Genomic DNA, 71,124 nt, shown 5'->3' with positions numbered 1-71,124 from the left:
GGATGTAATGCAATGTCTTTGGTCAATATTAGTAAAACACAATAGAACTAGCGATGTGATGCTGTCTGGTCAATATTTTTATTATTGGTAGTTATCAGCGTTTTTGCTGGTGTAGGTCGTACCTTTATTTCCTCGTATGAGTATCTGATATTTGGCGATTAAAAAAACAAAACCAAAAGGATCGTAACTAAATAGTACTCACTAAGTCGCTGTTGTATTAGAAAGTGTAATGCAATGTTGCCGTTTGTTTATTTTTCTATGCATGGCCCTTTATGAGGACCTTGTTTGACGTCCCCCTTGAGACTAATTTCTTCCAGATTCCACAATAGTTTACCAGGACACAGCTTTTACACCCAGGGTGCTCTCCGTTGTGTGAATAATTCTAGCTCTGTAGTTATGGCCATTGTTTTTTCAAACTCAAAACATAAACAATCCTATGAATCCTGATACATTTCAAGGATGGTAATAAGACGCCTGTTGCATAGCAGTTTCATCCATTCCAGGTTTTAAAATGAGCCTGGTTAGCCCCAGTGTATAGGTAACAAGTGCAGGTGTGTCTTATTCAACTCCTAGTAAAACCAGGAATGGATCAAACAGCTAGCAATGGGAGCCTATTGCCATCCCTGCATTTGGTTATTGTGTTCTGTAATTCCTTGTTAACATTTGGTAACACTCTTGCAGCGGAACTACGACCAAATAGCACAGGAACCAGATCCAAAAAAAAAGGCATTTAAGGGGTTTGGTTTCCTCAGAGTGTATATTTGTATATAAAATATTAAAATAAATGTTGTCCTCTCGGTGGTAGATGCTAAGCTTACTTCTGATACTGGAAAACTCAAAAAATGGGGAACAGAATCCTGGATTAAAATACATCTGTGTGCTCACCTATTCAAGATCTTAAAAAATCAAAGATTATCCTTTGGATGCAGATAAAACTCAAATCCAAAATGCCAATCTCCCATGCTTCTTGAGGTATATATTGATTCTGATGAATGTGTATCTGATGTGGAAGGCATGTTGAATATCTGAAGACATATTAAGCATGTGTTCTCAGCTGTGACAGAGAAGGAACTGGAGGTATTTTTAACCTCATGGTGCCTTGATTTTTCAGACATCTTCATTGGGGTACCTGTATATCATACAGCCCAGTTGAAATCATCAGAACAGGTTTCACATGGATACTATCCAAGGGGTGTGCAGTTTAAAAAAAGCATATTGTTCAGTGGACAAATGCTAGAAAGATCTACTTGTCCTTCTTAAAAATCTAATTTCCCCTTCATCTTCCCACAAAACACACACACAAATAGAATATAACATTTAGGATTTTGCTTTTATTAAACAATGGACACAATCAATTAGTGATTTAATAATAATTTTTGCTTCATGAAATCAAATGAACGTACAGTAAAGCCAAAAGTATTAGCAAGCCTTTTAATGCGTTTTTGGCAAGAATATCAAACTCCTGGTACATCAGACTTCACGCACCAGGCCTTTTATTATGAGGTGCAGCATTTCAGTATTTTAGGTTTTCGGTTTCGATTACCATATATACAGTGCACTCTGTTTATAAGAATCACTGATATAGAATCAACTGCATATAGTGATCGGAAACTAAACAAAATTATTCCTATACCAAGGCTAAAATAATCTGCTTGTAAGAATCAAGCAATGTGCTTATAAGAATAATTTCAGGGCAAACTGACTACATGTCTTTATGGATGACGTGTCAACAATATTATTTATCTTACAAATGCACTTCACATTGGTATCAAACAAATCATATTCTTCGTTGTAAATGCAACTTTAATACATTAGGTTGCTAGTTATTTATTCAGTATTATTCAGCCAAAATAATAATAAAAAACTACTGGATCGGAAATGCATTAATCCCTTCCAGAAGCTGACGTGTTCCCCCACCACCCCCCCCCCCACCCCCTTTTGAAGCAGCTTTTCCATTTCCACTATTTGTTTTTGTTGTTCTTACAGTTGGGTACTTTGCAGATCAAAGATGAGAAGCCCAAAGTGGAAGCCAATGGTAAGTGTGCATGCTTACACCCAGTAAATATGTGACTAGCTGGGGTGAGTCTTTTAATGCTTCCTCATCTAATTCACTGACCACATGGCTGCATTGCTAGCATGATCGATCCTGATCCCAGTATATGTGCAGTCACAGACAAAAGTTCTACCACAGTTTAAGGTAAGGACAAGCATTTAGTAAACTTTAACCTCTTCAATAAAACAAAAAGCAAAATACACAATTACTAGTAATTAATACATAATCTTTATCAAAAAACAAACAAGCATCTCATTTAAAGTATTTGTTCATGACAAAAGTATTGGCATCTCTCTTTTACTATTTTGTGTGTCCTCCTTTTGCTTTTATTGTGGCATTCAGACATTTACCATAATTCTTAACAAGTATGTTACATCTTGTTGGTGAAATCTGGGCCCATTCTGTTTTGAATATTTACTTCAGCTCAGACAGATTGAGAGGAACGGTAGTTCCTCGTGTCAAGTTATCAGCGAGAACTGCCAGAAACTATACATCAAGGGTAATTTACGTGTTTTCAGGGTATTGGCACAGCAAAAGTAAATAAGCCAAAAGCACAATTTCACTTTTAATACTCTTAGGTGAAAAGCAGAAAAAAGTCAATACCTGTCATACAGTCGCCAAAGTAAGGTAAAAATGCCCTTCTCCTCCTCCTTCTTTTTCTCCCAACGTTTTTTTGCAAATGTTTGCAGACCCCAGACACTTTTATCCATGCATATGTATATTGCAGGATGTCCGAGTTAATGACTATTAACTTGTTTTGTCAACATGGACATATACTAGGGAATGCACTTATTGTGACGTCTATATCATTCATATTAAATTATTTATTTCTGTTTTAAATTTGAATATTTGCCTGCAAAAAATAAATATAAAAAAAGGTCTGGCATGCGTGCGATTTGAAACTATAACCTTCAGTTTTTCAAGCGTGTTGTGTTACTGTCAGTGCTACACGATTAGTTGAGACAAGCAGTATTTTGAAAGATGAAGTCAGCCAGTTGAGAAGTCTCTAAACTGCTATGTTTGGGAGATTTTTCGAGTCATCATTCATCTTCTGATCTTGATCTCTGAAATTTTGGTTTCTTGTCAGTGTAACGCCCATTGTGGTCCCTATTGGCGCAAGGAAGTACGGTTTCCTCTCGATACTGGTTGATTAGAGTAACACTGTTTGTGGTCCCCACAGGACAAAAAGTAACGTTAATTTCTGAGAATTAGCTATGCTGAACGATAGCCTATATATTTGGTAAAGGTAAAACATAAATAAATACATGAATAAATATTGAAATAAATGAATACATTGGATTGAGATTGAGATCTGGTGATTGTGACTGTCATTCCTGAACTTTTATCTTTATTTTCTTCAAGAACTCCAAGCTGTATGCTTTGGTTGTTGTATTAGAAGTTGCCAGTCAGCCTAGGAGTTGGTATCATTGCACTTTGTAAAATGCTTTGATACCCGGCTGCATTCGTTGAACTTTAATCCCATGGATGTCTCCAGCTCCTGAACTGCTGAAACATGGCCATATCATGATCAACCACCTCCATATTTAACTGTAGGATCAAGTTTATTTTATTTTTTCATCATAGGCTTAACAATTTTTTTTCCAACATACTGTGGTTCATTTTTGCGGAAAAGTTCTGTTTTAGTCCCATTGGACCAGATAATTTTGTTAAAGAATGCTTCAGATTCCTGTTCGTATTTCTTGGCATATTTAAGATGGTTAGTTTTATGAATAATGCTTCTAAATCTTTCTTTAAGTCCTTTGCTGTTAGTCTTGTATTTTTTTTTTAGCTGCTCGGATGATTCGCCTACCTGTTGTACCAGTACTTTTCTTTGGATCTCCACTTCATGCATTTCAGTTGAATTTGTCCTGTGGTGCTTTTTGTGGATTTTGGTATTCCATATTTCTTTGATTCTGTTCTGTAGTCATTTCCTTTGTTGTAGTTTGCTACAAGTGCTTTTCTTAAACATGAATCCAATTCCTTTGTCTTGACCGCCTGCTGTGTTGCCAATATGTTTTTCTTCATAGATGTTTGGAATTTATTGCCAGTTTTCTAGCTATTGGCATAAGGCAGTTTAATTACTGTGTAATGGTTTTCAATCAATGAATGTATATCTTAATTAGTTTTACAGACTAACATTTTTACAGACTTTTAATGTAAAAGTGTCTGCTAAATGACTAAATAATAAAGGCGCCAATACTTTTTGTCATGAACAATGTCTGAAAGTTATTACTTTTTTTATAAAGATTGTTTGTTAAACTACTGTTGCATTTTGGTCTCTGTCATATTATTTAGTGGCTAATGTTCACTGAATGAGGCTGACAGCTCGCCAGTATCCTCTCCTGTTTCCAGGTGTAAAGAGGCAGCTGGCTTGAACTCGCTGGATCAGAGAGCACCCAGTGACCTTGAGTTCTCCCGAGCTGCTGTGAAGAATTGGTGCAGTGAAGGAACAATAATGGACATTCTGAATTGGGCACTCTAAATTAAAAAAAAAAAAAAAAAAAATGAACACATCTGATAGATATGAATGCTTGATACCAGCCATTTTAATTTGTACAAGCAATATTCAGATTTAAATGTTTTTCTGTAGAAATGTACAGTTAATGTTGTTTTGTATTTAATGAAAGGTTTGTGATTTCAGGCACTGATGTTAAACCAGTAGAAAATGCTGAAACCAAACCAGATGATGAAGATAAAGGTGTGTAACTGTGGAATAAAGTCGGATTGTTCTGGTCAATTGAAGTGCAGTTCCTTGTGGAGCCAGCATCAGGTGTGATAGTAGGTGCCTCTGCAATCGGCTCGTCCCTCATCACAGCTGTCAACTGAGTGAAAGCCGCTTCAAACCACCAATAGAAAACATGCAGTGCTCCCTCATTATACTGTGGCGTCGGTTATAAGGCAGTACGGTCTTGGCTCTCCTTTGCCCTATATTTCTGTTACACTTGCACTTGCATTCTCGTTATAAAGAGGAACACAAATAGCACATTATCTTAACAATGCTTCATTATCATGCTGTCAATCCTGGTCAACATTGTGACACGCAAGAGATGTGCTTCTGTGGACCAAATCATTGGACAAGACATATCTGTTTGCACTGGAGCAATGCACTGGGAGCTACTCCTCAGGGCTCTCGGTGTAGTGCATCACCCCACACTATGGCGCAGGATATTCACACAGAATTGTAATAATTCAATTAGCAAGAACTCAGTAGTACAGTAGGGATTTGCCCATTTCTTCTGTATTCTCCAGCATGATTATGCATACTGGTTAAAAAATAAAAGCAGTTTGCGTGTTTTGGTGTATTCTTTCTTTTATTTTTTTAAAATGATTTCTTTTTATTTCCCAGAGGACAAAGCTGCTCAGTCCTTATTGAATAAATTGATCCGCAGTAACCTGGTGAATACAACAAATCAAGTAGAAGTTCTGCAGAGAGATCCTAATTCCCCTCTCTATTCTGTCAAATCATTTGAGGAGCTAAGACTGTAAGTTTGCTTTTTTGCTTCTGATAGTTGTGTTTTATTGTCTACACATACAGTACAATGGCCTTGTTGCAGGTTAAGTTGAATATAAAACCACTTAAACCATTTGAGAAGCAGACTACCTAATATGGTTACCATATTAATATGTGATACTCTTTCATATATAAGGCTCACATTTGATATTGATCGAAATTATTTTTTTAATGCTTCAGCCTGCTGTACTATGTTGGAATTGGTACAATTTAACATATAGTCACATGGTGTCCACGGAGATGCTTTGTTTTTGTTCACCAAACACAGACATATTTGTTCTTTTATACATGTGTATGCTTTTTTTATTTATATTGTAAAAAATCATATCTCAGTCGTTTCCTTGGTTTGTTTTTTTCAGGAAACCCCAGTTGCTACAGGGAGTGTATGCCATGGGGTTCAACAGGCCCTCCAAAATCCAGGAGAATGCTTTGCCCATGATGCTTGCGGAGCCGTAAGTATAGGGCAGTGTCTGCTTGAGTGTTTTTTGGCTTCAATGGCGGTGGAAATCTATACCAATGTTTGTCTTCTTTGTTTGATTCCAGGCCACAGAATCTAATCGCACAGTCCCAATCTGGCACAGGTAAAACAGCTGCCTTTGTATTGGCAATGCTGAGTCACGTGGATCCTGCCAGGAAATATCCTCAGGTGAGAAATGCATTGTGTTCACTGTCTACACACAGTTTAAATGCCTGCATTTGCTAAAAGACGTATGTAGAAGAGAACACAAAGTGGAATTTCTTTAATCCTTATCAAAAAGACTAGAGTCACTTACAAGAAGTCTCACCTGAAAGACAGAGCTTAAGTGACTTGCTCAGGGTCACACAGTGAGTCAGTGAGTGAGCTGGGATTTGAACAGGGGACCGCCTGGTTACAAGCCCTTTTTCTTTAACCACTGGATCACACAGCCTCCTACTATTATGTGCACATTTTCATGATTTGAATTGGATGCCTTTTCTTATTGCATCAAATGCTGCAAAGTAACCTACCAACACAGCTATTGATTGGTTTGAAAACCCGTCAGTGTCCCGTACAACACACTGATTTAATTTATTTTCTTACCTCTTTAGCACCAGCAATATTATCACTGGTCCCCATATTCTTTCCTTTATTTGCCTGTATTTTAGACTTCTTATATACAGACAATGGTAAGACAGGGTGACAATTCTGAAGTCCTCATTTAACAGATATAATGAAAAAAATTAAATGTATTGATGTAATTTTTAATCATTACAGTTGGTTTCCAGCTCAGAGGCAAATTTGTTGGCATGATGTTGTTTCTAATGTGTTTGTTTTGCTGGTTTCTTTTTTGCAGTGCCTGTGTGTTTCGCCAACCTATGAGCTCGCCTTACAGACAGGGAAGGTAATTGAGCAGATGGGAAAGAGCTACACTGAAGTTAAACTTGCATATGCAGTCAGAGGCAACAAGCGTGAGTAACCCAGGATTCATTGGCAGCCCTTTGCTCATATAAAACAGAAGTGCATCCTAGACACACACAGACAGAGACATGCGTTTATAAGAATCGGGTGGAGTGTGGGGTCAGGAGCAGGTTCAAATACCGGTAGTGCTGAGTTGGGGTTGGTTAGGCTCACAGCACCACAGCAATCACTGCTGGTCAATGTAAGGCTAAACTCTCTGCATCAGAGTTCAAAAGCTCGGCAACTCCTACTGCATACCTTCACCAGGTTAAAAGAAGCAGTCGGTAGACAGTTGAAACTGGCATTCAAACGGGGGACAAAGTGGGCATAAAACACATGGTTGGGTTCTTGAAATTACCAAGTTTATCAGGAAAGAGTAGAAATAAGTGCCCAAAGGTCTCAAATAAAATGAGTTAAACTCTTAATACTACAGTAAGTAATGGCTGCATTGACATATTGAAATATGTAAGTGATTTGTGTTATGTGCATTGTGGGTGCATAATGTTGAAGCCTTGTTTTAAATAGTGGAGAGGGGAATGAAGATTCAGGAACAGATTGTGATTGGGACTCCTGGCACGGTCCTGGACTGGTGTGCCAAGCTCAAGTTTATTGATGCCAAGAAGATTAAAGTGTTTGTGCTGGATGAGGCAGACGTCATGATAGCCACGCAGGGCCACCAGGACCAGAGTATTCGTATACAGAGGTAAGAATAAATAAATGAATAAACACCTTCCTATGGCAATACAGTAAAGGCACTGTTAGTACAAATGTCATACTTTACTACTTACTTATCCAATTGGGATGAAACTTGCTAAGGGGTCATTCCACGCCAACTCAACCAGAAAAGGGACATTTCGTTGCCCGTCCGTCTCAGATTTTCCTAGAAAAATTCACCTGGGGGTTTTCTGACACGCTGAGTTCAAAAATGATAGCCATTATTATTTTTTTTTTTTTTTAATGTCCCCTTCAACCTGTGACCTTGCAAAGGTCAACCTAAAGTGAGAAAGGGACCTTAACCAGAAAAATCACCCTGGGCGCAATTTAGAGGCTACCATTATGTGTAGCACCTCGTTCTACTCGTATTGAATAGGGCTTTTCAGAAAAACATACTAGGAGCACCCTACTCACTTCTGGCAAATTGCCAGACGAGGGGTAACTGACAAGTTTTATTCGAACTTCAGCCTAACCCTATACCCTGTAGGGGATGTGGGTCCTAAAATGTAAGTATTGCTGTAAGACCCTTAGGTAGCAGTCTTCCAAATTCTGTGAAAAACATTTGGTTTCAAGTCCGACCACTGATCATTAACCCTTAGCAGTCCATTTATTCAGCGTGTGTCAGGTCTAATTTATTTTCACACGCGCAGTTTATTTTAGACGCGCTGTTAAAAGTATTTTTTTTCACAGTAAAACAGGTTTAAAAGGCACTGCATATCATCAGGACACTCAGTACTGCATCTCCAACCCCGCCCCACCCCTTTTTCGCTATATTTTTCAAATGCCTCTTGATAATAGTACATACCTATAAATCATCTCTTGATCACTCGTTTTATCACCAAACTCCTCAGTAATGCTATCCAAGTCGTTATTTTATTACTACAACATCTAAAAAAAGCTCTGCAAATGTCTGTGATGTTCTTTGAGCGCTGGATACGGAATCAGCTATCTTGTTTGTTTATGTCCGTGTTATCTATGTGGTGTCGGGTCTATCAGTATTCATGAGATGCACCCCTTTTTTTAGGCTTCTTTCGGTTCCTATCGGTCTCACTCTGCTTTTTCAGGAGAAAAAATAACTTGAGACCTGTTTTTTGCGTCTTTTTGATGATGTCGGACAGGGTCTGACATTGGACCGGAAAGGGAAAATTGCGATGTCGGACCAGGTCCGACATAGGACCGCAAAGGGTTAAACCCCCTTGAAATCTCAATTTTTGCTCTTTGTACCAAGTTTAGGCCATAATAACTTGCGTGGGGGGACTCCAAAAAATCACCCAAAGATATGTTTGGATAGATGTTTATGAGATCTACAAGCATCAAGCAAAATATTATGGTATCCAGGGATTTGGGCAGATTTTTGAAGTTGCATTTGTCATGTGTTCGAGCATTGCTTTGGTGAGGTGAGTTCTATCTAGACTGGCTATTTCTTTAACTTTGCAGTCTCTGAGGATTGATCTAGAGGAAAAAGTAACAGTATGTGCTTCCACTGGCACTAGCTTGGAGCTGAGGGGTTATGAACTTGCATGGGACTTGGAACATCTTTGTTACGATGACATTTAAAACTACCAAAACCTTACTTAGTTGGATTTTAAAAACTAAATTCACAGTTTTTTCTTAAAACAAAAAAAAAACAACTTCCCTGTTTACAGCACCTTTTTAAATACACCTGTGTCTGTCATCGAAGACCTCCTAAACCAAAGACTTTCAGATGTGCCTGAAATTGACTGATTGGTTAGCATGAGAATGCAGCAAATGGCTTTTTCACAAATGGTTGGTCAGTCAATCAGTTATCCCCATAGGTAGGCACCACAGCTTATAAACAACTTTATCACTTTTTAGTTTTTAAAATCCAACTAAGTAAGATTTTGGTAGTTTCAAATGTGTCATCATAACAGCGAAGTCCCAAGTCCATATGCAAGTTCATAAACCCTCAGGGAGCCAGATCCCCTACAGGGTAAAGGGTTAGGCTGAAGTTTAAATAAAACTCGTCAGTTACCCCTCGTCTTGCAATTTGCCGGAAGTGAGTAGGGTGCTCCTAGTATTTTTTTCTGAAAAGCCCTATTCACTACGAGTAGAACGAGGTGCTACACATGATGGTAGCGTCTAAATTGCACCCAGGGTGATTTTTCTGTCAAGGTCCCTTTCTCACTTTAAGTTGACCTTTGCAAGGTCACAGGTCGTAGGGGAACTTTAAAAAAAAATAATGGCTATCATTTCTGAATTTGGCGTGTCTGAAAACCCAGAGGTAAATTTTTCTAGGAAAATGAGACGGATGGGCAACGGCACTGGTTGAGTTGGCATGGAATGACCCGTAGGACATTATCAAGTTATTGAGTATTGGCATTGATTATAATTGGAATTGGATTCTGTGGGTATACAGAGTCTATCTCATACTTACATTTTTACATAGAGAAGTACTTTTTCACTTGTAATAAAACTTAATTTAGACATGATGATCAGAATCACAGGGTATATGAGGCATCTGTCTGTGTCAGACTTGCATTTTGACAGGTGCATACAGCATTTGTAGGTTATTTACTTCCATGATACTCTAGCACAGTGACGCACAAAGTGGGGCGTGGAGAGTGTGTAAGGGGAGCGCGGCTATGACTAGAGGCAGTTCTGTGAAAATAAACTTTTTTTTAAAGAATAGAAATTTTTAAATAAATACATAAATGACAGCTAATTAGTCCAAGATCTTACCTTTTTAAATGAGCCATTGACGATCACTCTAGGACTTGTAGAACCAGAGAAATTATGTCTGAAGTTGAGACTGCCCGTGAAACTGGAGTGAACAGAGCTGAAATGTGGCTTCCATGTATGGGACGCGAAGTGTGTCCGGGGTGGGAAGCACCCCTATTTGAAGTGTTTTTCCTGGATTTAATGTAAATCGTGTATTTCTTCCTAGATTTAACCAACAAAGTTCTGACTTTGCTTAATACATAAATGTTAACAAACACATTCTTATGTTTGGAATGTGTACATTTTTTTTTGGCATTGTAGTATGCAGAGGGGGCGGAAGCATGGGCTATCGGAGTGTAAGGGCAGCTCTGCAGCACACAATCAAACGCTTCAATGGGCACGGGCTGATTTAGCTTCCGATTTAGCTGGCAAAATAAATATTTATTGTAAAAACCCAGGTTTATTTTTTCAGCTTTAATTGCTGAACAGTAATGTTTTGCAGATGTATCTGTTAGGTAAATGTTGAATCACCAAGTGTACAAGAAAAAAAGATTTAAATTCACTGATGTATTTGTTAGAAACCCAGATTTAACGTGTCAGCTAAATGTTGACTCGCCAAGTTTAAAAAAAGATTTATAGACTTTAAATGTTGAATTTACAATATGTGTTTAACATTTATAAATTATACCTGAAAGTACAATTTTCAAAACTTGTAAGAATGTGTTTAATATTTATGTATTTAGCTAAATCTGAACTTTTTGTGGTTAAATCCTAGGAAAAAAATATGCGATTTTACATTAAATCTGGAAAACAAACACCTATTAAAATATAAAGTTAAGTTCTAACGTTTTAATATATGCGTCAGCTAGGGATGTGCCGATTCACATGGTGAACTGTGATGTTTTTCTTGACGATGCGATTATCGATACAGTGACCCCTGTATCTGTTTTTTTATTTAAGTAAAATTTAATCTGTTAACATAAACATCAGTATGCACTAAATAGAGAATATTCTTTATTAGCATGCACTCTAGCAGCCTCACCTACCATTCACTGTGTTCAGGGTGCTTTTGTCAAGTCCACTGGCAGCTGAGTGAAACAAGCTGAGAGGAGGCGGTTTATTAATGTTGATAATCTCATCAGGGCGATGGAGAAATTCAACCTAATCCGGGCGGTTTAAAATCCAGTGGATTTTTGTGAACCAGAACATGTAGATTGCTTAGTGTCCCTCAAGAAAAAACTCAAAATATAAAATAATTATATTTGTTTTAAATAGAATCTCCATTTAGATTTATTTCTTTTTTGTCAGATTCAGAACTTTTGAAAAACTTGTTTCCAAGAATTTTTTTTTTACAGGGGTCCAGACTGCAAATGCAGACAAAACAATTGTAAACTGTTTTTTTCGGGGTATTGGCGCCTGTAACTCAAAAATGCTGCCTCTCCCTTTAAAAGCATATGTCAATATTTATTAATGCGCTATGGCGTCGGTCTGTTATGGGGGGGAAAAAACGCATATCACACGTTTTAATAAACTGAAGTGCGAGAAGGATGGTAATAAATAAACTAAACAATTTAATCGAATACAAAGGCTTGTAAGCGCAGATACGTGCTGTATTAACACCAGCAGAATACGGGAAACCCAGTTTCATACAGCAGTTGTGACAGTGAGCGAGTGTTGTGTAAAAATGTAGTATTTAATATTGTGAATAGCAGGACCAACTCACTGCAATTTAAACTTGTTTTTACTGAAATAAACAGTAACATAAGCAAAAGAGCTGTTATCTGTGTTCCATGCTGTCAGACTTCACTACACTGAGCATGGGAGCTGCAGCATGCTGTCAGACTTCACTACACTGAGCATGGGAGATGCAGCATGCTGTCAGACTTCACTACACTGAGCATGGGAGCTGCAGCATGCTGTCAGACTTCACTAACACTGAGCATGGGAGCTGCAGCATGCTGTCAGACTTCACTAACACTGAGCATGGGAGCTGCAGCATGCTGTTTCACATGTTACACTGCACACAATCAGAGGTGCAGTCACCAATTCCAGACACAACACTAGATGCAGAATATTTAAAATATAAGTACATGCAGAGTTCATTGCAGTCATCAGCTGCACAGATTAACCAGCAGAATGTGACAGCAAACAAATCAGTACAGACATGAAGTTACTGTCTTGTGTCTTAGCAAATTGTTGTATTTTAAGCAGTTGAATATGATAGCAACTAACTTGCTCCTGAAGTGGCACCCACCCAGCAATTGGATTTGGTGACCATTTATTTTCTTTTGGCCGATGAGCCGTTGGCTCCTTAGGCACAAACTTTGTCTGGAGCCCTAATTTGTTGTTTTAAATACATTTATTTTAAAGAATAAACAGAAAACAAAAGCAAAACAAGCTGTGAAGCTTATTTGACCAAAAGTGCTTTACCAGTGTTATTGCAAACACTTGCACAAGCAAATGAAACTATTGTGTGATTTTTATGTTTCATGCTTCATTTACTGTATCGGAATCCGTATCGTATCACGATACGTATCATATCGTGAAGACACTGCCGATACCCAGCCCTAGTGTCAGTGGAGGGGGGCGCAACAAAATGTATGCTAAGTAAAGGGGGCGGCATATAAAAAGTTTGCACACCACTGCTGTAGCACAATACTTCTCCAGTTGCGACTACACTACCAAAGGACCTGTGTGTATCATCATCATCTCTGGGGTTATGAAGGCAGTCTGTCCAACTGTTGTATTTGATTCTAAGAACCACTTGTCCAAGTTGGTTAGGACATTTTTTCTATCAATGTATCAATTTGTGGGTATGTGGGGTCTGTCTGTGATACACTTACATTTAGAATTGTGCTATTGTTGCATTTCCAGATCAACATATTTTTGCCTATCATCTTGCATGAAAAAAACAAATCTTTTTTGTAGAATGCTACCGAACGATTGTCAGATGCTGCTGTTCTCTGCCACCTTTGAAGACTCAGTGTGGAAGTTTGCCCAGAGAATTGTGCCGGAGCCCAACATTATCAAGCTGAAACGAGAGGAAGAGACTCTGGACACAATCAAACAGTACTATGTGCTGTGTAACAGTAAAGAAGAAAAGTTCCAAGCCCTCTGCAACATTTATGGAGCGATCACCATTGCACAAGCTATGATCTTTTGTCATGTAAGTTGCTTAGTTTGAATAGCTTTTTCGTTGTAGATTTTAACTATAAAGTGCTGGTTGTGCCGAATTTGGATGGGAATAAAACAAAGTGATTTGTTGAGTAGGAAGAGGAAACTGGTATTCATTAGGGATGGGCACATGTAAACGTTTATTCGAGTAATCCATTAGAAAATTGTTAATTGTTTCGAAAACTACTAATCTACCTTGTATCGCAACAGATATAAATGGTCTGAACCCATTAACCACACTAGGCTGGCCACTGCAGCACAACGTCTTACTGTTCATAAATCATTATTTATTTCTATGGCTCTAAATTACTCAAGGTCATGACAGATACAAAAAAGGAAATCTCCAGAAGCATTTTCAGTTTTCAATGTAACCCTAGTGAGATACAGGCCAGTCTGCATTGCAGTGTAATCACATGGAACCCTAGGGAGGTACAGGCCAGTCTGCACTGCAGTGTAATCACATGTATTCCAGATACACAAACCAATTTCTCTCTTCTTTGCTAGACTCGAAAGACAGCTGGTTGGCTGGCAGGGGAGCTATCAAGGGAAGGTCACCAGGTTGCACTGCTGAGCGGGGAGATGATGGTGGAGCAGAGAGCAGCCGTCATCGAGCGCTTCAGAGACGGCAAAGAGAAAGTACTGGTGACCACCAACGTGTGTGCAAGAGGTGAGTTAGCAAAGGAGAGCCTAAAGTAGAGAGTGCTTTGGGACCTCTAGTTTAGGAAACTGGTCACACAGAGACATTGTAACATGAAGGCTGCTGCTGCGTGTCGAGGGAGGGCTGTATCCCTATGTAAAGTTCAGTTAGAACGGCAGGATTTTTTATGAAATATATACACTTTGTAAGTGTCCATAATTATTAAACACTCAGTAGTGCTAAATTTAGGGGAAGAAAACACTTAATATATTAGAGAAAGGCGTTGCCATTGAATTTCTTTTTTTTTTTTTTTTCTGTTTGTAAACTTTGTTAGTAGTAATAGTATTGTATATGTATTTAACTGTGAATGGCAATTAGCTTGCATACAACTTTAACAGAGTGTTGAGCAGTGTGAGATAACATGGTGAATTGGACTGGGTGGGGTGGGGTTAGTAGACTCAAACTCTCCTAAAACTCTGAATGAAATAAATCAATTAGCTGATGCTAAAAGCCATTAAGGAAGAAATATAGAAAGTGGGCTCTGCATTGGAAAGGGTAGAGACAGTGGTGAAAGATTTACTGCAAGAGTTGTGTTGGAAATAAAAAGATTGGAGTGATGGTATTGTAAGAGTTGAAGAAAGTATGAGACATGGAAGACTGGGTTCATGATAGTGTTGAGTGCTGAGTCAACGAGGCACACCACTAACTTACTGGCTACATCCTTCTACCTGGCATAACAGAATTCCCAGTTAGAACCACATGTGAAAAATGCACCATATGAAAGACAGAATTACAGTTTGAATTCAGCTGTGCTGTTGGCCTGTTAATTAGTTGATTCTACTTATCTAGCATGTTGTGGTGTGATGTTGGTCCTAATTTTGTCCTTTTTAAGTGTTTAGGATTTTTACCAACCTGCTTGTGTTGAAAAGGAAGATATTTTTAATACATGTTATGGTTATTCCTGGGTTAAACCTGCCTCAGTTTTCTGAATATACAGAGGTTTCACAAGGAAAACAAAACACATTCTAATTAGCATTTAAACTTCCTTTCAAAGAGGCTTTTAAATTGTAAATTTCTTTGTCCTGCAGGTCTCTGTCGTTATTAATTCGCTTTGTCCTCCAGGTATTGGTTGTTATTAATTCTCTTTGTCCTCCAGGTATTGATGTGGAGCAGGTCTTGGTCGTTATTAATTCTCTTTGTCCTCCAGGTATTGATGTGGAGCAGGTCTTGGTCGTTATTAATTCTCTTTCTCCTCCAGGTATTGATGTGGAGCAGGTCTTGGTCATTATTAATTCTCTTTGTCCTCCAGGTATTGGTTGTTATTAATTCGCTTTCTCCTCCAGGTATTGATGTGGAGCAGGTCTTGGTCATTATTAATTCTCTTTGTCCTCCAGGTATTGATGTGGAGCAGGTCTTGGTCATTATTAATTCTCTTTGTCCTCCAGGTATTGGTTGTTATTAATTCGCTTTGTCCTCCAGGTATTGATGTGGAGCAGGTCTTGGTTGTTATTAATTCTCTTTGTCCTCCAGGTATTGACGTGGAGCAGGTCTCTGTCGTTATTGATTCTCTTTCTCCTCCAGGTATTGATGTGGAGCAGGTCTTGGTCATTATTAATTCGCTTTGTCCTCCAGGTATTGATGTGGAGCAGGTCTTGGTTGTTATTAATTCGCTTTGTCCTCCAGGTATTGATGTGGAGCAGGTCTTGGTTGTTATTAATTCGCTTTGTCCTCCAGGTATTGATGTGGTGCAGGTCTCTGTCGTTATTGATTCACTTTCTCCTCCAGGTATTGACGTGGAGCAGGTCTCGGTCGTTATTAATTTTGACCTGCCTGTGGATAGAGAAGGCAATCCTGACAATGAGACGTACCTGCACAGAATCGGACGCACAGGCCGCTTTGGTAAACGAGGGCTGGCAATCAACATGGTGGACAGCAAGCTGAGCATGAGCATCCTGAACCGGATCCAGGACCACTTCAGTAAGATCCTTCTTTATGTTGTGCAGTAGGGGGCTGCAGATAACTATTCAAATCAGCCAGGTTGTGTTTTGGTTTATTATCTTGAATGTCCTTTTGGTGGCAGACAGGCATAAACATTAAACAATAGATTTCATAAACATATGATACAAACAAGGTAGTCCAGGATTAGTGTTAATCGGGAAACCAGTGATTAACTCAACTGAGCGTGTTTTTTTTCTCAATGGCTGATTAGCCAGAGCCATCCAGTGATCTGTCAATAAGGATCAAGTTTCCTTTTGTTTATTTGGCAATGCACAACTGTGCTCAAAATGGTGTTGGCACTTGCTAATTTAAATATATTTTGGCTGATCTAGCCTACATGTCTATGGCAGGGGTACTACAATTGAAAAGCAGCTCCTGAAGTTATAGTCTAAAGATATAACAATTACTTATTCTTAATCCTTCTTTTTTTTTTTTTTTTTTTTTTAAATAGACAAGAAAATCGAAAAGCTCGACACACATGATCTTGACGAAATTGAGAAAATAGCCAACTGAGGAGCCTGGAAACCAGAAAACATGTCTTCAATAACTTCTGCACACATTGGACTGGGATTTCAATTGGTGTATTTCATAGCACACAGGGAAGACTTTCACATACAAATTATAGGAGTTACCTAATTTTAAATTGTTGCTGTTGGACTGTACATTTTTTGTTCTTTTCTGTGGAATCATTAAAAAGGCAGAAGAAGTTTACATAAAGGTCAAATTGGGTCTTAGCTGAGCCTTAAATGCTTAATATTTTAACTTCAGGTTAGTAGCTCTGAATGCCAAATAGTCTAGGTGCTTAAGATTGAGAACGGACACATTGTGATTCATTTATTTCTTTGTATTAGTTTTTTAAAGGGTTACCACCAGTAAAATAGCACTGAAATTAAATTCACCGATTTACATATTTTAGCCTAAGTAAGAAGACGTGATGTAGGATGCAAGGACTTGGCTTGCTGGTGTAGGGATGTTTACTTTAGAGCCAGCATTACAAATATAATTGCTTTAGCTTGCAGGGTTTTGCATTGTTAACATTCTGGGGTTATTGATGCCAGGACTCAAAGCTGTTTAAATAAAACAAGCCCGGAAACGATGAAAGGAAGTATAGAAAACACACAATGCCACTAAACTCATCATTTCAATAGATTATGATGTATTACAGCCTGGCCAAGATATATGTTGCTACTGTGTGCACTTCAAATCATATTCAGGTTTATTCTAAAATGTAATACAGTTTAGAAGTTGGAAACTAATCTTATTTCTGATCAAGAGATTATAAATGCTAATGTGTTCTTTTGGAGTAATTTAACATTAACAATATGTAGACCACATTCATTTAAGGTCACTGATCTCCTGGCCACTGAGAACCTAGTTTACCTTTTTCCAGTCCCTTTCATGAGCAGTAGTTTAACAATAGTTTGTTAAGATTTGATTTGGGTGATGCTACAATGGCTGTAAAAGGGATAATGCTTTTCTTTTCGTGCTAAGCAATATTTTCTAAATTCACTGTTTCAGTTTTCACTCTCAGCACTGGAAGCGTTGAGAAACAAAATTAAACAATGTAGTTGAGTTCAAATTCTGTTCAAAGACAGGAAGTCAGAAACTTTTACCAAGTAAAAACATTTAAAGGCATATTTAAATTGTACCTAAAACTTTAGGAGCAACTGCACCCTGTTTCAATTATTTGTAGAAAAGCTGTGCTTGGCAACAAAAAAAAAAATTGACTAAAAAAATGAAGTGTGTGTTATGAGTTTTTGTACTATGGGGTGTATGCATTTTTATTTGGACGGTAATTGGGTACCCTCCCGTATTTAACTGCAGATGTGATGAGAGAGTGCTTGAGTGTAATTAGATGAGTTTTAAATGCCTACCTTTTATAATAGCTATGAGACCTGTACACAGCAGATCATATAGTACAATTGACCTTACCTTGAATCTGCTGCAATGGTTTCATGGTTATTTCTAATGACCTTTTATTGTAATAAAGAATGCATACTTACTGATCATTGCTATTGTTCTTACATTGCTGTCTACTGCCTGTCACCTTTCCAACCCACACCTATTTTTATTTCGGTTAAATACCATCGTTATTTCATTGTTGTATTATATTACGTTCCCTTTACAGCCAACACATAAATATGCGATCTGATAGAAACCTTTTCAAATAGGAGAACCATGGAGACAAATTAACAGCGTTTTGTTCCAGATGAGTTTGCTCTAAAAATGTAGTTTTTCACAGGTGTAGAGAATGGCTTCTCTAGTTTAGAGAGCCTTTGGAGCAGGGTTCTCACTTTATTTTGCTGGGCCCCCCCCTTTGGATATTTTTCAGGCTGTGATGACTTCCCCATCCCACAGTGTGATATATGAAATGACTGTACATACTACATAGGAACGCTAAATGAAGCAGGGACATGTAATCATGATGCCTGCAGTCAATGGTGCCGGAGCCGGGGGCGGGTTTGCAGGGTAGCTGTAATGATTTAAACAGGACAGGTGAATCTCACAGATGATTCAGAACTAACTCTGAGTACACATAATTTAACTACGCACTCGTGGTGTAGCTTATGTCATGCCTTCCTATTACGTAAGCATATCCTTGCATCTCCCCTTTTAAGCTACTTCAGATATATATACAATCCCAAGCAGTTCATGTCAATGTCATTGAGTCCTGCAAGTATCTTGCTGGTTTCCTTATTGGACGTCCACTAACATGGCTCACTGCAGGGGGGAAGTTGATTGGCTACTGGCTTGCACTTCGATGAAATCGGTGGATCGTTTGGTAGCTGTATTTCTGCAGACATGTCTGCTTCACTTGTGTTTCCATCTTTTCATTGACGGTTGGTGTCTTGGGTGTTTTTCAAACTGCAGCCTTGTCGATGAGTACAGTATTTGTAGATCTCTTCTATTCCTGATATTGCTTGTCATTGACCTCTACAATGTAGGATCGCGGTTCTTTTGCAGGTGTAACAACTTGTTTTTATTTGTTCTCCAGATGTACTGGTTTGATTGGGGAGTAGTTTTGTGTTTTTGTTGTAGTAGAATTTTTTTTTCTGCTTTTGTTTGAGATTCACTCGTATGTCTGTTTCTATCAATTTTGGTGTGAGCAATAATGGTCTGGTGGGTTATCAGTTCTTGTTCTCCTGCCCATTAACATCTAAGTGGGTGATCCTAAACCTTCTATCAGTGTATTTTTTAGATCAATTAAAGCAAGGTATGGGTCTTAGTGATCATGTTTGGCTTTTTTCAGTAGGCTTAATGGTCTGAATGGCTCTTTCTACCATGCCATTACTTTGTGGGTATCTTAGTGAAGACTCATAGCTCTTAGTAACGCGAAAAAATTCTGCTCTTCCAAATTGTGGACCATTATCAGTAATGAGGATGTCTAGCATACTGTGATTTAATGTGGTTGATTACTGTCTTACCGGTCATGTTTTGCGATATTGAAATTTCAATGAATTTAGAGTAGTAGCCAGTCATAGCGAAGTAATTTTCTTTATCAAATAAATCTGCCCCTACCTTCTGCCCTGGTCTGTCTGTAATGTCATGACTCTGCATCAGTTCTTTAGGTTGGGCCTTTCTGTAGTGGTTGCAGGTGTCGTACGTGGCAATTGGGTCACTTTTGACTATTCATGCCAGGCCAGAATGAGATGTCTCTTGTTCTTGACATTTTTCAGTGCCTAAATGGCTACTGTGTATTTTTGCTAACATCTCTTTTTCTCCATGATGCTGGTACAATTAATCTTTCTCCCTTAAGTAAAAGTCCATTCTCTGTGGTGATTTCTTCTCTAAACAGCCACTACTGTCAGAGGTCTGGGTCCATATTTGCATTTTCTTTGGGCCACCCATGTAGTATTGTGTCCTTCAGTTTCTGGAGAACCGAGTCTTCGTGTGTTTGTCTGGAACACAGTCAGTCAGTTTCTCACTACTCTTGGTAGCTTGTCAGTTGTATAGACTTCATACTTATCTATATTTACTTTCTTGAGCTGGCGATTTATATTACTTTCTTGAGTTGGCGATTACTGCTCTACTGAGTGCATCGGCTGTGTAGAGCTCTTTCCCTGTTTTATTTCACACTCAGATCATATCTTTGTAGCTTCTACATCATGTGCTGAATCCTTGGTGGTGCTGCAGACAGCGGCTTCCTGAAGATGCTTTCTAGCGGCTTGTGGTCTGATTCTACATGTACCTTTTCTCTCCCATTTGTACTGGTGGAATTTCAAGCAGCCAAAATCTATCGCCAGCATTTACTTTTCGATCTGGGCATAATTTCTTTCAGCCCTGTTGAGCGATCGTGATTCAAATGCAATTGGTTGCCCTTCTTGCATGCTCCCAGTCCTTCAGATGATGCATCCACTGAGTGTCACAAGTTTGTTAAAGTTGTAGTATGCTAAAACTGGTGGATTTGTGATGACTGTTGTTAGATCCCTGAACACTACATCATGTCTGTCCACCCAGTGCCAGGCAATATCCTTTTCAAGCAGTTCCCTTAATGGCTTGTTTATAGTGGACAGATTTTGGATGAATTTTGCTAAGTAATTCACCATTCCCATGAATCTTTACAAGTGTGTTTTACACTGTGGGGTTGGCATATTCACAATTGCTTTCATTTTATCTTCATCAGCTATACCCTTCTCTGCTTAGCATGTGTCCAATATGTGGAACTTCACTCAGTACAATTTTAGACACTTGTATATTCAAAGTTAAACATTGTTTCCGAGCACTATCCAGAACCTTAAAGACTTTCATTATGTTCTTTAATGTCGGTATCCCAGATCAATACATCATACATTATAACCTTTGTGCCATCTAGTCCTTCAAAAATCTGGGAAATGTTCTTTTGGAACACTTCTGGTGCTGAACAGATGCCAAGTGGCATGCAGTTAAACTTGTAGCGTCCGAAAGGTGTTAAAGGTCACTAGCTCTGAACTTTGTTCATCTAGATTTATCTGCCAAAATACATGACCTGCATAAAGTACTGCAAAAATATTTGCTCCTGCAGGCTTTGCAGCAACCTCCCCTTTTTATTGCTTTATTCAAGTCACGGGGATCAATGCATATTTTAACTTTGTTTGGTTTTTCAATAACAACCACTGAATTAACCCTGTAGGGTTTTCCACCTTTTCTATCACACCAAGCTTCTCCATTTTTCAGACTTTGCTTTCATTTTGTCTTTTAGACCAAAGAGAATCCTCCTGGGTGGGTGGATTTCAGGGCCCACTGGTTTGGCCATTTTTATATTATGTCCCCTTTCTAGGCAACCTAACTCATCAGAAACATCAGGAAGGTTTGACTGTATATCTTCAGTATTGTCCACTTTATCATCATCTATGGTCACAGCAAATTATTTCCTCACTAGCTTCATTTCTAAGCAAGTCTGAAGCCCTATGACTGGTGTGAATATGAAACTAGTTGTGCTCTTGATCTCTGAATTGCATCTCTGCATAGCGTTTCATACATCTTCAGTGGCATTACATTGCATTGTGCTCCCGGGTCTAAATTAAAACTCATGTTCTTTCCATTCATATTTAACAACACTTTCCAATCAATTTCTTCTTTGTTTGTTGTCAGCGTTTCTATGCAGAGATTACTCTCGCTCCCACTGCTTGATTCTTCTTTACGCGTACATTAGTACTATCTGCTGCATGGCACATCCTTGCAAAGTGATTCTTCCGACTACACTTTCTGCACATTTGTTCAAATGCTGGGCAATTCATTGGTTCGTGCTCATGACTGCACTTTACACAACTAAATGTATACACATGAGCAGTTGTACTTCCTCAGCTCTTGCTTGTTCCCTGTCTATTTTTCTCTTTTCTTAGAGACAGTGTGCACTAGATGTTCCTCTTGAGTTGTCTCGCTTAAGCTTTTTACTTCTGTTGCGCTGAGTTCTGCTGCCCTGCAAATATTGCTTGCTCTAACCAGTGTCAAGTCAGCTTCTTACTTGGTCATTCTGTGTGCCACACACAATTTTATCACAAATTAAAAGAATCACACAGTTCTCCAAAATCACACGATTTCGCTTTCAGCTTCAAGTCCATTACACAGGCGTCTAGATTCATCCAGGTTTTGATTTCTAATATTAAACAGATGGCGTTTGTATGTCACATTTTTTCTGTGGTTACAGTACCTCTCAAAGTTGACCGTAGTCCGTGACAGATTCTCTTTACCCTCTTTCTCCCATTCCAATGTATTGTACACTTATAGCACTGTGGGACCAGTAAGGTGGAGAAACTTCATGGCCTACACTCTCCCCTTTTCTGCAACTCCACTTGCGATTAGAAATATCTCAAACTGTTGCTTATACCTTCGCCAGTTCACCACTAAGTTCCCATGCAAATTGAATGCACTTATACACAGCTATATACAAACAAGCATCTGGATGCTTAGTAAACACGGCAGGAGGTCTGGCTTCATAGTATCTCCTTTACTGTTAAGGATTAAGTTTATATGCGCTGTAATGTAATGCTTAAGGTTGTGTCAGGGTTTTTTTGGGTCGGGACCCTCAGTTTGAGAAATGCTGTTTTAGAGTATAGGAATCTGGAGAGAGTCCCCCTGTCTGTCACTCGTACATTTTCAATTCTATTTTGGGAACTTATCCAGTTATGATGAAACATGGAAAGGATTGATGTGTCTTGTTGTTGCAGCATGATTGGCGGCGGGGCGGGGCGGGGCGGGGCGGGGCGGGGCGGGGCGGGGCGGGGGGGGGGGGGGGGGGATTTTAGTAACATGCTCTTTGAAAAGGTTGTACACTTCAGCATAAGCTGAGAAAATGTGTCCCAAACTGCAATACAGGCTCTACAGTGTTTTACAAAACAGTGGTGACATAACTTCCAAGTAGTAGAGTAGATGGGTTTCTAATACAGTATATGTGTCTTGATTGAGGTACGAATTGGCGGTTATAATCTAATGATTGCTTATTTATACATGTAAACATCCATTAGTGTTGGCCTAGGTAATATATGTGCTACTATGTTCCCAACATTGTTACAACACGTAACAGTCTTCAAGCTTGGCATCATTTTAGTATTTCGAAAGAAATCCCTTGTTGAGTAGGATGAGTGTTGTGCTGTTGCTACCATTTACAACAACATGCATGTTTGAATTTCAACCTTGACGATATTAAAAACAAAAGAAAGAAACCGACTCAACAGCCCCCCCTGATATGCGGGTGGCACGATCGTCTTCTGATCCAGATTGGAACGAGATAATGAACAGGCAAGCCCACCCGTCGCACTAAGTAAGTGAAACTCAACCTCATTGTATTTTTTTTATACAGTGTGTATATGTGTGTGTATATATATATATATATATATATATATATATATATATATATATATATATATATATATATATATATATAATCACACAAACACGGGTGTCCGCAGAATTAATTCTAGGGGGGCAAGGTGTTTAAAGCTAGTCTGGGTAATGTGGTTTTGTATATCATAATAATTACATTTAAGACTCATTTGCAACTCAGACTTAAGCCGGCATAGGTCTGGATGGCAGCAGAGATCTGTATCGTTTTCAGGTAACGTTTACACTTGTCTATACTTAATTCAAGAGCACAGACTGTGCTGCACAGTAAAGTGGAAGATTAATTTAAGAATGCATTTCAGCTCCACATTTAATTATTTTAACCAAACAGGAACATGTAGGAATAAAAGTTGAAAAAAGCAGTCATAGTCAAGTGTGCTTTACTAACAATACTTGAACCAATTATAAATATATGTAAAGGAAAAATAACCACAACCAGGTAGAGCAGGAAGTGTAAACTATAAAACAAATGCCACCTACTGCCATTGCAGTAATGAAGTGCATGCTAAACACACTGCGCCAACCCAACTGTTTTAAAACAAACACCCACTTAAACAGCATGATACTGTGATAGTCATCACGCAGAGGTCTGTGTGGCTCCAAGCCGCAGCACTGACGCACCTCACTAGAGGCAGAGAATTACAATCTTGTAAATCGCCAGCAGCAAGCTATTCAATTACACTTCATTTAAACTTAAGCATAATTTAGTGTGTTGGTAAAAAATATAAAAAGGATTTTATTGTAGAAGACATGAAAATAAGTTTCCTGCTTAAATGTGTTATTTATAATGAATAACTATATTAGCAGTACATCATAATATTATTTAGCAGATCCCTTTACCAAGGCAATTCACAGAGGCTAAGCTGTGAACTATGCAACAACAATCACTGTTGCAGGATCTCAGTTTCACTCCTCATCTTAGACAGACCACAAGGAAGTTAAGTGACTTGCTCAAGGTCACAGAGTGAGTCAGTGGCTGAGCTGGGATTTAAAGCCAGGGACCTCCTGGTTCCAAACCTTTTCTTTAACCACTGGACCACACAGCCTCCACAAAATATAACTATGAACAGAACAAAAACAAAAACTGCTGTAAAAACATTTTCAGCTTAAGTGGTCTGCACCATCACACATAAAACAAAGGAAGAAAAAGATACTCACAGTTGGGCATTCACATTGTAAGACATTTGATTTAATACACTGCTTTTACAAATACAAATGCATTTAAAATTAGATGATTTAAATGCAATGCACAAAAATAACTTTGGTAAAAAGGTACAGAAAGTACAACATGAATACAAATGTATTTACCATTGTATATGTTGCCCTTTTGTGAAATAAATAATTCTTTAATTTGCTTGCAGACCCAAAGAAGAAGAATAAACAGAAGTACAAAATAGCCCCTCATTAATGCATGATGTCATAATGGTTTTTGTATGCACTTCAGCTAGAGCAATCTGCTTTTCAAGACAAACACCACCAGTGTTAACAAAAATCCTTCTTTCTTGTATAATTTTAAAAATTGTTATATATGTGCTCTTGATTTTAAAATATTAATTATTTCACATCGAGAAAAAAAAATCTGTGCTTTATAACCTGGAAAAAGCAAGACGTTTCTACACCAAACTTCCTGAAAAAGCTGTGTGCTGTGAACTCTTGAGAGCTTGCACTGTTTGAGTCCCGCAGAAATACAGATCTGAGTAGCTTGACATTTCACTGTTACACATTTACAGAAATTCGCTATAAATGCAGTGTTTTTTAAACACCAAATATTAGTATGTTTGTATTACCAGTATTTCTGGGCCATCCCCTTCCTACCCTAAAAAATTCAGGCTAAAACTCCAAACTTTCTCAGCGCTAAGCCTCTTTAATAATAATAATAAACTAAACAAACAAATAAAAAATGATCTCAAAAACTTCACATCTGACTGGAACGATTTCAGCCATGCCAAGAGACATTTACCCTACAAGACCATCCATGCAAAATGCCGTGCCAGTCCATTTAACGGGGTCGAAATTATTAAAGTGCAAAAATTGGTGTTTAACAATAAAGTGCCTACTCATCCCTGTGGTGGTACTGCGCCACTGTAATTAACAGTTCAATTTATACTGTAATACCCGACACTCAGTTGCATTTAATCTGCAAGTAGAAGCGCAGCAAATCAAAGTTTACATTTTTATAAATGCAGTAGAAACATATCTAGGATGCTATATCCAGGGTGATTCAGAATTCGCACAACATTGTTTTGCATTGATTTCAGTTCTACTTGATTGGTGACATTAATATTGAACAGCCCTATGGTGGCCATATGGTGCGTCACAGAGTGGCAGTCAGAGACATGTTTGTTTTGAATATCGTCCTCCTTGTACCCTCCAGTTTTTTAAAACGCTCTGACAATGTTGTGCGAATTATGAATCACCCTGTGTAAGGTGCAAGACAATAACTCGTTATTAGAAAAACAGAACCCTGAACCAATTAGAATGATTGCAGACACCATTAAGAGTGAGGGAAATGTGGCAATTAAATACAAAGACAATACAATGACATTTTCTTAAGAAAATATAGAGATTGTATCGGGAATTATTTCCTATCACCAGAGTTCATTGCAAGCATTTACTACCTGAATTTAAAGACTCCACTTTACAAAAAACTGTAAATAACTTATAACCTTATGTTTAAATCCCTTCAATTCCAGTCAAGGGATATCCTGCCGTGGAACACTAAAATGAAAACGCGAGTTATTAAAAAAGACAAATAATGTTCACCATGTTTATTTAAGACAACACACACAATATAATTTTGTCTGAACACCGATTAGTGAATTGTCTAATGGAACCTCAGGCTACATTTCACTTTGTTATTGCGTGCCATTTAATTTAGGTGATTTTGAATGGATAAATGACCCATAGAGAATTCTGATAAATACTGTATCTGGATTAAGCTTTTGTTTTTCTGCTAATAATAAAGACGTTATAGAACATAATTATCTTTTATTACTGATCATATTCATACTTCATTTTTTTAAATTCAATTAGTAAAGCTACCCAGATCTCATTTTCTATTTATTTAGCAAAACCTTCTGCAAAAATATAAATTATAATACCCTGATAATAGTAGATAAATGTGTTTTCTAAACATGCATTGTTGCAACTTGCCTGTGAATGACAATGGTATTGTTCTGCTTTTTTTGTTTTTAAATTTAGTAGTCGCCAATTCGTTTTTTGTTATTTTTCTCCCCAATTTAGTAGTGTCCAATTATTTTTTTAGCTCAGCTCACTGCTACCACCCCTCACTGACTCTGGAGGGGCGAAAACAAACACACGCTGTTCTCCAAAGCATGTGCCGTTAGCCGGCCGCTTTTTTACAAAATGCAGACTCACCATGCAGCCACCCAGAACTACAGCGTCGGAGGACAACGCAGCCCTGGGCAGCTTACAGGCAAGCCTGCAGGTGCCCGGCCAGACTATAGGGGTCGCTGGTGCGCGGTGACCTAACCCTCCCTCCCCCCGGGCGGCGCTCGGCCAATTGTGCGCCGCCCCCGGGAGCTCCAGTCCTCGGTTGGCAAAAGAATAGCCTGGATTCAAACCGGCGACGTCCAGACTATAGGGCGCGTCCTGCATTCTACACAAATGCTTTTACTGGATGCACCACTTGAGATCTCTTGTTCTGCTTTTAAATAGTGTATTTTAAACTGTTACTTTTGATTGAATTATATTTTAATTGTATATTTGACATGTGATTAAATTATGGATTTATGCATTTTTGGACACATGCACCAAGTCCCAATAACCAATGCTAAATTACAGCTAAATAGATTTTATCAGGGAAGTCTAAAATGTAAGCCTATTTCTATAACAACAAATATGCTTTTCATTTCTTATTAGCAAGTTCTTGTGTAGTAAAAACAGAATAAAGCATGAATCATTGTTCTTCGGCCTGTATTTGCCAGTATATTGGCATCGTAAACAAAACCTTTTCATAAAAAAAAAGCATTTTCTATGAAAAGCATTTTTTTTCAGCATTGAAAAGCATTTTGTAGCTCATTAGTACTAACACAATTCAAGTGAATTGCTGCTGTTTATTCCTTTCAGGTGACACCAGCTAGCTCATTGTTGTGTTACAGGTAACAGGGCTTCATCTGCATTACATGTTGCACAGGAAAGATCTGCATTACCAGCTGCTTTCACATATCTTGATTAGCACTGGTCTTGGACTGCCTTACCTACAGTAACACTGGATAGTGCAGATTGTGAAGCCAGCTGTACGTGTTACAATGAACATACGCGCCTGGTTTATCAGACCCTGTTCAGCACTAATCTTGGACTATTTTACCTAAGGTAACACTAGGTAGTCTGTGCTAATCAAGTTCTGTGAAACCATTTAATATTGATATTCCATATTGATAATCTGTTAATTAAAAAAGTTGTTGCAAGGTAAGTTTGGTTATGTTACACAATTAAGAGTGTACAGCCATGCCTGCCTTTCTGTGTTGATGATCTAATCCAGACCCTAAAGAGAATCCAGGATACAAAGTACAGACTTGTTTTGGATACCACACTGCTCCAGAGTATGGGACGAATCAGGGAAGCTTCTTCTGGGCACCTCCATGGTCTCTACGATCCCGTTTGTGTAGGTAGTGTTGTACCTGGCCTCAGCAGCAGCAAGCACTGTTTGAAGAGTGTCCGACGGGCGGAAAGCTTTTTGAAATCTTTCACCGGAGGGAGATCTCACTGCCAGAAGCAGGCTTGGCTGTTCGTCTGAAGGAGTCTGAAGGCTAGAGATGTGTGGCAGTCCAGGGTTCCTCTTTTCTGTCTGGGAGTAACACTTCTTGCTGCTCTGTTTCTTTTCTTCTTTATTTGTGTCTCGCCCTGAGGTTGGCTGGTCTTTGTGAAAAGGTCTTGTCTTTTTTAGCAGCAGAGCAGAAGACATGCTTAGTTCATGAGTCTGCTTTTCCAGGCGCTCAATGGCTGTATCTCCAGAACCCCTTTTCTCGATCGAGGGGAGAACGCGGTACCTGTTTAGGGAAGAGGACGGTCTCGCTGGAAACTGCTGAACAAGCTCTGTGTTTTCATGTTGGGTCTTGACGCTTGGTGGTCTTGGGGAAGATTGTGGTCTAAAAGGACTGTCTCCCAGTTCACTTGAAGAAGATGATGGTGGTCTTGGTGTGAGTGGGACATTATGATAGGAAACTGCATCCACACTTTTGGAGTAGTTCAGGTTTGGTCTACTGCGAGCTTTGGCAGATTTAGGCCTTGTAACATGCATTCTGTGTTTGTCTGGCTCCTTGGCGGTAGATAAGCTGGTATCAAAAGACAAAATACCTCTTGAAAATATTCTTTCCATAGGTGGTGCGGTAGCCATCTCATATAGCTAAATGAGAAACAAAGATTGCATTGAGAATAAAGCAGTTACTCTAATAAGTGTCATGCATATCCTTTAAAACTGGATGACCAATTCCAAGCGTGGAAATCCCCAATATCTCTTTCATATGCCTTGCCTGGATCTAGTCAGCTGCTATCACATTAAGAGGTGAAACTTGTTACAGAATTTACAACTTTCATGATTTTCAATGAGAAACCATTATGTGAGTGAATTATTATGTGCACTTAAAATGAAGAAAAAAATAATTATTCACCCTACTGTATCTACATATTAATATCCAATAATAAATATATAGGGATCTTAATTGTATTTATTTTTAGATTGCAAATTTTTGTACCTTTTGCACTACCAATGTTTTTTTTGTGTTGTTTTTTTTGTCAGTTTGTCGATAAGTATACTTGTGGAAAACTACAAGCGGTGTTTTAATTGAATATGTTAACGTAGTATTATTCAGCAGGTTTCATTCGACTTTAGAAGCACAACGAGTTAATTCTATATAGAGGTCAAAGATTAGGGGTCTACAAGTGTCAGTATCCATTAGGAAGCGATTCCTGCAGTCTAGTAACCGTGAAAGTAAATCTGAGGGGATTCATTCAATCCTATAACAGTCCCAGTGTTTAAGACTTTGGCGGCAACATATAAAATAATTCTAAATAAATGCAACCAATATACGCCCTCAGAAACACATGACTCATTTCACTTTCTATTAAAATGTGGTGTCTAACGTCATGAACATCACTCAAGACTAGTATTATAAACAGAAAGTTCAGTTACCTCTACATGTCCTTCCACATGTCTGGCTCTCGAAACAAGTTTTTGCCAAGGAGCTGTAGAAAATAAAAATTGTACGGCGCGTTGGTGGTTTGTTTTTCATCAAGTCTGGTAAACAACAGCGTTGCTGTCTTGGCAACCTGTTCACGTTTGCGTCAGATAGAGAGAATTCGGAAATGTGACTTCCTGGTTTTGAAACCGAAAAAGAGAATTAGTTGTAGTTTGAACTGGTGGCTGTTTGATCATATCCAAGGTACACTGTGTGCTTTCAAATGCCAATATCAAGTGCTACTTGATATGCAGAGTGAAGTAAAATGTTAATGTGATGTAGAAGCAGACCTATTTTAAAATAGAACGCATTCCGGACTGCTTAACGCAACTTTTTAAAACAAAACAACATCGGCGCAAAATTGAACTATAGGCGTTTAAAGAGAAATATTCTTTATAATGTAAATGTGTAACCATGATACAGAATACCTTGAATTATATATATATATATATATATATATATATATATATATATATATATATATATATATATATGCGAGTACCATACATCCCCCGCCACTCCTGTGAATTCCAAATTACAGCTCTCAGCATGATGCAGAGAAACGAAGACAATAGAAATAGATAGTTTAATGAAAATGTGATACATGAAGACCTAGATGTCGTGGTGTAAGTACGATTGTAAAGTATATCACATTATGATCTAAAAATTTACTGTGGAATCCCCAGAAGCGAATACTCATTTATCATTTTGTAATTTATGCTAAATAGAGTAATGCACCGAGTTTCACCACCATTGGAGGAGCATTTTTCCAGATACCCGCAACAATGTAAAGAAATAAAAAAGACCAACAAGATGCTAGGCTATATTGTGAAAAGTGTTGAATTTAAATCAAGGGAAGTAATGTTAAAACTCTACAATGCATTAGTATGACCTCATCTAGAATATTGTGTTCAGTTCTGGTCACCTCATTACAAAAAGGATATTGCTGCTCTAGAAAGAGTGCAAAGAGCAACCAGAATTATCCCGGGTTTAAAAGGCATGTCATATGCAGACAGTTAAAAGAATTGCATCTGTTCAGTCTTGAACAAAGAAGTCTACACGGTGATCTGATTCAAGCATTCAAAATTCTAAAAGGCATAGACAATGTCGACCCAGGGGGGCATTCAGAACAGAAAATAGGAGGCACTTTTTTACACATAGAATTATGAGGGTCTGGAACCAACTCCCCAGTAATGTTGTTGAAGTTGACACCCTGGGATCCTTCAAGAAGCTGCTTGATGAGATTCTGGGATTAATAAACTACTATCAACCAAACGAGCAAGATGGGCCGAATGGCCTCCTCTCGTTCTTATGTTCTTAAATGATGTCATCCTTTATATTACCTGATTGTGGGCTTCTTTGTATTATTATTATTATTATTTTACACTCTGCTTGTGACTAACAAAGCTAACTACAAATAGTTTACTGTTACCAAAATACAAATACCTTATAAAAGATGGGTGTTTTTACATTGTTAAAATTGAAAAAAGAAAGCCTATTTTTGAGAACTTTATTTTACAATTTAGTCAGTTACTGTCAATCAGTTAATATGTCAAATATTAAAACATCAAATTACACCAAAATCTGAATCTGATGCAACCCTAAACAGAAAAAACTAAAAACAGGGGAAAATATATATATATATATATATATATATATATATATATATATATATTATACACACACACACACACAAATATATACATATATACACACACACAAAAATATATATATATATATATATATATATATATATTTAATTGATCAAATGTGCTAGAAGATGTAAATAATCACATTGTAAACTAATCCATTGTAAAACATCATTGATAATGAGCATGTTCACAACAAGAGTGTTAATAACATAGTGGCACACATTCAAACATGTTTACTTAAGCACACAGGTGTCAGACAATAGGGTCAATTCAACTGATCTAAATACTGCAACCATTTAGATTCAATCTGCCTCTTTTTGACATCTTCATGCAAGGATGTAAAATGCCATGGAGGATCATTTTCTAATTTTTTTGCAAATGATTATATACACATAGATTAATTTTAACACATCAAGACTACATTGAAATAACTGGCTATACTTTACCGGTCCACTACAGAACAGCTTGGTTAGTGATATTATGCTGACATACAGAAACTTTCTGTTATTTGCTGCAAAATGACACGATGATTGTAGCTAAATAATAGCACAGACCTTACCTGTTGTGTACTTCTATTCATTACATAGGTCTCATGGTCTCAAAAGTAAATGTAAATTAAATGTGTGTTTATTTTAAAACATGATATCTGCGTAAAGAAACCTCTGACAGGGTGGCACTTTCCAGGTCCCGCCTCTTCAACAGCTTCTTTTCTATTGTGAATCATTCAGCTGCTTCCCCTATTGACTGACATGCCTTCAGCCAGTAACAGGACCTATAAGACACTGGTGAAGTGAGCTAGGAAGTGCAAGTGTAACGGATTTCCTGCGAGTAAGGCATAGAAACAGTTTTCTTTAACCTAGTGTAGTACCAGACACCATAGTTAGAAATAAAAATACATGTTTGGTATAACAGGTTGCTTTCAAAACTGCACATTTTAGAGCTATGTAGCAACTGGAAATGCAAAACAGGTAAGACTTGCATCTTGTTTGTAAGCTACAATTACTTTAAACATAAACACACAGATAGTAAAGGAATGTAACACATAAATGACTTGCTATGTTATTTTATGACAGAAGTACACTTCCTGGTGAATCACAGGGGTAAACCTGTGACTGTGACATCATTAAATTGAATTAAATCTGTCTATTAGTCAATTATTATTAAACAATAACAATTATTCTTTCATGCAGAAATATTACTCGACAAACGAGCCAAAAGGTGAACAAGATAAGCTTCTTAAACTGTATTTAATCCCACTGCCCTGCAATATTGGAATAAAGCAGTCAGACTCTGCATCTGTAAACAAAATCTTAATCTGCTCGATCAGTTCAGAGGTATATTACTTTGGAGGGTTTACTTGTTTAGGGAGTAGGTGTTTTTTAAGTAGATGGACCAACAATAATATACATCTAGTGGTTTAAAACTTTTCTGAATTGATTTTAGTCTGGCAAACAACTATAACCAAAATGTAGTGGAAAGGACCACAAATATACTATCCAGTACTCCTCTTAAATGCAGCTACTGTAAATGGATCCCCACTGTGGTCATGTGTAACTGTCTAGCTACAAAAAACAAGTAAGCAAAACAAAAACCCTTAATGGCTTAGTATTGTACCAAACATTAATAAAAAATAATGAGGATTTTGCATTGATTTTTTTTTTTAAAGTTAATCATTAATAATATGTCTGCATTATTTTTTTTGTGGTTATTTTATTTTTCATTTAGAGTGCATAATTATTTTCTCCCCAGTTTTGAAAGTCTAATAACGTTCGTTCACCGCAGCCATACGCCCAACGCTCAGGAGCTCCAGAGCAGAAGGACCTAGACTGCCCTGCAGGTGTCTGGCCTGTAGGGTCCGCTGTAGTGCAATGAGGAGAAACAGTCCCTGCCAGCTTTACCTCCCTAACCTGCAGGAGCACCAGAGCCAATGCAATGGTCCTGATGGAACCCCCAGCATACTATATGTGAAAATCAATGTCAAATTTGAAATAAAGTAATACCAAATCACAAAACGGAAACTTAGTCTAGATCCTTTACTTAGCAGTGTAATTACAGACTGATTTCCTAGCTCTCTAATGTTAAGGTAATTCAAGCAGGTTGTGTTGTTTATACAGCTCCTCTGTAATCTCGTAGACTTTGGAGATAAAGGGTATCGCTTCTACTAACATGGCAACCACTTGCTCTGTGGAGCCCACATTCATCGTTTGAAAGAAGGCGGCTCTCCCGGGCAGAGCACAGAACGCCATGGTTGCTGCTTTGCGGATGATCCAGGCGTGGTACTGGGCCAGGGAGTCGTTGTAGGCGTCGGTGCACATGACTGAAGTCTTGCTGTCCTCCGTGCTGGTCCTCAGCTTCTCCAGGAAGAGTTCCAGCCAGCGCAGGGTGCGGTGCAGACGCAGGAGCGTCCGGCACCCGGACTCGGGGTGCTCTGCTCTCCTCTGCAGGTCCACAAGGTTGTTGTCCAGCTCATACTTCACCATGGACTGAAGAGTCTCGTATTTGTCCCCATTCTCCCCGTTCTGGTGGGTCACCATGATCTGGATTTTGTTCACTGCGTCTTTGGAGATGAAGGAAAAGATTGAGCCGAGGCTGTTCATAAACCTAAATAAAAGAATAATAATTTAATGGCTTATTTCATAGACACCCTGATACTTGACAAAATGGACAGTGCTGGAAATAGTCTACTATTCGATTTAATGAAGGAGGAACTTTAGTTTAGTTTATGAAAGTTAAAGTTAAGTTTATATGATTTAGATAGCTCTGGGATAAATATTCAAACATATGTATTCCGTGTCAAAAATTATGTTCGTGGGGGTCCCAGAGTGGCTCATCCAGTTAAAGGGCTGCCACAGGGAGTGCAGGATGAGTCACACAGCTTGGACGGCACCAGTTCGTGTCCAGGCTGCGCAAAGATGCCGAACTCTGCTGGGGACTCCGAAGGGGGCGTCACATTGGCTCTGACGCTCCCAGGGTGGGGGATGGGGAACCTGCAGGGACTCATTCTCCTCATCACACAAGAGCAAACCATACTGGCCAGACACCGAGCACATTCAGTGGATAAGAGGCAGGGCTGCTTTCTGTTCTCCGGGATCGGTAGCCCGCCCACAATTGCTCAGCGTAAAAGCAATTCTGGCTTTATAATTATAATTAGGCTTGTGAGATTGGAGGACGTCTGTGCAGTGTGGGGACTCGCTGCGGTGAGGAGAAAAAAAATAATTGGACATTCACAGTTGGCAAAGTTTAAAACCAAAAGGTTAAATCAAGATTTTAGCTTAAAAGATATAGTGATTTTTTTTGTAATTGATTGCTAATTTGCTTATTATGGAAATGGATAGAAATTTGCCAGTCTTGTCTGCTTTGTATTATATTTTTTTGCCAAGCTGAAACATGTTTTTCTTTGTTTTTTTTAAATGTGTTTAACCAAGTATCACATTTTTATATGCGAGTTGCAGGGTTTCCTTCCCTTTATTTTGGTATTCGTTCATATAACAGAATTTATAAATTACACAATTCTTTGAGAATATTGAACATGAAAAGCCGATGTTCAACCCAGCACTGATTTAGATATATTTCATAGATCGCTTACCAGTGGCATAATATGCAAGTAGCTTCATGGCATTCTAGCCATTCCAGTCATTATATAGATCTCTCAAGAGTAGTACTGAAAAATCAAAAGCTACAATATTTGTATTTTTAAAGGATATATGGATCCATGCTGGGGATAGAAATCTTTCGGTTTGGATGGCTTGATAAACAGGATGCCCACTGATTTTAAATGATATCTGGATCCATGCTGGGGATAGAAAGCTTTCAGTTTGGATGACTTGATAAACAGGATGCCCACTGATTTTAAAGGAGTTCTTATGTACTTGACACTATTCAATGGACTGCAGGAAAGCAAGCTCTCTAGTTTTGAAGCCATGACTGCACATGACTGAGACTCACTGCATTTCTAGAGTCTTGACTTATTAGCCTCCTGCAATTCCATGGGATCACCATTAAGCGGCGCTCTACCCACCATCAATCTCTGTCCACACATTGTACATTCAGATGACTATATTACTAGTAAGGAATTCTAACAGGCATTACTTTAAACTAGTATTGAACCAGGTATTGTTTTGTACAAGAATATAGGACATGCTTACTATGTGCTTCCTTCAAAACTGCACATATGCCATCTATATTGAGGGTGTGTTTTTCCCCCCATTAACCCAATGTCTTGTTCTATGAGTGCCTGTTTATCAGATCTTATGTAGGTCCACTGTATAATATTTGTTCCAACTTTCCATCCATTTTTAATGTAAGCACCAGCTTTAAACAATGTCACTTTTCAATATATTGTTCTGGATTAGGAGCTGTTAGACTATAGTTTAAAGCTGGCCCTTGCAGGCATCTTAGGACCTTGTTCTTTAAACAATGTAACATGCTGCAGTACCAACATATACTATTGTTAACAATGCATCATTTACAATGTAACATGCTGCAGCACCAACATATACTATTGTTAACAATGCATCATTTACAATGTAACATGCTGCAGCACCAACATATACAGTGCCTTGCGAAAGTATTCGGCCCCCTTGAACTTTGCGACCTTTTGCCACATTTCAGGCTTCAAACATAAAGATATGAAACTGTAATTTTTTGTGAAGAATCAACAACAAGTGGGACACAATCATGAAGTGGAACGAAATTTATTGGATATTTCAAACTTTTTTAACAAATAAAAAACTGAAAAATTGGGCGTGCAAAATTATTCAGCCCCCTTAAGTTAATACTTTGTAGCGCCACCTTTTGCTGCGATTACAGCTGTAAGTCGCTTGGGGTATGTCTCTATCAGTTTTGCACATCGAGAGACTGAAATTTTTGCCCATTCCTCCTTGCAAAACAGCTCGAGCTCAGTGAGGTTGGATGGAGAGCATTTGTGAACAGCAGTTTTCAGTTCTTTCCACAGATTCTCGATTGGATTCAGGTCTGGACTTTGACTTGGCCATTCTAACACCTGGATATGTTTATTTGTGAACCATTCCATTGTAGATTTTGCTTTATGTTTTGGATCATTGTCTTGTTGGAAGACAAATCTCCGTCCCAGTCTCAGGTCTTTTGCAGACTCCATCAGGTTTTCTTCCAGAATGGTCCTGTATTTGGCTCCATCCATCTTCCCATCAATTTTAACCATCTTCCCTGTCCCTGCTGAAGAAAAGCAGGCCCAAACCATGATGCTGCCACCACCATGTTTGACAGTGGGGATGGTGTGTTCAGGGTGATGAGCTGTGTTGCTTTTACGCCAAACATAACGTTTTGCATTGTTGCCAAAAAGTTCGATTTTGGTTTCATCTGACCAGAGCACCTTCTTCCACATGTTTGGTGTGTCTCCCAGGTGGCTTGTGGCAAACTGTAAACGACACTTTTTATGGATATCTTTAAGAAATGGCTTTCTTCTTGCCACTCTTCCATAAAGGCTAGATTTGTGCAATATACGACTGATTGTTTTCCTATGGACAGAGTCTCCCACCTCAGCTGTAGATCTCTGCAGTTCATCCAGAGTGATCATGGGCCTCTTGGCTGCATCTCTGATCAGTCTTCTCCTTGTATGAGCTGAAAGTTTAGAGGGACGGCCAGGTCTTGGTAGATTTGCAGTGGTCTGATACTCCTTCCATTTCAATATTATCCCTTGCACAGTGCTCCTTGGGATGTTTAAAGCTTGGGAAATCTTTTTGTATCCAAATCCGCCTTTAAACTTCTCCACAACAGTATCTCGGACCTGCCTGGTGTGTTCCTTGTTCTTCATGACGCTCTCTGCGCTTTAAACGGACCTCTGAGACTATCACAGTGCAGGTGCATTTATACGGAGACTTGATTACACACAGGTGGATTCTATTTATCATCATTAGTCATTTAGGTCAACATTGGATCATTCAGAGATCCTCACTGAACTTCTGGAGAGAGTTTGCTGCACTGAAAGTAAAGGGGCTGAATAATTTTGCACGCCCAATTTTTCAGTTTTTTATTTGTTAAAAAAGTTTGAAATATCCAATAAATTTCGTTCCACTTCATGATTGTGTCCCACTTGTTGTTGATTCTTCACAAAAAATTACAGTTTCAAATCTTTATGTTTGAAGCCTGAAATGTGGCAAAAGGTCGCAAAGTTCAAGGGGGCCGAATACTTTCGCAAGGCACTGTACTAGTGTTAACAATGCATCATTTACAATGTAACATGCTGCAGCACCAACATATACTAGTGTTAACAATGCATCATTTACAATGTAACATGCTGCAGCACCAACATATACTAGTGTTAACAATACATCATTTACAATGTAACATGATGCAGCACCAACATATACTATTGTTAACAATGCATCATTTACAATGTAACATGCTGCAGCACCAACATATACTAGTGTTAACAATGCATCATTTAAAGAGTCAGAAGTTTTAAATTACATTTGTGTTGATGCCTCCTTCACATTTGAAGACGTATTCAAATCATAATGTGAGGTTTAATTACTCAAACTTAATTAAAAAAAAAATAGTATACCGTTAAAAAAATGGAAGCTACTATGTATCAAATCTGAAATTATGTAAGACTGTCCATGTATGTTTCTTCAGTCTGCCTTAATTCGCGTTCAGTAACAGGACTGACAGTAATAACGGAGGCGACGTGTCTGCGCCCTGTCACACCCTTTCATGACAACCCGCCTGAACAAGTACAGTACATTCATATGACTCATGTTTCTGATGTACATTGGATAAGTTAATCGACTTCTGACCGAGAACTTTAATACCAAACACATGTTACTCAGTCAAACGGAAATCCAGTTTATTTTATGTTTGATACTTAAAAAAAAAAAAAAAAGTTAAGTAGGTGAGCAAATCATATCAAGCTACTGACAGCAGTGTCCTGCCCAAGAGAACTCAAAATACAGCCAGGATTACCCACCTGACAAGACCCCTCCATCCATTCACGTAGCTGTCAGTGAGTATTTCTTGGTTGTCGGTGAGACATGACTGAAAAGTGATCAGAACTTCTTTTAAACTAAATTTCTCTTCCGGCACAGAGTCAGAGTCAGAGTCTGCCATCATCACCAAGGATAATAAACCTTTCTATTATCCTTCATCTTCACCCGGAAGTACGAAACAGTCAGACAGAAACTAACCAAATAATCAACCAATCGGAGTCGAGCTCTGAGGAGCGTCACTGTAGAATATCAACTTGTTACACCCGCCTATCCTGAAATGTGATTCGTTGATTTTCGAAACACTGGGCATGGTTTACTCAAGGGCAGGCAGTTGATTGTATAACGTTGGTGTCAATCTTCTGATTTCTGCCAAGATTTCCGTTTGGGGAAGCATGGGGAGAGTTGATTTCATATTGAATAGTTCAATAGTTGAAGATCTTGTGGTATTGCATTGCTTTTAAACAGTATTTTATTATTATTACTGGGATTATGATTACTACTAATAATAATTAGGCAAGGCCGATTCATTATATTGACGTCCGTGCCCCCCTAAATGAAATGCGACTGTAATGTTGCCATTTTAAATGCGTGCGATACATTACAGTTCTAGTTTCTTTAGAATCTGAAACAGTAAGCCTTGTACATTTTGCACGTTTTCAGTAGTTGTCTTTTTTCTTGGGCTTTTATTTTTGATTTCGGTGGTTAATACGAAGGATATTGCAAATACGAAGTTTTTTTTTGTTTTCCCCAATTATTGTTTTTATTTGTTAGACGGTGTACTGTGCCGTCCACACCGCGTCTTCGCTCATAAATTACATCTCCATGCGCTTCCAGACCGGTAGCGTTACTTCAAGATGCCACAAATACAAGTTACACCTTTGGGTAAGACTGAAAGATCGATTTGATTTTCAAACCATGCTGTTGAAGACATGATTAATGCACTTCTTGGGAGTGAATTGTATCTGGTGGCGTGGAGCGTACCTTCCAGATTCAAAATATAAACAGATTTAGACTGAACCGCTTAGACCCAATGCTTTTCACTCCTAGAATTAACGAGCTGGACATTAACCCTGCCATTGACGTATTGCATGTTATCTGACATGAATGCAGGTGGTAAGGAGTGTCATTGTAACTGTACCTGATTGGCTGAGCTATATCTTGGTAACATATTTATAATTATGAGGCTATTTTTAAACCTACTGTAGAACCAAATGTCTATATGTTATTGCACAGTTGCCGTTTCTGAAGCACATGACTGATTTGTTTTCTCTGGCTACACAGGGGCCGGGCAGGATGTGGGCCGCAGCTGCATCTTGGTTTCTATTGGAGGAAAGAATGTGATGCTGGACTGTGGGATGCACATGGGATATAACGATGATGTAAGTAAGGAATTAGCAGCACTTTAAAATGACAACACTTCCTTACCTTTTTATGACAAATCAGTCAGAGTGGTTCTTATTAAAATTAATCAAATACTGTCTTTTATAGTTTTTGATAAGCCTGTGTTCAGGTGCTTTGACTATTCAGTTCAATAGTTTTTGATAAGTCGTTGTTGAGGTGCTTTGACTATTCAAGATCTGCTCTTCACGTCTAGCTGCTTGCCAGAGACATCTGGCCACATCAGCAAAGTGTCTCTGTATTAGTAATCCCCAGTGCACAGCAGTGTATTAGTAACACCAGGAGCTCCAGTGCACAGCAGTGTATTAGTAACACCAGCACCCTCCAGTGCACAGCAGTGTATTAGTAACACCAGGAGCTCCAGTGCACAGCAGTGTATTAGTAACACCAGCACCCTCCAGTGCACAGCAGTGTCTTAGTAACACCAGCACCCTCCAGTGCACAGCAGTGTATTAGTAACACCGGACCCTCCAGTGCACAGCAGTGTATTAGTAACACCAGCACCCTCCAGTGCACAGCAGTGTATTAGTAACAACAGGAGCTCCAGTGCACAGCAGTGTATTAGTAACACCAGGAGCTCCAGTGCACAGCAGTGATTTAGTGACACTAGCACCCTCCAGTGTACAGCAGTGTATTAGTAACACCGGCACCCTCCAGTGCACAGCAGTGTATTAGTAACACCAGGACCCTCCAGTGCACAGCAGTGTATTAGTAAGACCAGGACCCTCCAGTGCACAGCAGTGTATTAGTAAGACCAGCACCCTCCAGTGCACAGCAGTGTATTGGTAACACCAGGAGCTCCAGTGCACAGCAGTGATTTAGTGACACCAGCACCCTCCAGTGCACAGCAGTGTATTAGTAAGACCAGGACCCTCCAGTGCACAGCAGTGTATTAGTAAGACCAGCACCCTCCAGTGCACAGCAGTGTATTAGTGACACCAGGAGCTCCAGTGCACAGCAGTGATTTAGTGACACCAGCACCCTCCAGTGCACAGCAGTGTATTAGTAGCACCAGGATCCTCCAGTGCACAGCAGTGTATTAGTAACACCAGGACCCTCCAGTGCACAGCAGTGTATTAGTAACACCAGGAGCTCCAGTGCACAGCAGTGATTTAGTGACACTAGCACCCTCCAGTGTACAGCAGTGTATTAGTAACACCGGCACCCTCCAGTGCACAGCAGTGTATTAGTAACACCAGGACCCTCCAGTGCACAGCAGTGTATTAGTAAGACCAGGACCCTCCAGTGCACAGCAGTGTATTAGTAACACCAGGAGCTCCAGTGCACAGCAGTGTATTAGTAACACCAGCACCCTCCAGTGCACAGCAGTGTATTAGTAACACCAGGAGCTCCAGTGCACAGCAGTGTATTAGTAACACCAGGAGCTCCAGTGCACAGCAGTGTATTAGTAACACTGGCACCCTCCAGTGCACAGCAGTGTATTAGTAACACCAGCACCCTCCAGTGCACAGCAGTGTATTAGTAACACCAGCACCCTCCAGTGCACAGCAGTGTATTAGTAAGACCAGCACCCTCCAGTGCACAGCAGTGTATTAGTAACACCAGCACCCTCCAGTGCACAGCAGTGTATTAGTAACACCAGCACCCTCCAGTGCACAGCAGTGTATTAGTAACACCAGGAGCTCCAGTGCACAGCAGTGTATTAGTAACACCAGCACCCTCCAGTGCACAGCAGTGTATTAGTAACACCAGGATCCTCCAATGCACAGCAGTGTATTAGTAACACCAGGGCCCTCCAGTGCACAGCAGTGTATTAGTAACACCAGGACCCTCCAGTGCACAGCAGTGTATTAGTAAGACCAGCACCCTCCAGTGCACAGCAGTGTATTAGTAACACCAGCACCCTCCAGTGCACAGCAGTGTATTAGTAACAACAGGAGCTCCAGTGCACAGCAGTGTATTAGTAACACCAGCACCCTCCAGTGCACAGCAGTGTATTAGTAACACCAGGATCCTCCAGTGCACAGCAGTGTATTAGTAACACCGGCACCCTCCAGTGCACAGCAGTGTATTAGTAACACCAGCACCCTCCAGTGCACAGCAGTGTATTAGTAACACCAGCACCCTCCAGTGCACAGCAGTGTATTAGTGACACCAGGATCCTCCAGTGCACAGCAGTGTATTAGTAAGACCAGCACCCTCCAGTGCACAGCAGTGTATTAGTAACACCAGCACCCTCCAGTGCACAGCAGTGTATTAGTGACACCAGGATCCTCCAGTGCACAGCAGTGTATTAGTAACACCAGCACCCTCCAGTGCACAGCAGTGTATTAGTAACACCAGCACCCTCCAGTGCACAGCAGTGTATTAGTAAGACCAGCACCCTCCAGTGCACAGCAGTGTATTAGTGACACCAGGATCCTCCAGTGCACAGCAGTGTATTAGTAAGACCAGCACCCTCCAGTGCACAGCAGTGTATTAGTAACACCAGCACCCTCCAGTGCACAGCAGTGTATTAGTAACAACAGGAGCTCCAGTGCACAGCAGTGTATTAGTAACACCAGCACCCTCCAGTGCACAGCAGTGTATTAGTAACACCAGGACCCTCCAGTGCACAGCATTGTATTAGTAACACCAGGAGCTCCAGTGCACAGCAGTGTATTAGTAACACCAGCACCCTCCAGTGCACAGCAGTGTATTAGTAACACCAGGAGCTCCAGTGCACAGCAGTGTATTAGTAACACCAGGAGCTCCAGTGCACAGCAGTGTATTAGTAACACTGGCACCCTCCAGTGCACAGCAGTGTATTAGTAACACCAGCACCCTCCAGTGCACAGCAGTGTATTAGTAACACCAGCACCCTCCAGTGCACAGCAGTGTATTAGTAACACCAGGACCCTCCAGTGCACAGCAGTGTATTAGTAACACCAGGACCCTCCAGTGCACAGCAGTGTATTAGTAACACCAGGACCCTCCAGTGCACAGCAGTATATTAGTAACACCAGGACCCTCCAGTGCACAGCAGTGTATTAGTAACACCAGGATCCTCCAATGCACAGCAGTGTATTAGTAACACCAGGGCCCTCCAGTGCACAGCAGTGTATTAGTAACACCAGGACCCTCCAGTGCACAGCAGTGTATTAGTAACACCAGCACCCTCCAGTGCACAGCAGTGTATTAGTAACACCAGGACCCTCCAGTGCACAGCAGTGTATTAGTAACACCAGCACCCTCCCGTGCACAGCATTGTGGAAGCGTGCTCTAAAGTGGCAGATCACTAGAGGGTGCTGACTCTTACTTCTATAGAAACACTTTGGCTGATGTAGCCTATGTTGCATACACAGTATCTGTGACAGGCACTATAACTGAAGAGCTAATACAGAACTCCTGTCAAGCCCCGTAGCATCATGAAAAGTTAACACAACAGAAAAAAATAACATCTAACCTACCTGCTTTTAAAAGAACTTCAATTTTTCATTTCTGTCTGCAAATAGAAGCATTCTTGGGATTAAAAGTTTCTTGTGCTTTGAACTTCTAAATTATCCCCACTGTCTGCTGGTAGGAGGTTGGGGTTCCCAGTTCAATCCCAGCTAAGCCATTGTGTGTGACCCTGAGCAAATCACTTAACCTCCTTGTGCTCCGTCCTTCAGATGAGATGTAAAACAAACAAGGTCCTATTGTAGTGACTCTGTATGTGTATATATATATATATATATATATATATATATATATATATATATGTATGTGAGTTTTACTAGAGCGGTGTCTTGTCTCAGCCCTGCTAATACCTCGGGTTCACAGATACTTATACAAGAAAAGTGCTAATCTGTTAATACAGAATTAACTTAACGAATATAATATTGAATAACTTGTTCCAATTGTATAACATGTTGCTTTTTTCTACCCATATCTTTTCAGAGACGTTTTCCAGATTTCTCCTACATTACACAGAATAGCAGGTTAACAGAGTTTCTCGATTGTGTCATCATTAGGTATGTTGTCACAGCTTTGATCTCTGCTCTTCCACAGTTTGTGCTTTGGGTCATTATTTGGATGTCATTTAGTTGAGTGCTCTGTAGAAGTTGGATTTGGTAACACTTTAAAAGTAATGGCTGCAAATGGAATTCCAATGCATTAGTGGTGTTCCTTTTGAATTCATTGTGCATTTGTGGTAATTGTTTAATTTTCTTCAGGTCTGGAGAGATCATTATAAAATAACAACAAAATGTTTGTTATTCAGATGTCACTCCTATGCGATCCTATGAAACTGCATTGCAATTCAACCATGATTTAAAAAGTGTTACCAAGTCAAACTTATTCTGAACATGCCCCTGTATAACACGCACATTGTACTGTCTGTACATGCTAAAATGCTTCTTAAATGCCAAAAACAATTTAATGAGAGCACACCGTATTTTATTCATTAAAGCATTCTTTTAAACTTTGCATCTTTGTTAGTAGTCTTTATGTCATCCTTGAGAGCCAGGATGTTCAAGTTTAGACTTATTCTTTAACAGCGTAAGTGCATCAGAAAGTTTATGAATGCAAGGCTGAGTATTGGAATTCTCTCAGCTGGCCCGTCTTCCTGCACCTCTGCCCAGTCTGCAGTGTTCCGGTCATGATAAAACTACCCTATAAATGAATTTAGTAGGTAACCAAAGATAAAAATAGCGATTTATGGTATACTGGTGCTTCAAGAATAAAAGTTTTATTTTCTGTCCTCTATCTGTTTTGTGATGGTTGCAGTCATGCTGAGTGATTCTTATTGTAATTACTCAAACATTGTGTTTTATTTTTTATTTTCTGATAAGTCTGTGTTGCTGTGCTTTGACACAGGGTTCAGGAGCTGCTCTTCAGTTCTAGTTGCATGCTGTAGGCATGTGTAACGCAGGCTAGATCGACAGAAGTGTCTTTATAGATGTAAGAGACAGCGCCATCTAGTGATTAGCCACATGGAGCAAGTTTCCTTTTGCTTTTCTGGCAATACACTGTGTGCCTTGGATGGTGCTGGCGCTTACTAATATAAAGACTAGCCTGTGTTACACATGCCTACAACACACAACTAGAACTGAAGAGCAGCTTTTGAACCCTGAGTCAAAGCACAGTAACACAGACTTATCAGAAAATAAAAAATAAAACACAGTGTTTGAGTAATTACAATAAGAATCACTCAGATTGACTGCAACCATCACAAAACGGTGAGGAACGGTACAGTAATATTTGATGCCCTTTTGTTCCCAGCCATTTCCACTTGGACCACTGTGGAGCTCTGCCTTACATGAGTGAGATGGTGGGCTTTGATGGACCCATATACATGACACATCCCACAAAGGCCATCTGCCCAATCCTATTGGAGGATTACAGGAAAATCACAGTGGACAAGAAAGGAGAAACAAACTTCTTCACATCCCAGATGATCAAAGACTGCATGAAGAAAGTGGTTGCTGTGAATCTGCACCAGACAGTGCAGGTACTTTTCAAACAGGCGAGCTGTGACTGTGCAAGTCTAGCTCAGCAACATTAAGTCATTTCTCTATTAGGAAATTCATTCATTCATATACCTTGCAGGACTTTGGAATGCCTACCTATGCTTTACCATGCTTTCACTATGCTTTATTACACCTTGCTGTGCTTTTACTAAGGCAAACTTTTATAAACTTGGAAAGACGTGTTCCTTGTGCCATTTAGCACTGCAACGATGAATCAGTTAAACACATGACTTCTTTGCTGTATCCAGTGTTGTTCATATCGCAGCCATTTTTCAACATATTCCTGATTGTTTTGAGATTTTTTATTCACAAATCAACTAGTTATTCAACTTTTACTTGGGAACGTTCGCCAAGAGAGAGATTTTTGTTCTTCTAAACATCGCAGTTTATCCAGATCACGCTCCCTCCTGCACAGTGCTGGTGCTCTGATTGAAATGAGTGGTGTATTGTGGGAACAGGAAACCAGCATTGTTATAGGAGGGAGCGTGATCTGCACATACTGCGATCCTTAGACATTTCTTTTTCTCTTGGCGAACGCTCCAGAGTAAATGCACTGCCCATTTAATTAATGTCCAATGATGTGTGAAAATGTTCGGCAACATGTTTAAAAATCTAACAAAGAAAGCAATGTGGTGATCAATTCATTTTAATCAGCTTTCTCTTTAGGTAGACGATGAGCTGAAGATTAAACTCAAACCAGCTTTCTCTTTAAATAGACAATGAGCGGGAGATTAAACTCAAACCAGCTTTCTCTCTTTAGATAGACGATGAGCTGGAGATTAAACTCAAACCAGCTTTCTCTTTAGATAGACGATGAGCTGGAGATTAAACTCAAACCAGCTTTCTCTCTTTAGGTAGACGATGAGCTGGAGATTAAAGCCTACTATGCAGGGCATGTTCTGGGTGCAGCCATGTTCCAGATCAAAGTGGGCTTGGAATCTGTGGTGTACACTGTGAGTAGAAAACCAGTTTGTGAAGCACTGCGTTGTCTTTCAAATTAAAGGAGTTATGTAATTGTATGTATGGGTCATATTTCAACTACTATTTTCCTCCCCTTAGGGTGATTATAATATGACACCTGACAGACATTTAGGGTAAGTTACTGAACAGAAATGTGTTTTTTTGTTTGTTTTACTGTACACAAGTGTGTGGGGGAGGGGGGGCGGTGTCTGTGTCTGTGCATCCGTTTACCATACACAAGTGTTTCAGTGCTGGGGATGTGGGGTCGGTCTGTCTGTCTGTCCATCTGTCTGTCACACTTGCGTTGTTGCATATATCTGGAGAACCACCAATTGTCATGAAACTTGGTATTCACAATATTTAGTGTAAGTTATTGCGAATATTAGATTCTGGTCTGTCTATAGGTCTGTCTGTCCGTACATCCGTCCATATGTCTAGAGAATCGCTTCTCAAACTGGGATTAAACATTGCTGATTGTAGAGTATTCAGTGCATACTGTAGATAGAGTTCATCATTCTGATAGCTCTAATCTTGATTGTACAGCTGCGATGGGGGGTGGATGTTACTGACATACTTGTTTACCTAGCAGAACCACAGAAGTGCTTGAATCAATTGTACAGTTTCCATGGCAACGGCACTTTTGTCTGTGATAGTGCTTTGCATTGGTTTTATTTTGAATGAGTATCTTGCCCTGTTTGAACCAGAGGGATTAGTATTGGAATATAAACCCATATCTCGCCCTGTTTGAACCAGAGGGATTAGTATTGGAATATATACCCATATCTCGCCCTGTTTGAACCAGAGGGATTAGTATTGGAATATAAACCTGTATCTCACCCTGTTTGAACCAGAGGGATTAGTATGCTGAGTGACAAGCAAGTCCCAGTGTTGATGATCATCTTTCTTCAGGGCTGCATGGATTGACAAGTGCCGTCCTGATATCTTGATCTCCGAATCCACATACGCCACCACGATCCGAGACTCGAAGCGCTGCCGAGAGCGAGACTTCTTGAAGAAGGTGCATGAAACGGTGGAGCGGGGAGGAAAGGTAAGGGAGCGCCTTGAAAGAAGTCTTGATAGGATTGTGTTTAAAGGGACAGGTTGAAGTGCAGTCAGCAAGAGGTGCACATACTAAGTGCTCATGTGAGTATTTTAGACTACGGTATTATTTTTACTATAAAAAACAACATCCTATCCTACAGAAACATTGTATGTGCAGTGGAAACATTCAGCAGTACATCCACCCAGTGATGCATGTTGCAGGTAGGGCTGTCACGATACAAAACGTATTGCGATGTGCAGGTTGTGATGTGATATGTATCACAGTACATGTGATGGTCCTGATTTTGCTGCTTGCATGATGCATAATAAGATCAAGTGATCATTTAATGATCCAGTATGTGTCTTGGTGAACTACAATGAGCTATGTTTCAAAATTTCAGGAGAGCCTATAAATGTGTTTCATATGTTTTCTCCTTGTCTTCACTCTTGTTTACAGTGTGTCTTCATTTCCACAGGTCCTTATCCCTGTCTCTTCTTCATGTCTTCACCCTTGTTTACAGTGTGTCTTCATTTCCACAGGTCCTTATCCCTGTCTCTTCTTCATGTCTTCACCCTTGTTTACAGTGTGTCTTCATTTCCACAGGTCCTTATCCCTGTCTCTTCTTCATGTCTTCACCCTTGTTTACAGTGGTTTTTCATTTCCACAGGTCCTTATCCCTGTCTTTGCTCTGGGAAGAGCCCAGGAACTCTGTATTTTGCTGGAAACGTTCTGGTTAGTAACTACTTCTTCTTTAAATCAGTGAAGTGTAAATGTTTGCTATATAACTGTTCATATTTGTGCAATAATATTGGTGGTGTTGCTAAATAAAGCAAGGCAGCAGAGGTACAGTGCTCCTCCTATATTATTATTATTTGTTTATTTAGCAGACACCTTTATCCAAGGCGACTTACAGAGACTAGGGTGTGTGAACTATACATCAGCTGCAGAGTCACTTACAATTATGTCTCACCCAAAAGACGGAGCACAAGGAGGTTAAGTGACATGCTCAGGGTCACACAATGAGTCAGTGGCTGAGGTGGGATTTGAACCGGGGACCTCCTGGTTACAAGCCTTTTTCTTTAACCACTGGACTACACAGCCTCCTAACTAGAATGTGAGAGCCAGTGGAATGGCATGAGCAGTCCTTTGCTGCCCTGTAACCAGGGAACACGAAGACAATGTATTTGCCGGCAAAAATAATCAATTTTCGTATTTGTTTGTGTAACAGAATTTATGTCATGTAGTGCATAAATAAATAACCAACATTGTAATGTACAGAAAAGTGCTTCTCTCCTTTCTGTAATAGGTCATTTCATTGGGAACACGTTTATTGTACTCCTGAGAGTTTCTCTAGTGTAAAACAGTACACATTGAAATAAGGAATATTCGTTAATGTTTATCCCAACATGAAAAAGCATTTGTCCCAGCACTGTTTCATGTTAATAGGTAACACATGCTTTGAGTCAAAGTGAAACAATAAAAACTAAGTGTCTTGTCTTCATTTCAGGGATAGAATGAATCTGAAGGCACCCATTTATTTTTCCACTGGGCTAACAGAGAAGGCAAACCATTATTATAAACTGTTCATCACGTGGACCAATCAGAAGATCCGGAAAACATTTGTACAAAGAAATATGTTTGAATTCAAGCATATAAAGGCTTTTGACAGATCCTATGCAGATAACCCTGGCCCCATGGTATGACACTTTTCTAAATATACCATCGTTTTACTGAACAGCACATGCTGTATGTGTAGTTAATGTAGAACGGACAGGTAGTATTTGTCAACAGCACTCATGTTTTTTATTTATGATTGTTTATAAATCCCTCATCTTATTAGAGTATGTATTTGACTGGGGTTCTTCATTGGAACATCATGAAACCTGCTAATTATACAACAGGTTTCTCCACTCACTTTGAGTCATTTCAAACAAGCTGACGACAGGGTGTGATGGAGTGGGGCGGAGACACTGGTATCTCAAGTTAACAGTAGGAGAGCAGCAGGATGATTGACAGGCTGTGATGGAATGGGGTGGAGACACTGGTATCCCAACTAGAGAGTGACACGGGAATGAAACTTGAGTTCTGTCCCATCAGAAATGTTCCCGTCCCATCCCATCCCGTGAAAAAATTAAATTTTTGTTCCATCCTGTCTCACCAGAATTTTTCTCATCCTGTACTGTTCTATTTCAAAAACTCGATTTAGCTCAAAAATGAATATGTTACTCTGAAAGGTGAGGGATTTTGTGAGCACCTGAACAATAAGCTTTGTGAAAGAAGCAAACCTGCTTGTGATCTCAGTGCTGTGTTTGTGTTTGTGTTTGTTTGAAGCCTGCTTGTGATCTCATTGCTGTGTTTGTGTTTGTGTTCAGGTTTTATTGAACCCTGCTTGTAATCTCGGTGCTGTGTTTGTGTTTGTGTTCAGGTTGTATTGAAGCCTGCTTGTGATCTTGGTGCTGTGTTTGTGTTTGTGGTTGTGTTCAAGTTGTATTGAAGCCTGCTTGTGATCTCAGTGCTGTGTTTGTGTTCAGGTTGTATTGAAGCCTGCTTGTGATCTCAGTGCTGTGTTTGTGTTTAGGTTGTATTGAAGCCTGCTTGTGATCTCGGTGCTGTGTTTGTGTTCAGGTTGTATTGAAGCCTGCTTGTGAACTCGGTGCTGTGTTTGTGTTTGTGTTTGTGTTCAGGTTGTATTGAAGCCTGCTTGTGATCTCAGTGCTGTGTTTGTGTTCAGGTTGTATTGAACCCTGCTTGTGATCTCGGTGCTGTGTTTGTGTTCAGGTTGTATTGAAGCCTGCTTGTGATCTCAGTGCTGTGTTTGTGTTCAGGTTGTATTGAAGCCTGCTTGTGATCTCGGTGCTGTGTTTATGTTTGTGTTCAGGTTGTATTGAAGCCTGCTTGTGATCTCGGTGCTGTGTTTGTGTTCAGGTTGTATTGAAGCCTGCTTGTGATCTCGGTGCTGTGTTTATGTTTGTGTTCAGGTTGTATTGAACCCTGCTTGTGATCTCGGTGCTGTGTTTATGTTTGTGTTCAGGTTGTATTGAAGCCTGCTTGTGATCTCGGTGCTGTGTTTGTGTTCAGGTTGTATTGAAGCCTGCTTGTGATCTCAGTGCTGTGTTTGTGTTCAGGTTGTATTGAACCCTGCTTGTGATCTCGGTGCTGTGTTTATGTTTGTGTTCAGGTTGTATTGAAGCCTGCTTGTGATCTCAGTGCTGTGTTTGTGTTCAGGTTGTATTGAACCCTGCTTGTGATCTCGGTGCTGTGTTTATGTTTGTGTTCAGGTTGTATTGAAGCCTGCTTGTGATCTCGGTGCTGTGTTTGTGTTCAGGTTGTATTGAAGCCTGCTTGTGATCTCAGTGCTGTGTTTGTGTTCAGGTTGTATTGAAGCCTGCTTGTGATCTCAGTGCTGTGTTTGTGTTCAGGTTGTATTGAAGCCTGCTTGTGATCTCGGTGCTGTGTTTGTGTTCAGGTTGTATTGAACCCTGCTTGTGATCTCGGTGCTGTGTTTGTGTTCAGGTTGTATTGAACCCTGCTTGTGATCTCGGTGCTGTGTTTATGTTTGTGTTCAGGTTGTATTGAAGCCTGCTTGTGATCTCGGTGCTGTGTTTGTGTTCAGGTTGTATTGAAGCCTGCTTGTGATCTCGGTGCTGTGTTTATGTTTGTGTTCAGGTTGTATTGAAGCCTGCTTGTGATCTCGGTGCTGTGTTTATGTTTGTGTTCAGGTTGTATTGAACCCTGCTTGTGATCTCGGTGCTGTGTTTATGTTTGTGTTCAGGTTGTATTGAAGCCTGCTTGTGATCTCGGTGCTGTGTTTGTGTTCAGGTTGTATTGAAGCCTGCTTGTGATCTCAGTGCTGTGTTTGTGTTCAGGTTGTATTGATGCCTGCTTGTGATCTCGGTGCTGTGTTTATGTTTGTGTTCAGGTTGTATTGAAGCCTGCTTGTGATCTCGGTGCTGTGTTTATGTTTGTGTTCAGGTTGTATTGAAGCCTGCTTGTGATCTCAGTGCTGTGTTTGTCTTCAGGTTGTATTTGCTACCCCGGGAATGCTTCATGCAGGACAATCTCTTCACATCTTTAAGAAGTGGGCCGGCAATGAGAAGAACATGGTAAGAGTCCCTCAGACAGACAGTGTGTGTGCAGCAACTGAAGAAGACATTTGATTGAAGGTGTTGAATTACATTGGGTAGCTTGTTACATTTCACTATAAATGTATGATGCAATTGCACACTGATAAGACAAGCTGTAGCCAACCTTATGAAATGACCATGCAAACCGTGAAGTACAATAAATACATTATCAGACATTAGGGTTAGCACTTCTTTTAACAGCATTTACATTCATAGTTCAAATCTGTTTCCAACATGTATCCAAAAGCATTTTCTCTGCTGTATAATATTTCTAATGTAATTACATTTCTTTAAGTCATATCATTTGTTTGGTTTTGTTTTTTCCCTGATTTTCTAGGTCATCATGCCAGGGTACTGTGTGCAAGGCACTGTGGGACATAAAATATTAAGCGGACAGAAAAAACTGGAGATGGAGGGAAGACAAACTGTAAGCACAAACCTATTACGATTACTGTAATAATCACTTAACTACATGTTAATAACCAGATTGTTACCTGATTAGCATTACCTTGCAAGAGTGCACTTTCGGATCAATTCGATATATATATATATATTGAATAGTGGGTCCTTGCTACACCCCTAGCTCTGGGATTTATACTAAGTTAATATGTAGTTAGCAGGGATCCCTTAATGTATGAGAGATGGCAGCTTGTGCATTAAGGACAAGTGGTTCTGTCTGAAATGACATCCCTCTTAGCAGGAGAGACCCTAATAAGTGCATAGTACCTTTATTATAAATCAAAAAGCTGATATTGTAGCCAGGAACTACAATTTAACATAAAAAGCTATGGTCAATACACAGGATTTCAAGGGATTTTGACAAAACATTAATAGTTAATTTTTTCTACATGTCACTTGAGCTTGCGTTCTGTGCTTCACATGGGGAGTCTATGCCAGTCCTGTTACCTGTAACACAGGACATGAATGGAAAGAGGCACTGCAGTATTCTGTCAATCCTTCAGTGTGGTGGGTGGGATAAATGTGCTTCAAGTGAGAGTAAAATAGAGTTGAAACAACAGGGGTCTTGCGTGTTAAACAGAGGTCTTGGAGCTTGTAACAACGACTGTGTTATATTTATTTAAATCTTGTGTTAGTAAAACTAAGAAACTAAATGACTAAAACCCTTTTGGCTAATGCCTTCATCTCGTCCGTGTTTTATAGTATGCCTCTAAACAAGCTCTAAAGAAGAGATCCGCAAGCTATCTGCTACTGTGAGACAAGGACCTGCCCTGCAGGGGTTCAGCTTTAAGACAAGGACTTGCCCTGCAGGGATCAGCTTTAAGACAAGGACCTGCTCTGCAGGGATCAGCTTTAAGACAAGGACCTGCCCTGCAGGGTTCAGCTTTAAGATCCCCAGGCACCTGTCCAGTAGAGGCTGCTGTCGCCTCCCTAACCTGCATTAGCGCCAGAGCCAATGCAACACTCCCCATTAAATCCCTATCAAAGTTCGTCAACTTCACACAACCAGGACTCGAACCTGCTCTCCCGACTGCATGACTCACCCAGCACATCATGCGATCACGTGTCCCAGCTCGGGGACCCCAGTTTCTTAGTTTACCTCGAATTTGTGATTGAATGTTTCAGTAGTTTGCTCTGTGTTGTTAGTTGGAAGTGAAGATGCAGGTGGAGTACATGTCCTTCAGTGCCCACGCAGATGCCAAGGGGATAATGCAGCTGATTCGCATGGCTGAGCCACGCAGCGTCCTACTGGTGCACGGGGAGGCCAAGAAGATGGAGTTCCTCAAGCAGAAAATTGAGCAGGAGTTCAGTAAGTTTCTACACGGAGCTGGCTGGTGATCAAGCAGACACATATGGTACATTATTAATTATTACCCATATTGGACAGCTTAATCCTTTAAAACCAGGTGCAGCTATGCAACATTTAAAAATCATCTTTATTTTGATCAAATATTTTTTCTATACTTTCTGGACAGGTATGTGACAATGCTGCTTCTGAAAGTAAATATGTAACGCAAACATAGAAACACTAAGGCCAGCTTGTGTATAATCTGTTTTATTCCAAGATATCAACTGCTTCATGCCTGCGAATGGAGAAACAGCCACCACTGTGACCAACCCCAACGTTCCTGTGGACATTGCACTGAGCTTACTGAAGAGGGAGGCAGCGCTCGGTAATATTATTATTATTATTATTATTATTATTATTATTATTATTATTACTATACATTTTTATTGTTGATGATTCTTAGAATAAAATTGCATTTGCTACTCTTCTGAAAGAATACATTCATCTTGTTTAGATTTGCGTAGCTGCTCAGGGAGTACCTAATATACATTTCTCAGACGTCCGCATATTCTGAGTAGCCTAGATGCATGGTCAGGTCGAAAGAGGGGCATTTTTATCTTCATTTGATTTGTCACTAAGGCTTTCTCCGCAAAGGTAATCTAAAAGCATAAGGAATACAAATCACAGTTTTATTACATAATGAAAATACAAAAACAACACAAGTAGCACTATTAATGAGTTTATTAGTTATTTTATATTGTTCAACTATTAGCAAAATGTGTGTTTTATTACAAATAATGTGAGTGTTTAATTACTGTTCCACAGGTCCGTTACCAGACCCAAAGAAACCAAGAACAATGCACGGCACTCTTATAATGAAGGACAATGTAAGTTCACATTGAGAAGTCATGAATAAGAACGTTCACAAACAGAGCCCCAGACATTGTCAAACACAGGATCTATTCATATGTTTTGAACTTGTCTCAGGAGTAGTTGTTCTTCCCCTGATCTACACTGTATGTGACGTGTGCCCCGTGCTGCTGATTTGTTTCCACAAGCAGAGCCTTCGCCTGGTCGCTCCTGAGCAGGCATTGAAAGAGCTGGGCCTCAGTGAACACCAGCTGCGGTTCACCTGTCGAGTTCAGATACAGAATCCCCAGTCTGAACAGGACACTCTCAACACAATCTACAGCCATCTGAAGAGGTGAGCACTGCCCCTGCAACCCACAGAGTGAACCAGGGTACCCCTGCCAGCTTATCTGTAAGAACTGAGAAACATCAGCTTTCTAATGATAGTTACATGCTTTGTAAGGCAATGCGCTGCGGTCTACCCAGTAATACAGGTACATGCCAATGCACTGCTATCTACCCAGTAATACAGGTACATGTCAATGCACTCCGGTCTACCCAGTAATACAGGTACATGCCAATGCACTGCAGTCTACCCAGTAATACAGGTACATGCCAATGCACTGCGGTCTACCCAGTAATACAGGTACATGCCAATGCACTGCGGTCTACCCAGTAATACAGGTACATGCCAATGCACTGCGGTCTACCCAGTAATACAGGTACATGCCAATGCACTGCGGTCTACCCAGTAATACAGGTACATGCCAATGCACTGCGGTCTACCCAGTAATACAGGTACATGCCAATGCACTGCGGTCTACCCAGTAATACAGGTACATGCCAGTGCACTGCGGTCTACCCAGTAATACAGGTACATGGCAATGCAGTGCGGTCTACCCAGTAATACAGGTACATGCCAATGCACTCCGGTCTACCCAGTAATACAGGTACATGCCAATGCACTCCGGTCTGCCCAGTAATACAGGTACATGCCAATGCACTCCGGTCTACCCAGTAATACAGGTACATGCCAATGCACTCCGGTCTACCCAGTAATACAGGTACATGCCAGTGCACTGCGGTCTACCCAGTAATACAGGTACATGCCAATGCAGTGCGGTCTACCCAGTAATACAGGTACATGCCAGTGCACTGCGGTCTACCCAGTAATACAGGTACATGCCAATGCACTGCGGTCTACCCAGTAATACAGGTACATGCCAATGCACTGCGGTCTACCCAAACATTCAAAACCTCTGTTGGTTTGTTGCCTGCTATTTCAAAGAATGTTTTGCTTAGGCTTCTTTTTTAAGTGTATTTTTTGAATTTGTAATAATTTCAGTACAGTTTGCAGTTCATGAAAACTCTTTTAGAGAGTGTTAATTCATTTATTATCATTTTCAAATCAGAGTTTATAAACAATAGAATATTTCAGAATGTAATAACATGAGGAGATGTAGGAGCGAGAGGAGGCCATGCGCCCATCCAAGCGTGTCCGGCTCCCATAGCAGATTGAGCGCTGACATTGTCAGGCTAGATCTGAATGGATCCCAAGTGATCCTGCCTCATAGACATGAATAGGAAGCCCATTCACTGCTTCACTCTAAACATGACTAGGAAGCCCATTCACTGCTTCACTCGAAACATGAATATGAAGCCCATTCACTGCTTCACTTGAAACATGAATAGGAAGCCCATTCACTGCTTCACTCTAAACATGAATAGGAAGCTGTGACACGTTGTGAGCGGTGTAGTGCAAAGGATGTACAATGTCCAAACAGAATTCTCCCAAAAATAATCCTTCTTTTATTATTACAACAAAAATACCACAAAGTAATCCAAATCAAAAATAATAATCCACCCCTGTACCAGCGATGGTATCGGGGTAAAAACAGAAAGGGTCCAGTCTCTGGAAAATAAACAAAACGACACTCCTCAACCACAATCCTTCGTGCACCAAAATGTGCTCTTCTCCTCCAGGGTTTGTGGTGTGTGCGCTGTGCTGTGTTGTGCTGTGCGGTGAGGGTGTGCTCTGGGGTTTGTGATGGCTCTGTATCTACAGCCTCCCGTCCTCCGGCTCCTCTGCAGAATACACAAAAACAAACACGTAATAAAACAAAACACAACAACTCTGACTGGTCGTTTAACCTCTCAGCACAAGGGGAGGTACTGACGTAGCTGCTTCCCCTTTGTACCCAGAAAAATCCTCCCTGCAATCAGCGCGTCGCCATGGTTTCTCCAATAGAGGGCTGCTCCGCAGCTGACTGCAATGGAATCGTCCTGAGTACTTGCAGCTACGCACCCCTCCTAATATGGTTACCTTCCGGTTTCCACCTACCACCGAGGTGGCAGATCTAGGAGGCAGCATACCTTCCCCCTTACACAGCGCCCTTTCTAATTGGGAGGGAGATTTACAACATTGACCTTTTCTCTCTCTATCACAGAAGCCCATTCACTGCAAGCATGAATAGGAAACCCATTATTATTATTCTTATTTATTTATTAGCAGATGCCCTTATCCAGGTCGACTTACAATTGTTACAAGATATCACATTATTTTTACATACAATCACATTATTTTTACACACAATTACCCATTTTTATTTTTTTTACTGGAGCAATCTAGGTAAAGTACCTTACTCAAGGGTACAGCAGCAGTGTCCCCCACCTGGGATTGAACCCACTACCCTCTGGTCAAGAGTCCAGAGCCCTAACCACTACTTCACACTGCTGCCATGATCCCTAACCACTACTCCACACTGCTGCCCATTCACTGCTTCACTCGAAGCATGAATAGGAATCCCATTCACTGCTTCACTCAATGCATGAATAGGAAGCCCATTCACTGCTTCACTCTAAACATGAATAGGTAGCCCATTCACTTGTTCACTCAGTCTATTGCCACATCATTTGCAACTCTGTCCTCTGGTCCTGGTTTCTGTAATGTGCTTCAAGAATAAGCTGTCAGGATGTTAACAATGAAAAGAAAAATGACAAGTATGTTATTCAAACAGTTGTAGCAACACGTGAGGGACGTGTAACGCTATGTTTTTCTGACCCACGCTTTAAAGTATTGGTTAACTGTCAACTCCTTTTAAGATTTTGAAGACTCCAATCATGCCCCCCCCCCATTCTTGTTTGTTCCAGGCTCAGTAGATTCAGTTCTTTCAGCCTGTCATTGTAGTTCAGTCCTAATGCAGCTGTTATTTGTAGACCTGCTGTTTATATCTGTGCTGTGCTGCTCATTCCCATTCTCCTCTTTGCTAGTGTGCTGAAGGAGCACTCAATCCAGCACCTTCCCGATGGCACTGTGATGGTGGAGTCCATTCTCATTAAAGTGTCTGCCGCTGCAGAGGAGCCCAGCACAAAAACCTTGCTGGTTTCATGGAGTTACCAGGTAATGTCAATTTAATAGAACTGCATTCACAAGCACATCTCAATAATAGAACTGCATTCACAAGCGCATCTCAATAGAACTGCATTCACAAGCACATCTCAATAATAGAACTGCATTCACAAGCACATCTCAATAATAGAACTGCATTCACAAGCGCATCTCAATAATAGAACTGCATTCACAAGCGCATCTCAATAATAGAACTGCATTCACAAGCGCATCTCAATAATAGAACTGCATTCACAAGCGCATCTCAATAATAGAACTGCATTCACAAGCGCATCTCAATAATAGAACTGCATTCACAAGCGCATCTCAATAATAGAAGTGCATTCACAAACACATTTCAGATGCTTTTTTTCCAAAAAGAAAACCAGTCACAAAGCTGTGTAACATATTCTGATATTACAATGGTGCTTCAACCACAGTTCAGGAATTGTGATTTTCTCATGGTGCGGATGAAGTATTTCAAATCAGATGGTGTACATGGATTGTTTATACAAGTTACAACCTTTTTTATAGAAATGTATTTTTATTATAGAAGGGCTGCCCTAAAATATAACGGTATCCTTCACTTTGACATGTGACCTAATATCACTGACATACTGTGGTCATTTTTGGAGTACAAAGTAAGACTACGGGCTGTGCAGGCTTATTAAGGCTTATTGGCAATCGTGTGCTTGGACCCTGAGCACGTGATTGTGAACAAGGGGGCTGGCAATCGTGTGCTTGGACCCTGAGCACATGATTGTGAACGAGGGGGCTGGCAATCGTGTGCTTGGACCCTGAGCACGTGATTGTGAACGAGGGGGCTGGCAATCGTGTGCTTGGACCCTGAGCACATGATTGTGAGCGAAGGGGCTGGCAATCGTGTGCTTGGACCCTGAGCACGTGATTGTGAACGAGGGGGCTGGCAATCGTGTGCTTGGACCCTGAGCACATGATTGTGAGCGAAGGGGCTGGCAATCGTGTGCTTGGACCCTGAGCACGTGATTGTGAACAAGGGGGCTGGCAATCGTGTGCTTGGACCCTGAGCACATGATTGTGAGCGAAGGGGCTGGCAATCGTGTGCTTGGACCCTGAGCACGTGATTGTGAACGAGGGGGCTGGCAATCGTGTGCTTGGACCCTGAGCGCGTGATTGTGAACGAGGGGGCTGGCAATCGTGTGCTTGGAACCTGTTTTGATTGTGCATTTCTTACACCGTTTTCACACTGGCACTTTAATGCAGTGTTGAGTGCGCACTGAAGCAAGTGCAACTCACTTCTAGACTAACTATCCCACCTCCTGGAGTAGTTTTGAGTCCACATTAATTACTACCAGGGTAATTTTACCCCACATTAGCGTGTGTAAACTAACTGAGCCACATTTAAAAATAATGTGTCTTACTTTTTTGATTGCGCGTGTGTCATGCATGTAAAGATGTGCTTTACACAGGCGCAGATCAAAGTGCTGCACTGCAGAGTCAACTCCAGCTTTAGTGTGTCTACCCTGAAGAAAAACTAAACTGCATCAAATCTGCGGTTAGTTTGCAGTGCGAACTGGAATTGAAGCCATATTAACTCCTCCCGGGTTTGATGCCAGATTCAACGCTGGATTCTGGATTTAAGCATGCTTCTGTAAATTATATGTTCATTTGTTTTTAACCTATTTTAACGTATCCTTTTACTTTTATATATCCTATATTAGCCAGGCTTGCTAGCGGTGGGAGACAGGGTGGCTAGCGGGCTATAGTACACTGATAATAGTGGGTTATATAGTACGTGGCATTGATTCAGTTAAGTATATTTATAGCTACACAAGTATTGCTTTCCTTTCTGAATGTTAATATGCACTTGGTTTGGTTTCCTTTTCTGCACAGAATATGTAATCACTGTGTGTGCTTTATTATGCTGTTCAGTTTTTATGCTTATTTAGTGCATATTTTTAAGAATCCTATGAACTTCTCCATCTAGGAACCCGGTATCACTTAGAGCAGGGGTCTCCAATCCTGGTCCTGGAGAGCCCCTCTCCAGCAGGTTTCATAGGTGTCTTTACATCATCAGTGGCTAAAGATCTGGAACACCTGTTAATCTTGACTAAGCCAATAATTGGTTCAATTAAGTAACTGAGAGATTGGTTGAAATGAAAACCAGCAGCCACAGTCACTGTCCAGGACCAGGGTTGGAGACCCCTGACTTAGACTGATAGGCCTGTTATTGTCTTTTTTTATATAAAGTCTACTTTGCAGTAGCCACATCAGTTGACTGTAAAAAACAGACGCTTTTTTCTTCTTCCCAATAAAACCTAATTTCTTTAGAACTCGCCATGCTTTCATTAAAGAAAGAAAACAAAAAAACAGAAGCAGTTTGAGAAGATTTTTTCTTTTTATGCAAATGAATATACTCATTTCCATTGAATTTCTGAGTATCAATGTGTCAAGTCATGAACTAGCAAATCGAATTTCCAAAATACTATAGAGTCTACAGTGTTTTTGAAAGTCACATAATAGCTAAATCCTTTAAACGTTTCCTTTTAGCGACTCAACAGCTCCAATGGAAACATAGCCTACAACAAAGCTGTCTGTCTCCACACCTGCTGAAAGTCAGGGGAGGAAGTATTGAGCTCATTAATTAGCACAGCCTGGAACCAATTAACAGCTCTAGTATTAATTGAAACAGACACATTCTCTCACCCTGACTCAATAACAACACCAATAAATGTGCAATATTCACAATAATATTTTGTAAACAAGTGTCCAGTGTATTCACGGTGTCTCAGGCACTTGTGAAGGTCTGTGAGACTTAGTTGAACAAAGTATATATTTAAATACACAGTGCAGAAACTCTAAGAAGATCAAACAGAGATATACCTACAACCCAAGCAGCCTGCGGTGTCAATGTCAGGGAACGGGTTCCTCTGCTGGACCACTTTGGAAAATTGAGACGTGAAAAAGGTACCATATTAACGGGCATTAAACAAGGTAGTACAAGTGCTCCCTTGCTGTAAAAGGCTCTCGGATATAACGCTCCTACAGCATGTCCCCCAATTCCCTATACAAGTGATTCAAGCAATATTTCTACAGTAAATACAGTACCGGTGTTGTTCAAACTGTAAACAACTTCTCAGTATAACTTCTGTTTCTGTCTCTCCCTTTTGATACAGTATCTGAACTGAAGAAAAGTTGTGCTGGCACTTTATAACACAGACATCTTATTCATCATGTGTTTTATAACTAAATAAATATTAGGCCTATTACGTGGTTATCTTTCCTAATGTATTTACTTTTTTGCTGCGAGAGGAGCTGTAGCTTTCTCTGGGAGACAAGACGCTTCAGCTTCGCTTCAGCCCCGTTCTGGCAGCTGAACCTGGGGAGAGCCCATTCCCACTTCCCCTCGCCTGACCTGCTGTCCTTCTCGCACTTGGTCGCTTCGAACTGAACTCCCGACCGTCATTTTAGCCAGGCTATTTATAGTTTATAGGAGGCTGTGTGGTCCAGTGGTTAAAGAAAAGAGATTGTAACCAGGAGGTCCCCGGTTCAATTCAAGGCTCAGACTCCTTGTGTGACCCTGAGCAAGTCACTTAACCTCCTTGTGCTCCGTCTTTCGGGTGAGACGTAATTGTAAGTGACTCTGCAGCTGATGCATAGTTCACACACCCTAGTCTCTATAAGTCGCCTTGGATAAAGGCGTCTGCTAAATAAACAAATAATAAATAATAGTTTAAAAACTGCTAAGTTAAAATGATCCACGAGTGGGAATGTTACCTTTTTTTTTTTTTGTAAAAAAAGATACCATTGATTTCATGGTGCTTCACTATATATGCATTATAGAGAGGGAGTTATTTTAATTTGTATTTTAGTCAGATGTGTGTTGTTATGTGTCCCGCGGCGCCCCCGACCCCCTCCCCCGTTTATAACGCTCTTCGGTTAACGCTCATATTGTGTATTTGTACAGACACGCGTTATAGCAAGGAGCACTGTAAATTACAACATGACTTAACAACAGCAACATAGAGTACAAAAAAATACTTTTACTTTTGGCTATTTCAATTGATCAGTTTCTCTTTTTAATGTAGTTTGGGAGAACAATTCGTACACATCTGTCTTTATACAGTATTATGGCAGGTTTCTCTTATTTTGAACGTGTTTTTTTTTTTTCACTATTAAGTAAATGTTGTCGTTCTTAACAATCTATGCCTTCAAACAGCGGAGCCAGAGGCCCTGCTATGCTGTTTAAACATCCAGCAACAATGTTACAAAAAAACCCAATGACTTAACATACCTTACCAGTATGTTTATTCATTGTGTGTCTATACAGTATGTTTATTCATTGTGTGTCTATACAGTATGTTTGTACAGTGTGTGTCTGCACATTAGTTGCCAGTGGATCAATGAGTACAGATATATTATTACTATGCAATCAATTCTGATAGACACAGATGCTTGAAGAAACTCAGTAAGTTCAATGACAGATGTTTAATCTTTTTCAGTATCTTCAATTGAGTTTGTGTTAGTGTTTCTCATTGTTCTGGATGTGGGTATGTACAGCTGGTGATTTTTTTCAGACTTCGCTGTCACAGTTTCCGCTCCTCTGTGCTCATATGGGGTGTCATGTGGGTGCCCTGTGGTCTGTATTTTCAGAACTATAACTTTCACTCCACTCACAATGAGATTGTGACTCGCATCTCACTGAGCACAACGAAGAACGTGTGACCACAGTCCTATATCAAGTGAAGAAACAGCCATGCTTACAATGAACGCTTGTAGCTGAAGTGACAGTGTGTTACTGGAAATGCATCACTTTGCTGTACCCCCTGTTGCCTGTATCGCAGCATTTTATATTTTCCCCATCATATATTTGTTTATTTAGCAGACGCCTTTATCCAAGGCGACTTACAGAGACTCGTGTGTGAACTATGCATCAGCTGCAGAGTCACTTACAATTACGTCTCACCCGAAAGACGGAGCACAAGGAGGTTAAGTGACTTGCTCATGGTCACACAGTGAGTCAGTGGCTGAGCTGGGATTTGAACCAGGGACCTCCTGGTTACCAGCCCGTTTCTTTAACCACTGGACCACACAGCCCAATTCTTTGGTAAATAAATTAGGGAATTACCTTTTTTCAGCTTTTACTCGAAGGTTTGACAAGAGAAAGTTTTTTTTTTCTTTTTCTAAACATCGCAGTGTATCCAATTCATGCTGCCTTCTGCAACAATGCTGGTGTTGTGATTGAAATGAGTGCTGTATTGTGGGAACAGAAAAGCAGCATTGTTGCAGGAGGGAGTGTGGTCTGGATACACTGCAGGAGGGAGCGTAATCTGGATACACTGCAGGAGGGAGTGTTATCTGCAATGCTTAGAAGATTTGTTTTTTTCTGATTTTTAACAGCTTCACACAATCTCTTTTTCAGGACGAGGAACTTGGAGGCTACCTGTGTACTTTACTCAGAAAGGGATTGCCTCAGAGTACTGGCTGAGTGGCTGGAGGAGCAACGGCTGAAGCTGCCATTCCTTTTTGTGTAAAATGTTTTTTTTTTGTGTGGCTTTTGTAATAAAGTAAATTAAATTTGAAATGGAAATGTTTAGCATTTGTGAATGTCAAAAGCAGTCCCAGATCTGAGCTGCATGAGTTGAACTGCATTTGAGTTCAAGGGTTCTGATGTGCAGCACTTGTATGTTGTTGAAGCTGACACCCTGGGATCCTTCAAGAAGCTGCTTGATGAGATTCTGGGATCAATAAGCTACTAACAACCAAACGAGCAAGATGGGCTGAATGGCCTCCTCTCGTTTATAAACTTTCTTATGTTCTTATAACTGTGATATCTACTGCAGCTTATTGCATTGACCCCTGTCCTTGAAACTCCTGAAAGAACACTTTTCCTGCAATGTAATTACATAATTAAAGTACATGGAGCTAACAGTATAATTCCAGAAATTTAGAAAGTTTAGATCTTTCTTGAGAAATAAAATTTGTATGTAATGACTTTCTAGTTACATCATAAGCAATATGTTAACCACAAGTAATATAAGTAATAGCTGCTTTTTATTTTATTGCTAAATATTATTGTTACTATTATAAATATTATATGTTTGACACAAAGTTATATAATTAGACATGCTGATTTTAAAACAAATACAGGAAGTCTAACACGCAGGGGGGGGGGTTTGGAACAAACCATATAAATGAATTGTTACATTGGGGGCTTGATTTTCCACTGTGGTAAACTTGCCCACGTCATACATTTACAAAGCAGTGGGCAGTAATGGAAAATACAATACAATACTGTGTGTGTGTCTCACAGATAGAGATTTTGAGTGCTGTGTTACACACCGTTCCAGATACTGTGTGTGTCTCACAGATAGAGATTTTGAGTGCTGTGTTACACACCGTTCCAGATACTGTGTGTCTCTCACAGGTAGACATTTTAAACAAACATTTAGTTCTGTGTTGAAACAACAAATACAAACTATGGTGACTTGGTCTGAAGACCATTGACACAAAGGGCAGCTTAAACATGACTTCTACTTTCAGCAGAGGCACTGAGAGTAAAGAATTTAAAAAGTCTGGCTCACCCCAGCATTTACTAAGACACATCTCAACAAAACTGGATCAGATATTATACAGCTCTACCTTAATTATGCACAAAAGTACTATTAATGAATTAGAAGAAAAGGTTTGGGCTCTTCAAAGCTGTAACCATCAATAAAAACACAAGAACATGTACGAACAAGAGGAGGCCATTCAGCCCATCTAAACTCGTCCAGTTCCTAGTAAGCTGATTTATCTGAGACCCCTGTCAAGCTGGGTCTTAAATGATCCTGATAATGCCGCAACACCATGACGAGGTAGCCTATTCCATATCGTCAGCATAAGAAATGGAGGGAGCCCTGAAGGTATTCAATGGAATGCTTTCTCTCGTTTACGTATCTTGAAGCTCTCGTGGATTAAACAGCAGCAGGAAGAAGGAGAAAGCCAACAGATTGGAGTGCATCTGCTTTTACTATCTGCACTATTCCTTTAAGGGACCCTTGCCCGTCCGTCCGTCACTGCATGGTAAGCATGAGAAATGTGTGATTTAGCACCAGTTGTTACATCTAATCATCGCAACCACTTAAGTGTAATCCAGTGACTGCATTGTGAGGACCCCCTGTAATCCAATGACTGCATTGTGAGGACCCCCTATAATCCAGTGACTGCATTGTGATGACCTCCTGTAATCCAATGACTATGGATTGTGAGGACCCCCTGTAATCCAATGACTGCATTGTGAGGACCCCCTGTAATCCAATGATTGCATTGTGAGGACCCCTTATAATCCAATGACTATGCATTGTGAGGACCCCCTGTAATCTAATGATTATGGATTGTGAGGACCCCCTATAATCCAATGACTATGTATTGTGAGGCCCCCCTGTAATCCAATGACTAGATTGTGAGGACGACCTATAATCCAATGACTATGTATTGTGAGGACTCCCTGTAATCCAATGACTGGATTGTGAGGACCCCCTGTAATCCAGTGCTGCTGGATTGTGAGGGCCCCCTATCTGCTCCTGCACTGGTTTCAGTTCTAAAAGTAAAAACAGTGCCTTGTATTTCTAAAGATGGTAAAGGGGTGCACTAAACAGATAGCCCCAGTGTGTTTTCAACATACCTTTATGACCTTGATAGACAGGTCCTTTGAAAGTGCAGGGCAAGGTCAGTTCCGGAGGTTCTGAGTGGAGGGTTAATAAGCCTTCATGACATTGTTTTTATTGCAGCATTTACCTGTCTGTCCAAAAATATTTTACTTGTACAAAAACTGGCAAGTTAGAATAAAGGGACCAGGCATATAACAATGTGGTATCGACAAAAGGGTCCAACGCACCATCGTGACCTGTGATCGCAATAGAGCTCTCAAACATGTCTTCTCTCTAATGACAGCCGATGCACCGCAGTGTAACCATTAACCTGTCCCCCTGTCGTCCTCAAGTGGGTGTAAGTAAAATATGTGTATATTAGAGCTGAACGACTCAGCACAACAGGATTTCAGCAGGTACAGTGTGGTGTGTTTCTTACCATGCTGTCCCAGCTCACAGTAGATGGGTTGAATATGTAAAGTACATGTCAGGAGAATTGAAATGCTCGCTTGTTTGCTGATATACTGCTGCACTGCTGCACTCATATTACATTTGAGATGCTTTCTGTTTACACGCATTTGTAAATGTCCATGTAGATTAACAAGTTGGGAAGTCAATAAGGCTGGAAAGGCATTACTGCAACACTGTGTACAGCACATATTTGTGGTGAGGGGAGAGAATGGGTTACCTGGTCATGTTGTTGATGCCGGATCACTGGGATCCTTTTAGACCTAACTTGACACATTTTTTAGCTCAATCAGCTACTAGGAACCGGATGAGCATTGATGGTCTGAATGGCCTCCTCCCATTTATAATGTTCTTATATGCAGGACAATGTGAAATTAAAAAGAAACAAACATGGGGAAGCTTAGAATGGGTTTTATTTGTATTTTTTATCACAAGAATATGTTTGAAACTACAAAAATTTAGCCTGACACTAATTGAGCTACAATGTACCTTTGAAATGGTTCCAGCCAATTAAACCTTTCATTCGTTGTGCAGGTCTCACAAACCTTTCCTTTTAGTACAGGAAATGTATCAGCTTGATGCCTTCATTGCAGGTACACTGATCTGCTACTCTTTAACCTCCATTTCACCTCAGCAGTGTCTTCTGCCTAAAAGCATGTTACTGGCTGAAAAGCATGTCAGGCAATAGAGAAAGCAGCTTGTTGTTTATTCCTCATGAGTGAAATAAACACAGAGCTCCCTGTATGTTCCTGTGTAAACATCTTCATTTTCAGTTGACAATCACTCCAAATATTTATTTAGCTGTGTAAATGGTGTAGACTCTTTTTGTTCTCTTTGGTTTGAGACACTTCAGGAAACTCCACTTGAATTTCGTGGTTGCGAAATAATAGAGCACAGGATCCAGACAGCTGTTACAGCTGACAATAGCCATGGTGACTCTCCGCATCTTGTATATCCCATGAAGGAAAGAGCAGTTGGTGATGATACGAAGCCTGGACAGGTAGTAGAGAAGATGGGTGATGCTGTATGGGAGGAAGCAGGTGACAGAGATGGCGAGAATCAGATAGATGATGCTGAGGGCCCGTCTGCTGCTGGGGGTTGGGATCTTGGAGATGCGTTTGAGAATCAGCGGGTAGCATATCATGGTGATGCTCAAAGGGATCGCAGAGCCAAACAGCAGAGCGCATATGTTGTAAGCTTGCATCCGGTGAGTCCAGTCCTCAAATGAGAAGTTCTCAAAGCACCTGGTGGTGTTACCGTCGGATGTGCTGTCCAGTGGACCACCAAGCAGCAAAGGCAACATTATACTCACTGCCACAGCCCAGACGCACACACTAACCATTAATGTGAGGCTCGTGTTTTTGATCCTCAGGTAGGTATGGGGATGCACCACAGCAATGTAGCGGTCAATGCAAATACATGTAAGGAAGGTGATGCTGATATAGATATTAGTGAAGTACAGAGTCCCAGTGATCCTGCAGGCCAAGTCTCCGAATATCCAGTTGTTGTGGTTGAGGTGGTAATGAATCCTGCAAGGCAGGGTGCACAGAAATATAGTGTCCACCACAGCCAGATTGATAATGTACACATTTGAAGAGCTGTGGTTTGTCACCTTGCAAATGAAGACATAAAGAGCTCCCAAATTGCCAATCATTCCCAACACAAACACCACGCTGTAAACCACAGGGAAAAGATAGTACTGGAAGTCAGCAGTGGTTCTGTTGCAAGGTTCATTTTCAAAAGTTGACATTTTTCGAGTCAGTTTTCTGCTAGTAATTCACAGATGATGCAGTGGACTTCAATTACTGGAAGTGTGAGGATGCTGGCTCTGCTTCTAGTCAAGATTCATTCAGGCACACTGTACTGAAGCTGTCCAGGAAATCTCCTGAAGATAAAAATGGAGAATACATTTCAAAAGAACAACAAACAGCATAGCTCCTCTCGAGTATTAGAACCCAGTCTCCTATCTGTAGAAAGGTTTTAATTATACGTTATTGATACGTGAAAAAATATTTGTTGGTTTCAGAAACATCATTTTGCATTTGAATTGGAATTTAAATAGATTTTGTACAGTTGAACGCTATCAAATTAAAGTTCTAAGGAACACTAATTTCAGTATAAAATTCAATTGATACAAAAAACAGGATTTATACTTCTTAAAATAGTCATTGCATTTAATCACATGAAGTGCAAGGCCAAAGTGATGTCATAGAACTACATTCAAATTGTACAACTTTCCTGAATTTGAGAGAAAACCTGTGATTATATACATGTAGTTATTATTACCAATTCTGTTTGATCAAGTCAAGCCAGAAGGCAGAAACCTTTGTATTTTGTATTCAGAAATGTATTAATGAGCAGTGTGTTTTTGCCTCCTAACTTCCTGAAGTACCGACAGTGTTCTCATTGTGTAAACTGCCTGCAGCCATACTTTATTATTATTTTTTGTATAAAACTAGAACCTGAGCATTTGGGTTACTGTAGAACTGTAATGTTCTAGTCAAATAATAAGGATTCCCTGCCTGCTATTCCGTGCTGGCCTCTCTCAAGCAGAGACTGCCATCTTAGAACATCAACTATAAGACCATTACGGACGACAGGAGGCCATTCGGCCCACTAGTGCCTGTCTGCTTCCTTGTAGCTGATTGATTCCAGAAGTGTTTCTGGTCAGCTCTTAAAGGATCCTAATAATTCAGCATAAAAAATGTGGCTTGGTAACCTATTCCATACCCCCACCACTGTGTAAAAAACTAAAACTAAAACAAAGCACAAACAAGGAAACAAACAAACAAAAAAAGCTTCTAAAATTTTGACATTTATTTTGTCTAAACTGAGACTGCCAGTCTCACTGCATTTAATACCTGTAATTTGATTTTCAAACCCAAAGAGAATACATTTGAAACAGAAACAAAAGTTGGCTGGTGTCAAAGGGGGTTTTCTGGTGTTAATGAAAGTATCCTCCTTCCCTGTCTTGAAGATTTGAAACTCATACGAGCCAGTCTACCCAGCCCTGGGTTTCAGAACTCCCCTAGTTTAGCTATATAGTATTACTGAAATAAACATTTGAAACTAACATGAGCCAGACTACCCAGCCCTGGGCTTCAGAACTCCCCTAGTTTAAGTATACAGTATTACTGAAATAACCAGGTGCCAGGAGTTTCAACAAACAGGCACCCTGGTAAATCTGAATGAACCGATCAATCCCACTTCATGAATGAGTCACACCTGGAGGGTTACTGATAGGAGCTGTAGAGCAGAAACACAGGAGGAACAACATTTTTAACATCAAACTCCTGGCTCCTGATCATTTCATAATACACTTATTCAGAGTTAGATCTGAAACTCAGGGCTGGGTACAGGACCCGTGCGAGATTCAAGCTCTGTGTTTTACATGTGAACTCACTGACTGAATAGAAACAGTGTGGTCTTTACAGAAGAGGAAAAATGACATTAAGATACCATTCAAGAAGCTGTGCATTACCCTGAAGAAACCCTAGCAGAAAATCTGAAAGTCCTGTAACAGTGTGTTCCATTCTATCAAAGGCTAACCCCATTGCCCTTTCACTACAACGACCCCTACTACAGAACCACAGCATAGACCCTTGGGTAAGGGTAGCCTGGTAACACTCCCATGCCACATACAGGCACACATGACTGTTTCTACTTGCTAAATGTTACCTGTAAGAACATTTCAAAGCACTTACCAGGTAGAGGAGCACATTGAAGTCTGTTCCACAATGCAAAAACTGAGCAAATTAAGATTAAAGAATCGCTGGCCGCCCACCACCCATGACTTGTTTTCATCAAAGAGCATGCGTCTCACCTCTGTGGAAACACTCTGCAGCTCAGTTGTACCGAGCACAGTGCAGACCAGAGACAGGAAGTGAGGAGCAGAAGAGGAAGGGTTACACTCGCCCACATGAACTGAGTCTCACTTCTACAACATCTGAACCTGGAATGGAAAAACAAGAGGTTACTGCTGACGAATAAACTCTGTCTATGGAGGTGTACAGCTCTGGCCAGACGTTTAGCATTATCTAGTCCCTGCAATGCAAGACAACATTGTGTGGGGTTGGGTGCAGTCCAGCGAAGAGCAGCCAGGTCTCCAAGATTAAAATTAAAGGAAAGACTAGAACAAAAAAGAATAAGGGGGACTGTGGCAGTGAGACCAGAATGCTGCAGTTTACGCACTCACACACATTTATTTAGATTCTTACAAACAAACAAACACAGTCCAGCACCGCACCATACCTTCACCATCACAATTCTAACAACGCCCATGATAACTCTTTTTGTACACCTGTAGCCACATTCTCACGTGTTTTACAGGGAAGAACTGAACCCCCTCCATGACCCTACACACCCGTGCTCCCTCAGGGCTTCCACCCAGCCACATGGACTTGATTGAAGTTTTTAAAAAATGCAGTTACTTCTTAACCAATATTTTAAACTCAAACCAGGTCCAGAGGACACAATTGGAAATTAAGTGGACTTACTTTGGGACAAAGACCTTTCTTTACACACAGAGGGCTGAGGGGATGGAATGGGTCCCCAAGCCATGCTGTTCATGCTGAATCACTGGGATCCTTTAAGACAAAGTGACTGGACAGAGGGTAGGAGACCCTTCTTTACACAGGGCTGAGGGAATGGAATGGGTCCCCAAGCCACGCTGTTCATGCTGAATTACTTGGATCCTTTAAGACTTTGAGATCAATCAGCTGCTAGGAACTGGACGAGCATTAATGGGCTGAATGTTCTTATTTTCTTATAAGGGACTCCAGTCACAGCACATTTACATGATCCTCAATTGTAAATGTTCTAATCTGTCCAGATACTGCAAGACACATAACATACCCTAAAACGTTATACTCCCACCTGCAAGAAAAGACAAGGAAACGCTGCTTAATGGACAACATACCACCTTGGGACATAACTATTACCTCTTCTCTATATACCATGTACTGTACATACACAATATGTAAGAAAAACACACATCACTAAGATGTAAAGGTAGTAAAAATAAGGTCTAGTTTATTGTAGTAATAGAATACAAACAGTAGTTTGTTCTGGTCTCAGTAGGGTGTGCATCGGAGCTCCGGACGCTGGGCTGCGTCATCCTTTATACGTAAAAGTGTTTCATCCCTCAAGCACAAGACATGCGCAGCATTTGAATACAAACCATTTCCATATATGGCTGTGTGGCAATGTGCCCCGCCCCTGTGTGCATTTGTGTGTTATATGTTGTATGTTGCGAGTGTAAATGTTGGTGTATTGTAGTTGGTACACGGGATATAAATGGGTGTGCGCAGCACGAGTATTTAAATTGTATAATAATATTTAGGCACAGGATTGCCCTATCACTTCACGTGCATTTAAAGTATAGTATGTGAGCACGGGGTTGCACAGAATTAATTCACGTGCTGGGATTCAAGTGAATAATTAATTAGTAATTGAATCCCAGCACAACAGTATATATAGACATATTTTCATTCACTCGGGGTTGGGTGTTCGAGAGTGGAGAACAGGTGAGAGAGAAGGAGAACGTAAAATTAAAGAAAATAATAATAATAATAATAAGTGTTTAGTACTCACCGTGTTTGTTTGTCTCCGTGCACCGTTTGTTAAGTGTTAGTTCGTTTTGTTTGTCTGTTTATTTTGGCGTGAAGTGCCGTGTCCTGTTTTTGTGTTCTGTTTAAACCTTTCACTTTGTTAATAAACGCTGAGTGCTACCATTTGCACTCAGTTTCTCATCACCACCATCTGTCTGTGTA

The 71,124-nt window shown here is 40.2% G+C and overlaps 5 protein-coding genes across 7 annotated transcripts in view; 2 read left to right on the top strand and 3 right to left on the bottom strand.

Annotated features, from left to right (window-relative positions):
* The window catches only part of LOC117425593 (ATP-dependent RNA helicase DDX19B), a 19,047-nt gene extending 858 nt beyond the window's left edge, over positions 1 to 18,189 (top strand). The window contains exons 2-12 of the mRNA XM_034042645.3: positions 1,987 to 2,035; positions 4,695 to 4,751; positions 5,400 to 5,535; positions 5,924 to 6,016; positions 6,108 to 6,210; positions 6,878 to 6,992; positions 7,507 to 7,684; positions 13,303 to 13,540; positions 14,053 to 14,215; positions 15,971 to 16,162; positions 16,635 to 18,189. Coding sequence (XP_033898536.3) covers positions 1,987 to 2,035; positions 4,695 to 4,751; positions 5,400 to 5,535; positions 5,924 to 6,016; positions 6,108 to 6,210; positions 6,878 to 6,992; positions 7,507 to 7,684; positions 13,303 to 13,540; positions 14,053 to 14,215; positions 15,971 to 16,162; positions 16,635 to 16,696 — 1,386 coding nt within the window. The 3' untranslated portion in view covers positions 16,697 to 18,189. The remainder of the gene's footprint in view (positions 1 to 1,986; positions 2,036 to 4,694; positions 4,752 to 5,399; positions 5,536 to 5,923; positions 6,017 to 6,107; positions 6,211 to 6,877; positions 6,993 to 7,506; positions 7,685 to 13,302; positions 13,541 to 14,052; positions 14,216 to 15,970; positions 16,163 to 16,634) is intronic.
* A 6,037-nt stretch (positions 18,190 to 24,226) lies between these two features.
* On the bottom strand, positions 24,227 to 29,831 carry LOC117425932 (UBX domain-containing protein 10). Its single transcript, XM_034043253.3, has 2 exons — positions 29,658 to 29,831; positions 24,227 to 28,871 (listed from the first exon to the last, which is right to left on the bottom strand). Exon 2 carries the CDS (start codon positions 28,860 to 28,862, stop codon positions 28,011 to 28,013), a length of 852 nt encoding a protein of 283 aa, XP_033899144.2. The 5' UTR covers positions 28,863 to 28,871; positions 29,658 to 29,831; the 3' UTR covers positions 24,227 to 28,010.
* A 1,615-nt stretch (positions 29,832 to 31,446) lies between these two features.
* LOC117425380 (ceramide-1-phosphate transfer protein) lies at positions 31,447 to 38,526 on the bottom strand. Its single transcript, XM_034042270.3, has 2 exons — positions 38,299 to 38,526; positions 31,447 to 33,956 (listed from the first exon to the last, which is right to left on the bottom strand). The coding sequence occupies exons 1-2, from the start codon at positions 38,439 to 38,441 to the stop codon at positions 33,434 to 33,436; spliced, it is 666 nt and encodes a 221-aa protein (XP_033898161.3). The 5' UTR covers positions 38,442 to 38,526; the 3' UTR covers positions 31,447 to 33,433.
* Positions 38,527 to 38,675: 149 nt separating this feature from the next.
* On the top strand, positions 38,676 to 62,838 carry LOC117425676 (integrator complex subunit 11). Its single transcript, XM_034042817.3, has 17 exons — positions 38,676 to 39,199; positions 39,599 to 39,696; positions 43,595 to 43,668; positions 44,918 to 45,146; positions 46,020 to 46,118; positions 46,225 to 46,259; positions 47,035 to 47,173; positions 47,835 to 47,899; positions 48,675 to 48,864; positions 51,187 to 51,270; positions 51,629 to 51,718; positions 52,897 to 53,059; positions 53,316 to 53,423; positions 53,864 to 53,925; positions 54,100 to 54,242; positions 57,158 to 57,287; positions 62,677 to 62,838. Exons 1-17 carry the CDS (start codon positions 39,172 to 39,174, stop codon positions 62,740 to 62,742), a joined length of 1,803 nt encoding a protein of 600 aa, XP_033898708.2. The 5' UTR covers positions 38,676 to 39,171; the 3' UTR covers positions 62,743 to 62,838.
* Positions 62,839 to 65,761: 2,923 nt separating this feature from the next.
* LOC117963579 (lysophosphatidic acid receptor 6-like) lies at positions 65,762 to 70,295 on the bottom strand. Of its 3 annotated transcripts, XM_058993465.1 has the most exons (3): positions 69,850 to 70,295; positions 69,177 to 69,305; positions 65,762 to 67,238 (listed from the first exon to the last, which is right to left on the bottom strand). In XM_058993465.1, exon 3 carries the CDS (start codon positions 67,101 to 67,103, stop codon positions 66,147 to 66,149), a length of 957 nt encoding a protein of 318 aa, XP_058849448.1. In that variant the 5' UTR covers positions 67,104 to 67,238; positions 69,177 to 69,305; positions 69,850 to 70,295; the 3' UTR covers positions 65,762 to 66,146. The 3 variants fall into 3 exon arrangements, with proteins under 3 accessions (XP_058849448.1, XP_034760103.2, XP_034760102.2); XM_034904212.2 differs by lacking the exon at positions 69,850 to 70,295 and having other exon boundaries at positions 69,177 to 69,564; XM_034904211.2 differs by lacking the exon at positions 69,850 to 70,295 and having other exon boundaries at positions 69,058 to 69,183.
* Between the last annotated feature and the right edge of the window lie 829 nt (positions 70,296 to 71,124).

This window comes from Acipenser ruthenus, chromosome 20 (genome assembly GCF_902713425.1).
Source record: "Acipenser ruthenus chromosome 20, fAciRut3.2 maternal haplotype, whole genome shotgun sequence".
Lineage (NCBI taxonomy): Eukaryota > Metazoa > Chordata > Actinopteri > Acipenseriformes > Acipenseridae > Acipenser > Acipenser ruthenus.
Note: the sequence above shows the minus strand (reverse complement) of the source record. Positions and strands in the feature narration are given on the sequence as shown.

What these genes read in the sequence shown, in the direction of transcription:
- LOC117425932 (XM_034043253.3), bottom strand. Translation starts at nt 28,862, where the DNA reads ATGGCTACCGCACCACCTATGGAAAGAATATTTTCAAGAGGTATTTTG.
- LOC117425380 (XM_034042270.3), bottom strand. Translation starts at nt 38,441, where the DNA reads ATGATGGCAGACTCTGACTCTGACTCTGTGCCGGAAGAGAAATTTAGT. An exon ending in GGATGGAGGGGTCTTGTCAG is followed by an intron (nt 33,957 to 38,298) that starts GTGGGTAATCCT and finishes TCTTTTATTTAG; the next exon opens with GTTTATGAACAGCCTCGGCT.
- LOC117425676 (XM_034042817.3), top strand. Translation starts at nt 39,172, where the DNA reads ATGCCACAAATACAAGTTACACCTTTGG. An exon ending in AATACAAGTTACACCTTTGG is followed by an intron (nt 39,200 to 39,598) that starts GTAAGACTGAAA and finishes CTGGCTACACAG; the next exon opens with GGGCCGGGCAGGATGTGGGC. An exon ending in GAAAATTGAGCAGGAGTTCA is followed by an intron (nt 53,060 to 53,315) that starts GTAAGTTTCTAC and finishes TTTTATTCCAAG; the next exon opens with ATATCAACTGCTTCATGCCT.
- LOC117963579 (XM_058993465.1), bottom strand. Translation starts at nt 67,103, where the DNA reads ATGTCAACTTTTGAAAATGAACCTTGCAACAGAACCACTGCTGACTTC.